The sequence below is a fragment of the Oncorhynchus mykiss genome, chromosome 26 (assembly GCF_057628025.1).
Source record: "Oncorhynchus mykiss isolate SJ-2025 chromosome 26, ASM5762802v1, whole genome shotgun sequence".
Classification (NCBI taxonomy): Eukaryota; Metazoa; Chordata; class Actinopteri; order Salmoniformes; family Salmonidae; genus Oncorhynchus; species Oncorhynchus mykiss.
In genome coordinates this window covers 26,868,456-26,940,544 of record NC_143047.1, presented here as the reverse complement: position 1 = coordinate 26,940,544, position 72,089 = coordinate 26,868,456, and the positions used below count along the sequence as shown (strand labels likewise).

At 43.1% G+C, this 72,089-nt stretch overlaps 1 long non-coding RNA gene across 2 annotated transcripts; it reads left to right on the top strand.

The window, feature by feature from the left end:
- Positions 1-11,663: 11,663 nt before the first annotated feature.
- LOC149971441 (uncharacterized) lies at positions 11,664-16,141 on the top strand. Of its 2 annotated transcripts, XR_016492393.1 has the most exons (3): positions 11,664-13,279; positions 13,362-13,426; positions 15,374-16,141. It is a non-coding gene; the product is annotated as an uncharacterized LOC149971441 (long non-coding RNA). The 2 variants fall into 2 exon arrangements; XR_016492392.1 differs by having other exon boundaries at positions 13,362-16,141.
- The last annotated feature ends 55,948 nt before the right edge of the window (positions 16,142-72,089 follow it).

The following is a 72,089-nucleotide window of genomic DNA, read 5'->3' as shown; positions in this document are numbered from 1 at the left end:
TAACTATTCACCCCCCCCCCCCCCCCCCCAAGTCAATACTTTGTAGATCCATCCTTTGCAGCAATTACAGCTGCAAGTCTCTTGGGCTATCTAGCCACTGGGATTTTTGCTTATTCTTCAAGGATAAACTGCTCCAGCTCCATCAAGTTTGATGGGTTCCGCTGGTGAACAGCAATCTTTAAGTCATACCAGAGATTCTCAATTGGATTGAGGTCTGGGCTTTTACATTTAAATGTTTCCCCTTAAACCACTCGAGTGTTGCTTTAGCAGTATGCTTAGGGTCGTTGTCCTGCAGGAAGGTCCCAGCCTCCGTCCCAGTCTCAAATCTCTGGAAGACTGAAACAGGTTTCCCTCAAGAATTTCCCTGTATTTAGCGCCATCCATCATTCCTTCCATTCTGACCAGTTTCCCAGTCCATGAAGATAGTGTTCTTGGGGTGATGAGAGGTGTTGTGTTTGCGCCAGACAAAGCGTTTTCCTTGATGGCCAAAAAGCTCAATTGTAGTCTCATCTGACCAGAGTACCTTCTTCCATATGTTTGTGGAGTCTCCCACATGCCTTTTGGTGAACACCGAACGTGTTTGCTTATTTTTTGTTCTTTAAGCAATGGCTTTTTTCTGGTCACTCTTCCGTAAAGCCCAGCTCTGTGGAGTGTATGGCTTAAAGTGGTCCTTTGGACAGATACTCCAATCTCCACTATGGAACTTTGCAGCTCCTTCAGGATTATCTTTGGTCTCTTTGTTGCCTCTCTGATTAATGCCCTCCTTGCCTGGTCCGTGAGGTTTGGTGGTCAGCCCTCTCTTGGCAGGTTTGTTCTGGTGCCATATTCTTTCCATGTTTTAATAATGGATTTAATGGTACTCCTTGGGATTTTCAAAGTTATGGATATTTTTTTGTAACCCAACCCTGATTTGTATTTCTCCACAACTTTGTCTCGGACCTGTTTGGAGAGCTCCTTGGTCTTCATGGTGCCGCTTGCTTGGTGGTGCCCCTTGCTTAGTGGTGTTGCAGACTCTTGGTGGGGTTTTCAGAACAGGTTTATTTATACTGAGATCATGTGACAGATCATGTGATACTTATATTGTGCACAGGTGGGCTTTATTTAACTAATTATGTGACTTCTGAAGGTAATTGGTTGCACCAGATCTTATTTACAGGCTTCATAGCAAAGGTGGTGAATACATATGCACCCACCACTTTAACGGTTTTTTTTTTTGGGGGGGGGGGGGGGATTATTTGAAACAAGTTATTTTTCATATCACTTCACCAATTTGGACTATTTTGTGTATGTCCATTACATGAAATCCAAATAAAACTACATTTAAATTACAGGTTGTAATGCAACAAAATAGGAAAAGCACCATGGGGGATGAATAATTTTGCAAGACACTGTACTCACTCCACCATCCTCCAGACTGGTTGGTTTATTTAGCTAAGCTCTGAGTCGCCTACACATAGAGGCCTGGATGGCCATGGAATTCATTATCCCAGGCCCGGAAACGAGCCGCCTGTGTTTTCTATAGTTTCACCAGGCTTTGAAAGTGCACTCTCTCTTTCTCTCTCTCTCTCTCTCTTTCTCTCCTCAGGTTCAATCGCTAGAGGACCACGTTCGAATTGCGGCCATAGTGTTATATCATCTTCAAGGTATTCACCGTGAGCTACTTTGCGGCCGTGGCTGTAGCCCACACAGAAAAACAAAGGGCTGTAACGTTTGTCGTCGGAAGGAGACCAAGGTGCATCGTGGTAATTGTTCATGATTCTTTAACCTCTTGAAACTAGGGGGCACTATTTGTATTTTTGGAAAAATAACGTTCCCAAAGTAAACCGCCTATTTCTCAGGACCAGATGCATATGCATATAATTTACATCTTAGGATAGAAAACACTCTAGAGTTTCCAAAACTGTCAAAATATTGTCTGGGAGTATAACAGAACTGATATTGCAGGCGAAACCCTGAGGAAAATCCAATCAGGAAGTGCCTCTTATTTTGAAACTGTTGTCTTCCTATGCATCCCTATTGGCCATTGAAAGGGATATCAACCAGATTCCTTTTTCTACGTATTCCCCAAGGTGTCTACAGCATTTTGACATAGTTTCACGCCTTTATGTTGAAGAATGAGCGTAAACGACTACATTGCGTAAGTGGCCAGCTGATGGCTCTCAGAGTGATTCTTGCGTAGAAGACAGAGGTAGTCATGATTCTTTAATTACTCAGAACATCAAACAAAAACAACAAAAGAATAACGAACGTCACGTTCTGCAGGCTTCACAGAGCTAACAAGAAACAAGATCCCACAAACACCAAAAGGAGAATGACAACTTATATGTGATCCCCAATCAGAGACAACGATAAACAGCTGCCTCTGATTGGGAACCACACTCGGCAAAAAACAAAGCAATAGAAAACATAGAAATAAAGAAACTAGAATGCCCACCCTAGTCACACCCTGGCCTAACCAAAATAGAGAATAAAAGCCTCTCTATGGCCAGGGCGTGACAGTATCCTCCTCCCCCCCCCCCCCCAAGGTGGCAAAACCTGACTCTAAAGGGGAGGATCCGGGTGGGCATCTCTTCATTGAGGCGGCTCCGGTGCGGGACGTAGACCCGCCTCCGCCCGCAGATCCCTTCGCTTTGGTGGCGGCCCTGGTGCATGGACCTTCACTGGAGGTATCAAATCAAATGTATTTATATAGCCCTTCGTACATCTGCTGATATCTCAAAGTGATGTACAGAAACCCAGCCTAAAACCCCAAACAGCATGCAATGCAGGTGTTGAAGCACGTTGGCTAGGAAAAACTCCCTAGAAAGGCCAAAACCTAGGAAGAAACCTAGAGAGGAACCAGGCTATGAGGGGTGGCCAGTCCTCTTCTGGCTGTGCCGAGTGGAGATTATAACAGAACATGGCCAAGATGTTCAAATGACCAGCATGGCCAAATAATAGGTCTGGGACAGGTAGCATGTCTGGTGAACAGGTCAGAATTCCATAGCCGCAGGCAGAACAGTTGAAACTGGAGCAGCAGCACGGCCAGGTGGACTGGGGACAGCAAGGAGTCATCATGCCAGGTAGTCCTGAGGAATGGTCCAAGGGCTCAGGTACTCCAAGAGAGAAAAAGAAAGAGAGAATTATAGAGAGCACACTTAAATTCACACAGGACACCGGATAAGACAGGAGAAGTTGTTACGGTGCGTGAATGAGGACCCAAAAGCGAATTAACTTAAACAGAGCTTCTTTAATTACCAAACATAGGTAGGCTCAGACGGACCGGCAGATTCCGACAGGACAAGACAAGGTTACAGCAAACATGACGACAGTCTGGTTCAGGCATGAAACACAACAAACAAGAATCCGACAAGGACAGGAACAAAAACAGAGAGAGATATAGGGACCTAATCAGAGGGAAAAAGGGAACAGGTGGGAAACGGGGTGACGAGGTGGTTAGGAGGAGACAAGGCACAGCTGGTGGAAATTGGGGGAGAAAAGGTAACCTAACAACGACCAGCAGAGGGAGACAGGGTGAAGGGAAAGGACAGAGACAAGACACAACATGACAATACATGACAGTACCCCCCCACTCACCGAGCGCCTCCTGGCGCACTCGAGGAGGAAACCTGGCGGCAACGGAGGAAATCCTCGATCAGCGCACGGTCCAGCACGTCCCGAGAGGGAACCCAACTCCTCTCCTCAGGACCGTACCCCTCCCAATCTACGAGGTACTGGTGACCACGGCCCCGAGGACGCATGTCCAAAATTCTACGGACCCTGTAGATGGGTGCGCCCTCGACAAGGATGGGGGGGGGGGGGGGAAGACGAGCGGGGGCGCGAAGGACGGGCTTGATGCAGGAGACATGGAAGACCGGGTGGACGCGACGAAGGTATCGCGGAAGAAGAAGTCGAACTGCGACAGGATTAATGACCCGAGAAATACGGAACGGACCAATGAACCGCGGGGTCAACTTGCGAGAAGCCGTCTTAAGGGGAAGGTTCTGAGTGGAGAGCCAAACTCTCTGACCGCGACAATATCTAGGACTCTTAGTTCTACGCTTATTAGCAGCCCTCACAGTCTGCGTCCTATAACGGCAAAGTGCAGACCTGACCCTCTTCCAGGTGCGCTCGCAACGTTGGACAAAAGCCTGAGCGGAGGGGACGCTGGACTCGGCGAACTGAGATGAGAACAGCGGAGGCTGGTACCTGAGGCTACTCTGAAAAGGAGATAGCCCGGTCGCAGACGAAGGAAGCGAGTTGTGGGCGTATTCTGCCCAGGGGAGCTGTTCTGACCAAGACGCAGGGTTGCGAAAAGAAAGACTGCGTAAGATGCGACCAATAGTCTGATTGGCCCGTTCTGCTTGACCGTTAGACTGGGGGTGAAAGCCGGAAGAGAGACTGACGGAAGCCCCAATCAAACGGCAAAACTCCCTCCAAAATTGAGACGTGAATTGCGGACCTCTGTCCGAAACGACGTCTGACGGAAGGCCATGAATTCTGAAAACATTCTCGATGATGATTTGTGCCGTCTCTTTAGCAGAAGGAAGCTTAGCAAGGGGAATGAAATGAGCCGCCTTAGAGAACCTATCGACAACCGTAAGAATAACAGTCTTCCCCGCTGACGAAGGCAGTCCGGTGACAAAATCTAAGGCGATGTGAGACCACGGTCGAGAGGGAATAGGAAGCGGCCTGAGACGGCCGGCAGGAGGAGAGTTACCGGACTTAGTCTGCGCGCAGACCGAACAAGCAGCCACGAAACGACGCGTGTCATGCTCCCGGGTGGGCCACCAAAAACGCTGGCGAATGGAAGCAAGCGTACCCCGAACGCCAGGGTGGCCGGCTAACTTGGCAGAGTGAGCCCACTGAAGAACGGCCAGACGAGTAGGAACGGGAACGAAAAGAAGGTTCCTAGGACAAGCGCGCGGCGACGGAGTGTGAGTGAGCGCTTGTTTTACCTGCCTCTCAATTCCCCAGACAGTCAACCCGACAACACGCCCCTCAGGGAGAATCCCCTCGGGGTCAGTGGAGGCTACTGAAGAACTGAAGAGACGAGACAAAGCATCAGGCTTGGTGTTCTTAGAGCCCGGACGATAAGAAATCACGAACTCGAAACGAGCGAAAAACAGCGCCCAACGCGCCTGACGCGCATTAAGTCGTTTGGCAGAACGGATGTACTCAAGGTTCCTATGGTCAGTCCAAACGACAAAAGGAACGGTCGCCCCCTCCAACCACTGTCGCCATTCGCCTAGGGCTAACCGGATGGCGAGCAGTTCGCGGTTACCCACATCATAGTTACGTTCCGACGGCGACAGGCGATGAGAAAAATACGCGCATGGGTGGACCTTGTCGTCAGAGAGGGAGCGCTGAGAAAGAATGGCTCCCACGCCCACCTCTGACGCGTCAACCTCGACAACGAACTGTCTAGAGACGTCAGGTGTAACAAGGATAGGAGCGGATGTAAAACGATTCTTGAGGAGATCAAAAGCTCCCTGGGCGGAAACGGACCACTCAAAGCACGTCTTGACAGAAGTAAGGGCTGTGAGAGGAGCTGCCACCTGACCGAAATTACGGATGAAACGACGATAGAAGTTCGCGAAGCCGAGAAAGCGCTGCAGCTCGACGCGTGACTTAGGGACGGGGCAATCAATGACAGCTTGGACTTTAGCGGGATCCATCTTAATGCCTTCAGCGGAAATAACAGAACCGAGAAATGTGACGGAGGAGGCATGAAAAGTGCACTTCTCAGCCTTCACAAAAAGACAATTCTCTAAAAGGCGCTGGAGGACACGTCGAACGTGCTGAACATGAATCTGGAGTGACGGTGAAAAAATCAGGATATCGTCAAGGTAAACGAAAACAAAGATGTTCAGCATGTCTCTCAGGACATCATTGACTAATGCCTGAAAGACAGCTGGAGCGTTAGCGAGGCCGAAAGGAAGAACCCGGTATTCAAAGTGCCCTAACGGAGTGTTAAACGCCGTCTTCCACTCGTCCCCCTCCCTGATGCGCACGAGATGGTAAGCGTTACGAAGGTCCAACTTAGTGAAAAACCTGGCTCCCTGCAGGATCTCGAAGGCTGAAGACATAAGAGGAAGCGGATAACGATTCTTCACTGTTATGTCATTCAGCCCTCGATAATCTATGCAGGGACGCAGAGACCCGTCCTTCTTCTTGACAAAAAAAAACCCCGCTCCGGCGGGAGAGGAGGAGGGGACTATGGTACCGGCGTCAAGAGCTACAGACAAATAATCTTCGAGAGCCTTACGTTCGGGAGCCGACAGAGAGTATAGTCTACCCCGGGGGGGGGTGGTTCCCGGAAGGAGATCAATACTACAATCATACGACCGGTGTGGAGGAAGAGAGGTGGCCCTGGACCGACTGAACACCGTGCGCAGATCGTGATATTCCTCCGGCACCCCTGTCAAATCACCAGGCTCCTCCTGTGAAGAAGAGACAGAGGAAACAGGAGGGATAGCAGACATTAAACATTTCACATGACAAGAGACGTTCCAGGAGAGGATAGAATTACTAGACCAATTAATGGAAGGATTATGACAAACTAGCCAGGGATGGCCCAAAACAACAGGTGTAAAAGGTGAACGAAAAATTAAAAAAGAAATGGTTTCACTATGATTACCAGAAACAGTGAGGGTTAAAGGTAGCGTCTCACGCTGAATCCTGGGGAGAGGACTACCATCCAGGGCGAACAAGGCCGTGGGCTCCTTTAACTGTCTGAGAGGAATGTCATGTTCCCGAGCCCAGGTCTCGTCCATAAAACAGCCCTCCGCCCCAGAGTCTATTAAGGCACTGCAGGAAGCTGACGAACCGGTCCAGCGTAGATGGACCGACAAGGTAGTGCAGGATCTTGAAGGAGAGACAGGAGTAGTAGCGCTCACCAGTAGCCCTCCGCTTACTGACGAGCTCTGGCCTTTTACTGGACATGAAGTGACAAAATGACCAGCGGAACCGCAATAGAGACAGAGGCGGTTGGTGATTCTCCGTTCCCTCTCCTTAGTCGAGATGCGGATACCTCCCAGCTGCATGGGCTCAGCACCCGAGCCGGCAGAGGAAGATGGTAGTGATGCGGAGAGGGGGGCGACGGAGAGCGCGAGCTCCTTTCCACGAGCTCGGTGACGAAGATCAACCCGTCGCTCAATGCGAATAGCGAGTTCAATCAAGGAATCCACGCTGGAAGGAACCTCCCGGGAGAGAATCTCATCCTTTACCTCTGCGCGGAGACCCTCCAGAAGACGAGCGAGCAAGGCCGGCTCGTTCCAGCCACTGGAGACAGCAAGAGTGCGAAACTCAATAGAGTAGTCTGTTATGGATCGATTGCCTTGACATAGGGAAGACAGGGCCCTGGAAGCCTCCTCCCCAAAAACAGATCGATCAAAAACCCGTATCATCTCCTCCTTAAAGTCCTGATACTGGTTAGTACACTCAGCCCTTGCCTCCCAAATTGCCGTGCCCCACTCACGAGCCCGTCCAATAAGGAGAGATATGACGTAGGCGACACGAGCAGTGCTCCTGGAGTAAGTGTTGGGCTGGAGAGAAAACACAATATCACACTGGGTGAGGAACGAGCGGCATTCAGTGGGCTCCCCAGAGTAACACGGCGGGTTATTGATTCTGGGCTCCGGAGATTCGAAAGCCCTGGAAGTGGCCGGTGGATCGAGGCGGAGATGGTGAACCTGTTCTGTGAGGTTGGAGACTTGGGTGGCCAGGGTCTCAACGGCATGTCGAGCAGCAGACACTTCCTGCTCGTGTCTGCCTAGCATCGCTCCCTGGATCCCGACGGCTGAGTGGAGAGGATCCGAAGTCGCTGGGTCCATTCTTGGTCGGATTCTTCTGTTACGGTGCGTGAATGAGGACCCAAAAGCGAATTAACTTAAACAGAGCTTCTTTAATTACCAAACATAGGTAGGCTCAGACGGACCGGCAGATTCCGACAGGACAAGACAAGGTTACAGCAAACATGACGACAGTCTGGTTCAGGCATGAAACACAACAAACAAGAATCCGACAAGGACAGGAACAAAAACAGAGAGAGATATAGGGACCTAATCAGAGGGAAAAAGGGAACAGGTGGGAAACGGGGTGACGAGGTGGTTAGGAGGAGACAAGGCACAGCTGGTGGAAATTGGGGGAGAAAAGGTAACCTAACAACGACCAGCAGAGGGAGACAGGGTGAAGGGAAAGGACAGAGACAAGACACAACATGACAGTACATGACAGTAGTACTCCAGATATAACAAACTGACCCTAGCCCCCCGACACATAAACTACTGCAGCATAAATACTGGAGACTGAGACAGGAGGGATCAGGAGACACTGTGGCCCCATCCGATGACACCCCCGGACAGGGCCAAACAGGAAGGATATAACCCCACCCACTTTGCCAAAGCACAGCCCCCACACCACTAGAGGGATATCTTCAACCACCAACTTACCATCCTGAGACAAGACCAAGTATAGCCCACAAAGATCTCCGCCACGGCACAACCCAAGGGGGGGGCCCAACCCAGACAGGAAGATCACATCAGTGACTCAACCCACTCAAGTGACGCACCCCTCCTAGGGACGGCATGAAAGAGCACCAGTAAGCCAGTGACTCAGCCCCTGTAATAGGGTTAGAGGCAGAGAATCCCAGTGGAAAGAGGGGAACCGGCCAGGCAGAGACAGCAAGGGCGGTTCGTTGCTCCAGAGCCTTGCCGTTCACCTTCACACTCCTGGGCCAGAATACACTCAATCATATGACCCACTGAAGAGATGAGTCTTCAGTAAAGACTTAAAGGTTGAGACCGAGTTTGCGTCTCTCACATGGGTAGGCAGACCATTCCATAAAAATGTAGCTCTATAGGAGAAAGCCCTGCCTCCAGCTGTTTGCTTAGAAATTCTAGGGACAATTAGGAGGCCTGCATCTTGTGACCGTAGCATACGTGTAGGTATGTACGACAGGACCAAATTGGAAAGATAGGTAGGAGCAAGCCCATGTAATGCTTTGTAGGTTATCAGTAAAACCTTGAAATCAGCCCTTGCCTTGACAGGAAGCCAGTGTAGGGAGGCTAGCACTGGAGTAATATGATTAAAAATGTTGGTTCTAGTCAGGATTCTAGCAGCCGTATTTAGCACTAACTGAAGTTTATTTAGTGCTTTATCCAGGTAGCCGGAAAGTAGAGCATTGCAGTAGTCTAACCTAGAAGTAACAAAAGCATGGATTCATTTTTCTGCATCATTTTAGCACTTTTCAGATTTTTGCAATGGGAACCACACTCGGCAAAAAACAAAGAAATAGAAAACATAGAAATAAAGAAACTAGAATGCCCACCCTAGTCACACCCTGGCCTAACCAAAATAGAGAATCAAAGCCTCTCTATGGCCAGGGCGTGACAAGGGTGGCTAATACGCAAATATTTACTGGGGCTTATCCACAGCAAAGATGGCTGTTTGGAATAACATGGCCCAGGGTTTGACAGGGTTTGGTGGGTGGGCCCACGGGCTCTGGTTGCAGAGAGAATCCTCTCCACGGGCCCTGAGTTTACAACCTTTCACACACAGACACACGGCAAGGAGAATGTTTATTTTTTTCCTTACACAACGGAGGGTGAATAAGGAAAGAGGGACCATTGGAGGGAGATGTAAGGCTGATAGAACTATGTAGAGGGGGGAGAAGGATAGAGAGCGAGAGATAGGCAAACCTGTCTCTCAAGAGAAAACAGGCTATGTGCACACTGCCCACAAAATGAGGTGGAAACTGAGCTGCACTTCCCAACCTCCTGCCAAATGTTTGACTATATTAGAGACATATTTCTCTCAGATTACGCAGACCCACAAAGAATTAGAAAACAAATCCAATTTTGATAAACTCCCACATCTACTGGGTGAAATACCACAGTGTTCAATCACAAGATTTGTAACCTGTTGCCACAAGAAAAGGGCAACCAGTGAAGATCAAACACCATTGTAAATACAACCCATATTTATGTTTATTCATTTTCCGTTTTGTTCTTTAACTATTTGCACACCGTTATAACACTGTATATATAAATAATATGACATTTGAAATGTCTTTATTCTTTTGAAACTTTCTGAGTGTAATGTTTACTATTCATTTTTATTGTTTATTTTGTTAATTATCTATTTCACTTGCTTTGGCAATGTAAACATGTTTCCCATTCCAATAAAGCCCTTAAATCGAATTGAACTGAGAGAGCGCGAGAGCGGCACGAGAGAGAGAAAGAGTTCAGGAGTAATTTATCTCTCAGGGAGATACAGCACTAAATCTCCCAGAAACCCCTAGGGCCTGAGCCTGCAGCAGAGGTGAAGGGAGGAGCCTGGGTTGGGGGGAGAAGAGCCAATGGAGATGGATGGTGGTGCTGGATTCAATGTTGACTCCAGAGTGGTGTACCACGAATCTAGATAGAGGAGTTAGCAAGCTAACTTTGGTCAACTCTGAGTTCAACTCGGGGTAATGGTAACACAAAAGTGGCTCACTTTTTAGCTAAGTACATTTCTATGGCAACAAATCCTTCAGAACCTGCTTTGGGGCAGGCTAATTCAGGGCTAACTCCACTTTTCCTGAATGAAGTGTTTGAGCTGTGAGTTGAGGAGAAATCAAATTAGATGCCCTCCCTCTCGCAAAGAGTGCGTCATCATCCCTTCGTTCTCCGGACCATATTTGAGAAAGATAACTGATTAAATATTTGAATAATCATATGTTCTTGTGTATTAAAAATAGTAATATTCAAAAACATATCACAAGACGGCACTTTTAATATCCTTTTTCACACCATAGCCTGCTGAATTGTCAGGTTGTAATTATAATAATAATTTGGTGGGTGTTTATATTTGTTCTATTTCACACAGTACAGGTGTGTATCCCGACGTATGTGTGAATTGGAAATGTTTCTTTGCACTCACAACTCCCCCTGAGATACACTCAGAGAGTGGGGTCATGGCCAAAGTCTGCCACCATCAACGGTGACCCTGGTTCCCAAACTTTTTATAGTCCCATACCCTTAGTCCCGTACCTCCAACTGCGTACCCCCTCTAGCACCAGTGTCAGTGCACTCTCAAATGTTGTTTTTTGCCATCATTGTAAGCCTGCCACACACACACTATACAATACATTTATTAAACATAAGAATGAGTGTGAGTTTTTGTCACAACCCAGCTCATGGGAAGTGACAGAGAGCTCTTATAGGACCAGGGCACAAATAATAATATAATAATAATCAATAATTTTGCTCTTTATTTAACCATCTTACAGGGCTCCTGAGTGGCAAAGCAGTCAAAGACACTGCTGTACAAGAGGCGTCACTGCAGTACCTGGTTCGAATCCAGATTGGGAGTCCCATAGGCTGTCATTTTGAATAAAATTGTGTTCTTCTTATGGCTGCAGTATTGAGTAGCTTGGATGAAAGGTACCCAGAGTAAACGGCCTGCTCCTCAGTCTCAGTTGCTAATATATGAATATTATTAGTATTGGATAGAAAACACTCTGAAGTTTCAAAAAAATGTTTGAATGATGTCTGTGAGTATAACAGAACTCATATGGCAGGCAAAAACCTGAGAAGAAATCCAAACAGGAAGTGAGAAATCTGAGGTTGGTATATTTTCAACCCAGGCCCTATTGAATTCACATTGGGATATGAATGACGTTGCACTTCCTAGGGCTTCCACTAGATGTCAACCATCTTTAGAAACTTGAATGAGGCTTCTGCTGTGTTGTGGGACTGAATAAGAGCTGAATGAGTCAGCTTACTGGCAGAGAGCCATTTCCTGGTCACGCGCATTCCACATGATATCGACTTGCGTTCCGTTGCTCCTGTAGACACAAAGGAATTCTCTGGTTGGAACTTTATTGAAGATTTATGATAAAAACATCCTAATGATTGATTCTATACTTAGTTTGAAATGTTTCTTCGACCTGTAATATAACTTTTTGAAGTTTTTGTCTGAAGCTCGTGCATTTGGATATGTGTACCTTACGCTAACAAAAGCAGCTGCTTGGACATAAATAACGGACATTATCTAACAAATCAACCATTTATTGTGGAACTGCGATTCCTGGGAGTGCTTTTTCCGTAAAGTTTAAAAAAAATCTCACACAGCGGTTGCATTAAGGAGAGATATATCTATAATTCCATGTGTATAACTTGTATTATCATCTACATTTAAGATGAGTATTTCTGTTGAATCGATGTGGCTATGCAAAATCACTGGATGTTTTTGGAACAAGTGAACGTAAAGCTCCAATGTAAACTCAGATTTATTGATATAAATATAAACTTTATCAAACAAAACATTTGTGTACCTTAGTAGCGCTTCCCTTCCTCCTCTTTCTACTAGTTAAGCATGGCACTTGGGTGGTGCTTAGAGGAATCAACTCCACAGTCATTTCTTTCTGTGTTTTTTGAGGACATTTTACAACTCAAACTATGGATTTTACCCAAGAGGCTACAAGATTTTCCTATTCCCATGAAGAGGGCCAAAGGATTATTACCACTACCTCATTGCTAGATTAGATGACAGCCACAGAGAACACTGGGATGGGCTTAAACAAGGCTTACAGAGACTTGCAACACCTTATGGAGAAAGATACCAAACTTGACCTCAATTCTATCACCTTGTCTGACTACTGGAGGAAAGGCCTAATCCCCAGAGGACTCCGTATTATGAAGTTTGCAGCTAATGGAGCACAAGGTAAAACTGAATTTAGAGATAAATGGGAGGCTATTCTCAACAAGTGTTCTTTTGACCTAATGCTACTTCCAATAGAAGAATATAAAAAGGACAGACAAGTAGTCCAAACAGAAATTGAAGAAGTAAAAAGGAAAATCACAGAACACAGGGACAATTCTAAAAAAGCACAATGTGATGAGATCTTGAAAGAGAAAGTAGACACATTCACTCTGATATTGAAACAAGACAAGCTAAGAAAATTTAGAAGAGATGAAGTAGACTATAGAGATGGCAAGGTCTTTGCCTGGAGAAAACCAACACGTAAGAATTCAGAATCACATCTGCAGAGAAGGAAGCCTAGATCTGTTTCTTTCAATTTTACAAGCAGTGACGATGAGGATCACCCCAGACGCTCAGAGGCCAGCTCCTCCCAATAATTTTTAGATCAGGAAGAGGAGTCACGCAGGTTGCTCAACAAGAGAAGGAGAGGACGCGGAAGAGGCCAACACGGAGGGGGAGGAAGAAATCAAGACTATTAAACCACACGGAGCAGGACCAGAACAAGGCTGTGATCAACATTTCTGGAGAACTCATTTCTGATGATTGCATAAGGGTATTGTCTAAAGGACTGAATATGCCTCCACATATTCAACTAATGAATTTAATACAAAGATTGACCTATTTCGTTTCTACAGGAATCTACATCTGAAGGCCTGGTACAAGCCAAACATCTCTCCAACTACAGACACCAGTGTCTCAGGTCAGGCAGTTTCTGTTCCCTCTAAAACACCTTTTAAGCCCAAGTCCACTTTTTGTCCCATCGTCCAGAATGCCACAACAGAAAGTGAATTTTGATGTGGAGAATCTGTTGAAGGGTAAAATTGACCCCAACCAAACACGACGTAATCTTTCTAAGACAGAGAAGGATGCAGTTGAATCATTGTCCATAAATGAACAGATTGTGGTTAAAAAAGCAGACAAAGGTGGTGCTACAGTAGTGTGGAGTAAAGACATATATGTGACAGAAGCCTACCGTCAATTAGACAATGATGAATTCTACCAATCTCTTACCTTCAACCCTACAGAGGACCTAAAAACCTAATTGAAAGGGATCCTCACAGACGCTAAGGAGAATGGCTACATTTCAGACAATGAGTTCAAATGTCTTTTCAATGGCAGTATGGCTTCTTTTATCCTTCTTCCAAAAGTCCACAAAAGTCTTGAACCCCCCCCCCCCCCCCCCCCTGGCAGACCAGTCATTAGTGGTAAGGAAAGTCTGACAGAACCTATCTCTAAGCACATTGATTACTTTATTAAGCCTTTTCTGCCCCATCTTCAAGATACCACAGATGTGTTGAACAACATTAAGGAATTGAACAATATAGGTACAGCTTATTTTTTAGTCACCATGGATGTGGAGTCTCTATACACCACCATTGAGCATGAACAAGGTTTGGCAGCTATGCACCATTTCTTGAGTACCCGACCTGAAACTGAGATGCCTCCTACAGAATTCATTGTCTCACTGACTGAATGGACTCTTAATCATAACATCTTTCAGGACCGTATCTTTAAACAGGTCAAAGGTTGTGCCATGGGAGCTACAGCCCTTCCTACGCTGGTTTGTACTTGGGTAAATGGGAAAAGGACTTCATTTTGGATCCTTCTAATAACCATTTCTTTGACCAGATTATATGATGGGGACGCTATATTGATGATGTTTGCCTGTTTTGGTCCGGTTCAGAAGATGAACTTATTTCCTTCCACCAATACCTTAACAACATTAACCTTAACATCAAACTAACTATGGAGTACAGCAAGGATAACATTAATTTTTTGGACCTCGACATTAGTAAAAACGACAACGGTTGTTTGCACACATCAATCTTTAGGAAGCCTACAGATGGGAATACCATTCTGAGGGCAGACAGCTTTCACCCCAGAAGGCTAACAGAGAATATTCCATATGGCCAATTCCAAAGATTCCGCAGAATTTGTGATCAGGAAACAGACTACATTGTCAAATCTGCTTAATTGGAGAATCACTTCTTGAATCAGGGCTACAGCGTTCAGGTCCTGAAAGATGCCACTATAAGGGCTGGATTACTTGACAGAGAGAACTTGTTGCGAAGGGGAGTGCCTCGGGATACATCAGAGAGAGTGTATTTTGTTACAAAATACAGCACTGAAGCAGAGAGCATTAAAATAATCATTAAAAATAACTGGGAATCATCCAAAGTGATACGCTACTATGCCAAGTCTTTCCTGAGCCACCAGTCATAAGCTTTAAGAGATGTCTACCCTAAATGACAAATTAGTCCACAGTTATCTTCTGGGTGACTCTCAAAAAACTTGGCTTGACCACAAACCCAAGGGCTCTTTTAAATGTAACCATTGCAACCATTGCAGTAATATTGCACAGAATAAGTATTTTGTTGACCCAGCTTCCAAAATGGAGTATTACGTCAAGCATTTCATTAACTGCAAAACCACTCATGTCATCTATAGATTGGAATGTCCACAGTTATCTTCTGGGTGACTCTCAAAAAACTTGGTTTGACCACAAACCCAAGGGTTCTTTTAAATGTAACCATTGCAACCATTGCAGTAATATTGTACAGAAGAAGTATTTTGTTGACCCAGCTTCCAAAATGGAGTATTACGTCAAGCATTTCATTAACTGCAAAACCACTCATGTCATCTATAGATTGGAATGTCCACAGTGCAAGGTGTTCTACATTGGATGGACAAAGAGATGCCTTCAAGACCGCTTAGCGGAACACAAGTACGCCATACAGGTAGGTAATGAAGACTACCCCATGGCAAGGCACTACAAGTCCCTACACCATGGCAACCCTGACTCCCTACAAGCTATGGGTATTGATCATATTCCGGCCTCTTATTAGAAAAGGGGACCGTCTTAAACAGTTAAACCAAAGGGAAAGTTTTGGGATTTACAAACTACAGGCCACTAAATACCCTGGTTTAAATTAAGATATGGATTTCTCACCCTTTCTGTAGGGTTGTGATGGGTCTATTTGCTGTCATCCAGTGGACATTTTGCTTAATTTGCCCTCAGCTATGGTTAGACTGTTGTTGTTCATGTTTTGCTGTGTTCTAGTATACTATGGAATATATTGCTTTCTTATTCTTGACACTTCTCCCAGTCATATTTAAGGTTAGAACTACCTTTTAGTCTTCTGATACTTCTAGCTTGGAGTTGTATTTTTATGATAACTTAGCTACAGTATTTAACCTTTTAATGTGTATAGTATTGCTTACTAGGAGTGTCCAGTCAATTTTGTAACCACTCCCTCTTCCAATTAGGGCTAATTGGAAAAGCTGTTCAAAAGAGGTCATTGTATTCCTTTTTTTGTACTCCCTGACAAAGGCCATGCTGCCGAAATGCGTCGGTTTAAAAAAAACTTTGTTTCTATTGAACATGCCATACTAATAAAGGCATTTAAATTAATTATATGAAGAGTGCCTTGGTCCTCCTTTCTTTTTGATGACAGAACATACATGTATTGTGTAACATGAAGTCCTATGAGTGTCATCTGATGAAGATCATCAAAGGTTAGTGATTAATTTTATCTCTATTTGTGCTTTTTGTGACTCCTCTCTTTGGCTGGAAAAATGGCTGTGTTTTTCTGTGGCTTGGTGGTGACCTAACATAATCGTTTGTGGGGCTTTCGCCATAAATCCTATTTGAAATCAGACACTGTGGTGGGATTAACAACAATATTACCTTTGAAAGGGTATAAGATACATGTATGTTTGAGGAATTTTAATTATGAGATTTCTGTTGTTTTGAATTTGGCGCCCTGCACTTTCACTGGCTGTTGTCATATCATCCCGTTAACGGGATTGCAGCCCTAAGAAGTTGAACTGACTTGCCTAGTTAAATAAACACATATAAAACCTTATTTGTTAATTGAAAGGTGTCACGTTCTGACCTTAGTTCCTTTATTATGTCTTTGTGTTAGTTTGGTCTGGGCGTGAGTTGGGGTGGGTAGTCTATGTTCTTTTTTCTATGTTGTATTTCTGTGTTTGGCCTGGTATGGTTCTCAATCAGAGGCAGCTGTCGATCGTTGTCTCTGATTGAGAATCATACTTAGGTAGCCTGTTTTCCCCATTTTGGTTGTGGGTGATTGTTTTCTGTTTAGTGTATGTCACCTTGCAGAACTGTTTAGTTTCTTCCATTCACTTCGTTATTTTGTTTTGTGTGTTCAGTTAATAAATCACCTTGGACACTTACAACACTGCGCATTGGTCATACTCAAAGAGGCAAAGAGATCCGTTACAAAAGGAGAGAAGGGAATCCAAAAATCTACCCCTAAACTTTGTTTCAACAAGTCAAAATATGTTTCTTTTCACCCTAAAATATAATCAAACTATGATATTTCTTACGGAAAGAAGTATGTTCAATAGGAAATCGATTTTAGCAGGTGCTTCCTGTCTTCATGGCTCGTGCAAACACACATTTTCAAGACTCTGCCCTGTTCTAAAACTGATATTTCTTATTTGTTTTTGAACATAGATTGCTGACACCCTGTGGAAGCCATAGGAATTGCATCCAGCGAGCTCATTTTCAATATGACCTTTTACTTGCCTTTCAAAGAGGATGGTCTCTCAAAAAAAAATCCTGCTTGGTTTTTCTTTGGATTTTCTCCTAGCATATCTATTGTGTTATATTCTCCTACATTATTTTAACATTTCTACAAAGTGTTTTCTTTCCAATGGTACCAATTAAATGCATATCCTGGCTTCAGGGCCTGAGCAACAGGCAGTTTACCTTGGGCACGTCATTCAGGCAAAGGCATCAGTGTCTTAACAGTGCGATTTGCCAAGGCAGGACAGTAATTGCTGCAAAATATGTCTCTACAATTGCTCAATTGGGGTATGTCTCTATAAGCTTGGTTAGCCACTGGGATCTTTGCCCATTCTTCAAGACAAAACTGCTCCAGCTCCGTCAAGTTGGATGGGTTCCGCTGGTGTACAGCAATCTTTAAGTCATACCACAGATTCTCAGTTGGATTGAGATCTGGTCTTTGACTTGACCATTCCAAGACATTTAAATATTTAGCACCATCCATCATTCCTTCCATTCTGACCAGTATCCCAGTCCCTGCCGATGAAAAATATCCCCACAGCATGATGCTGCCACCACCATGCTTCATGCTTCGTATTCTCGGGGTGATGGGAGGTGTTATGTTTATGCCAGTTACGCCAGTTTTCCTTGATCGCCAAAAAGCTAAATTTTAGTCTCATCTGACCAGAGTACCTTCTTCCATATGTTTGGGGAGTCTCCCATATGCCTGTTGGTGAACACCGGACGTGTTTGCTTATTTTTTCTTCCCGCATTGGCTTTTTTCTGGCCACTTCAGTAAAGCCCAGCTCTGTGGAGTGTACAGCTTAAAGTGGTCTTATGGACAGACAATCCAATCTCCGCTGTGGAGCTTTGCAGCTCCTTTAGGGTTATCTTTGGTCTCTTTGTTGCCTCTCTTATTAATGCCCTCCTTGACTGGGAGTTTTGGTGGGCTGACCTCTCTTGGCAGGTTTGTTGTGGTGCCATATTCTTTCCATTTTTTAATAATGGATTTAATGGTGCTCATTGGGATGTTCAAAGTTTCTGATATTTTTTTATAACCCAACCCTGATCTGTACTTCTCCACAACTTTGTCCCTGACCTGTTTGAAGAGCTCCTTGGTCTTCATGGTGCCACTTGCTTGGTGGTGCCCCTTGCTTAGTAGTGTTGCAGACTCTGGGGCCTTTCAGAACAGGTTTATACATACTGAGATCATGTGACAGATCATGTGACACTTAGATTGCACACAGGTGAGCTTTTTTTAACAAATGATGTGACTTCTGAAGGTAGTTGGTTGCAACAGATTTTATTTAGGGGCTTCATAGCAAAGGGGGTGAATACATATGCACACACCAATTATTTTTTAAATAATTTGAAACAAGTTTTTTTTTTTTCACTTTACCAATTTGGACTATTTTGTGTATGTCCATTACATGAAATCCAAATAAAAATACATTTAAATTACAGGTTGTAATGCAACAAAATAGGAAAAACGCCAAGGGGGATGAATACTTTTGCAAGCCACTGTATGTGGTTCTCACCCAGCTATCTTAACGCACTAATGAATCCACCAAATGTAAGTCGCTCTGGATATGAGTGTCTGCTAAATGCCTCAAATGTAAAATGTAAATGACTAGGTACTTTTTTGTTTGTATCTACAGTACCTTCGGTACAATACCCAATAATGACAAAGCAAAAACAGGTTTTCAGACATTTTTGCAAATGTATATAAAAAAACTGAAATATCACTTTTACATACTGTAAGTATTCAGACCCTTTACTCAATGCTTTGTTGAAGCACCTTTGGCAGAGATTAAAGCCTCGAGTCTTCTTGAGTATGACGCTACAAGCTTATTTGGAGAGTTTCTCTCATTCCTCTCTGCAGATCCTCTCAAGCTATGTCAGGTTGAATGGGGAGCATCACTGCACAGCTATTTTCAGGTCTCTCCAGAGATATTTGATTGGGTTCAAGTCCGGGATCTGGCTGGGCCACTCAAAAACATTCAAAGACTTGTCCCGAAGCCACTCCTACATTGTCTTGGCTGAGGATGTTGTACGCCTAAGTGCTCTCTGTACTTTGCTCCGTTCATCTTTGCCCTGATCCTGACTAGTCTCCCAGTCCCCACCACTGAAAAACATCCCCACAGCATGATGCTGCCACCACCATGCTTCACAATAGGGATTATGCCAGGTTTCCTCCAGACGTGACGCTTGGCATTCAGGCCAAAGAGTTTAATCTTGGTTTCATGGTCTGAGAGTCTTTAGGTGCCTTTTAGTAAACTCCAAGCGAGCTGTCATGTGCCTTTTACTGAGGAGTGGCTTCCCTCTTACCACTCTACCATAAAGGCCTGATAGGTGGAGTGCTTCAGAGCTGTTTGTCCTTCTGGAAGGTTATCCTATCTCCACAGAGGAACTCTAGAGCTCGGGTTTGTGGCCTTTCCCGATTGCTCAGCTTAGCCGGGTGGCCAGCTCTAGGAAGAATCTTGGTGTTTCCAAATTTCTTCCATTTAAGAATGATGGTGGGCACTGTGTTCTTGGGGACCTTCAATGCTGTAGACATTTTTCTAGTACTCTTCCCCAGATCTGTGCCTCGACACAATCCTGTCTCAGAGCTCTACAGACAATTCCTTCGACCTCATGGCTTGGTTTTTGTTCTGACATGCATTGTTAACTGTGGGACCTTACATAGACAGGTGTCTGCCCTTCCAAATCATGTCCAAACAATTGAATTTATCACAGGGGGCCTCCAATCAAGTTGTAATAACATCTCAAGGATGATCAATGGAAACAGGATGCACCTAAGCAAAATTTTGAGTCTCGTAGCAAAGGGTCTGAATACTTAGGTTTTCGCTATGTCATTATCGGGTTTTGTGCGTAGATTGATGAGGAAAAATATTAATTTAATCAATTTTAGAATAAGGCTGTAACGTAACAGAATGTGGAAAAAGTCAAGCGGTCTGAATACCTTCCGAAGGCACTGTAAATGAAACACAGACTATAACTTAATGCCAGTGGTTGGTCACCTATGGTGCAGCAATGTCCCACTGTCTGGCTGGTCTCCATGACACATAACCGGAGGGTAGATGTCCTTACTAACCTGGCAACATTATACAGTGCCTTGCGAAAGTATTCGGCCCCCTTGAACTTTGCGACCTTTTGCCACATTTCAGGCTTCAAACATAAAGATATAAAACTGTATTTTTTTGTGAAGAATCAACAACAAGTGGGACACAATCATGAAGTGGAACGACATTTATTGGATATTTCAAACTTTTTTAACAAATCAAAAACTGAAAAATTGGGCGTGCAAAATTATTCAGCCCCCTTAAGTTAATACTTTGTAGCGCCACCTTTTGCTGCGATTACAGCTGTAAGTCGCTTGGGGTATGTCTCTATCAGTTTTGCACATCGAGAGACTGACATTTTTTCCCATTCCTCCTTGCAAAACAGCTCGAGCTCAGTGAGGTTGGATGGAGAGCATTTGTGAACAGCAGAATTCAGTTCTTTCCACAGATTCTCGATTGGATTCAGGTCTGGACTTTGACTTGGCCATTCTAACACCTGGATATGTTTATTTTTGAACCATTCCATTATTAGATTTTGCTTTATGTTTTGGATCATTGTCTTGTTGGAAGACAAATCTCCGTCCCAGTCTCAGGTCTTTTGCAGACTCCATCAGGTTTTCTTCCAGAATGGTCCTGTATTTGGCTCCATCCATCTTCCCATCAATTTTAACCATCTTCCCTGTCCCTGCTGAAGAAAAGCAGGCCCAAACCATGATGCTGCCACCACCATGTTTGACAGTGGGGATGGTGTGTTCAGCTGTGTTGCTTTTACGCCAAACATAAGATTTTGCATTGTTGCCAAAAAGTTCAATTTTGGTTTCATCTGACCAGAGCACCTTCTTCCACATGTTTGCTGTGTCTCCCAGGTGGCTTGTGGCAAACTTTAAACAACACTTTTTATGGATATCTTTAAGAAATGGCTTTCTTCTTGCCACTCTTCCTTAAAGGCCAGATTTGTGCAATATACGACTGATTGTTGTCCTATGGACAGAGTCTCCCACCTCAGCTGTAGATCTCTGCAGTTCATCCAGAGTGATCATGGGCCTCTTGGCTGCATCTTTGATCAGTCTTCTCCTTGTATGAGCTGAAAGTTTAGAGGGACGGCCAGGTCTTGGTAGATTTGCAGTGGTCTGATACTCCTTCCATTTTAATATTATCGCTTGCACAGTGCTCCTTGGGATGTTTAAAGCTTGGGAAATCTTTTTGTATCCAAATCCGGCTTTAAACTTCTTCACAACAGTATCTCGGACCTGCCTGGTGTGTTCCTTGTTCTTCATGATGCTCTCTGCGCTTTTAACGGACCTCTGAGACTATCACAGTGCAGGTGCATTTATACGGAGACTTGATTACACACAGGTGGATTGTATTTATCATCATTAGTCATTTAGGTCAACATTGGATCATTCAGAGATCCTCACTGAACTTCTGGAGAGAGTTTGCTGCACTGAAAGTAAAGGGGCTGAATAATTTTGCACGCCCAATTTTTCAGTTTTTGATTTGTTAAAAAAGTTTGAAATATCCAATAAATGTCGTTCCACTTCATGATTGTGTCCCACTTGTTGTTGATTCTTCACAAAAAAATACAGTTTTATATCTTTATGTTTGAAGCCTGAAATGTGGCAAAAGGTCGCAAAGTTCAAGGGGGCCGAATACTTTCGCAAGGCACTGTAACTAACCCTGGCCATATCACTGGAAAAACACATCGCACTAACATAGCAGACCTATACTTTTTAAAATGGGTCTGGCTGAAGGCCTACTGCAGAAATATTCTATGCAACAGAGCGGTTTGACATGGTTCTGTTTTATTTGTTTACTTAAACAGTTCTTTAAAAACGTATCGTTTCGCCAGACAAAAGCTGCTGCTCACGCAATACTGTCAGCAGAAATAGGCATGCCCCAAGCAGCATTGTAAAACAAGCACTTAAAATAATTTTTCCACAACAATAAAACATTTCTGAGTTGGCTCGTAGCCATCCCACCAGAATTATGCCTGTGGTTACAGAGCTAGAGAAGCAGCAACAAGGACATTGTAGAAGAAAAACAATAAAAGACATATTTATAGGCTGATTTCAACGCCCATAAAATGTTTAAATGACAGCATGTTACAATGAGCAAATATTAAAACAGATTTTATACCACTCTTTATACCACTCTTTCTGACTCAAAGTGTACAGTATATGAGCCAGTTGAAATGCTTGAATGACTCTCTACAGTAATGAAGTAATGAAGACAAAGGCAGATGACTGTGGTCAAGATTCAATCCATCCATTATTAATCTTTATCTCCAAGCAGTCTCCTTTCACTACACAATGTAACCTACAAACTGTGTATACAGTGTGTTCAATAATATGAATGGAACATAAATTGCCTGAATTGATGTCCATCCTCGGAAGGGAAAAAGTCATTGGAACATCTATTTCACTAATGGCACTTATGTTAATTAAACACAAGAGACACAAACAGAACTTAACCCATGAGATGAGCCTACAAGCCTCAGATGCCCTTGGCGAGGAAATCTTTAACTGACATGTCAAGGTTTGATACTGCACACCTAAAATGTGTCAATCTTTAATTTCCCCCCATTTGAACATTTGGATAACTGGGGTAGCCTAACTTGATCTGTCTTGCCTTGGACCCTGCGTTTGTTATTGTGATATGTGTGAGCACTGACCAGGGGCAGGTGTAAGGGTCTATGCTGCGTCTAGAACAGGGCAGGACTGGGACTTTGTCCTGTGCAGCCAGGAGGAAATCTCTGCTTCCTCCAGGAGCCGATCAAACGCTCTCCCCCAGTTCCTCCCTGTCCATTTCCCTCTCAGTTCTCCTCTGTCTCTGTTCCTGTCCGTCCCAGCCCTGTGGCCCTGCACTCCTGAAACGTTCCACAGATGTCTGCCACTCCCCCTCCCTGAGTTGGTGTGTCCACTGCCTACTTTTCTTTCCACAATGCAGCGGTGCTGAGTTTACAACTACATACAAGGACATGTTGCTGGCTGGACCTGAACAACGAGCAGAAAACATCCCATAACACACATGCACACACACAATGGCATGAGCGCACACACACACACCCCAGCAGCATCTGTTTGACTGTCTCTAGTCTTTCAATACAGGCGCCAGCCTGAATAAAGCACACGCACACACACACACACACACACACACACACAGGTCAGTTAGCCTCTGGACCCCAAAATACCCTCGCTACCAATCATCAAAGACCTTAAGGTCTCACCTGTCGGCCATACCCCTTAGGAGACAGCCGGAACTTTATCTCCTGCAGGATATTGTTGACAAAGTCAAACTTTCAGACAGAAAGCAAACCGTTCAGAGCACGCTGCCGCTGAGTTTACAACTACATACAAGGACATGTTGCTGGCTGGACCTGAACAACGAGCAGAAAACATCCCATAACACACATGCACACACACAATGGCATGAGCGCACACACACACACCCCAGCAGCATCTGTTTGACTGTCTCTAGTCTTTCAATACAGGCGCCAGCCTGAATAAAGCACACGCACACACACACACACACACACACACAGGTCAGTTAGCCTCTGGACCCCAAAATACCCTCGCTACCAATCATCAAAGACCTTAAGGTCTCACCTGTCGGCCATACCCCTTAGGAGACAGCCGGAACTTTATCTCCTGCAGGATATTGTTGACAAAGTCAAACTTTCAGACAGAAAGCAAACCGTTCAGAGCACGCTGCCGCTGAATAGGGAAGCAAAAACACAGATCTAAGTCATTAAACAAACATTCAGACTATATACACTGCTCAAAAAAATAAAGGGAACACTTAAACAACACAATGTAACTCCAAGTCAATCACACTTCTGTGAAATCAAACTGTCCACTTAGGAAGCAACACTGATTGACAATACATTTCACATGCTGTTGTGCAAATGGAATAGACAACAGTTGGAAATTATAGGCAATTAGCAAGACACCCCCAATAAAAGAGTGGTTCTGCAGGTGGTGACCAAAGACCACTTCTCAGTTCCTATGCTTCCTGGCTGATGTTTTGGTCACTTTTGAATGCTGGCGGTGGTTTCACTCTAGTGGTAGCATGAGACAGAGTCTATAACCCACACAAGTGGCTCAGGTAGTGCAGCTCATCCATGATGGCACATCAATGCGAGCTGTGGCAAGAAGGTTTGCTGTGGTGTCCAGAGCATGGAGGCGCTACCAGGAGACAGGCCAGTACATCAGGAGATGTGGAGGAGGCCGTAGGATGGCAACAACCCAGCAACAGGACCGCTACCTCCGCCTTTGTGCAAGGAGGAGCAGGAGGAGCACTGCCAGAGCCCTGCAAAATGACCTCCAGCAGGCCACAAATGTGCATGTGTCTGCTCAAACGGTCAGAAACAGACTCCATGAGGGTGGTATGAGGGCCCGACGTCCACAGGTGGGGGTTGTGCTTACAGCCCAACACCGTGCAGGACGTTTGGCATTTGCCAGAGAACACCAAGATTGGCAAATTCGCCACTGGCGCCCTGTGCTCTTCACAGATGAAAGCAGGTTCACACTGAGCACATGTGACAGACGTGACAGAGTCTGGAGACGCTGTGGAGAACGTTCTGCTGCCTGCAACATCCTCCAGCATGACCGGTTTGGCGGTGGCTCAGTCATGGTGTGGGGTGGCATTTCTTTGGGGGGGCCGCACAGCCCTCCATGTGCTCACCAGAGGTAGCCTGACTGCCATTAGGTACCGAGATGAGATCCTCAGACCCATTGTAAGACCATATGCTGGTGTGTGGTTGGCCCTGGGTTCCTCCTAATGCAAGACAATGCTAGACCTCATGTGGCTGGAGTGTGTCAGCAGTTCCTGCAAGAAGAATGCATTGATGCTATGGACTGGCCCGCCCGTTCCCCAGACCTGAATCCAATTGAGCACATCTGGGACATCATGTCTCGCTCCATCCACCAACGCCACGTTGCACCACAGACTGTCCAGGAGTTGGCGGATGCTTTAGTCCAGGTCTGGGAGGAGATCCTTCAGGAGACCATCCGTCACCTCATCAGGAGCATGCCCAGGCATTGTAGGGAGGTCATACAGGCACGTGGAGGCCACACACACTACTGAGCCTCATTTTGACTTGTTTTAAGGACATTACATCAAAGTTGGATCAGCCTGTACTGTGGTTTTCCACTTTAATTTTGAGTGTGACTCCAAATCCAGACCTCCATGGGTTGATAAATTTGATTTACATTGATCATTTTTGTGTGATTTTGTTGTCAGCACATTCAACTATGTAAAGAAAAAAGTATTTAATAAGAATATTTCATTCATTCAGATCTAGGATGTGTTATTTTAGTGTTCCCTTTATTTTTTTGAGCAGTGTATGATTTTCACTCTTCACCTTTGTTCTTGTTCATATTGTTTAGTGTGTCCTCCAGGGAATCCAAATACCACCAGCTTAGCACTTCAGGCCCTCAACTGTTCCTGGCTCTGAAGTCAAGCATCGGAGCTAGTAATGTAGTTGTGAGCAGGGCTGGCTACAATACTTGAGGGTTCAAATGTTAACCTATTCCCTACAAATGTTAACCCCATCCCAGTTGATAAGCTGGTAAAATGGCACCACTAACTCTGAACTGTTAACACGGTTACTTTTGGTAAACAAGTTTCAAATCGTATTAGTTGTATGTACGGGTTACACACGATATACATCGTCCAATGAAATGCTTACTTGCAGGTTCCTTCGACAATGCAACAACAATAAGAAATAATAAAATACACAATTACGAACATTAAATAAATGGCTCAGTAGAATATAATAAATATTTTAGCATCAGTATAATACAGGAAGAAACAAATCTTAGTCCAATATCTACATGTGTATTGGGGAAGGGGGGGGGGGGGTGCAGTGTATAAACAGAGCAGTATAATAAGAGTCTGGTAGAAGCAGTTGTGATGTGTGTAGCATGACTGTATCGGTGTGTGTGTATGTCTGTGGGTGTGTGCATGAGAAGTGTGCATGTGTGCTAGGTGTGGAGAATCAGAGCAGGTGGTCAGTCCAGTTCAAGTGTTCAGCAGTCTGGTGGCTGGTAGATAGAAACTGTCTTTGAGCCTGTTGGTATCAGACCTCATGCTCCGATACCCTCTCCACGATGGTAAGGAAGAGAACAGCTCGTGGCTGGGGTGTGTGGGGTCATTGATGATACTGTGTGCCTTCCTCAGGCACCGTTTCGAGTAGATGTCCTGGACGGGTGGGAGCACGGTCCCAGTGATGTCCTGGACGGGTGGGAGCACGATCCCAGTGATGTACTGGACGGGTGAGAGCACGGTCCCAGTGATGTCCTGGACGGGTGGGAGCACGGTCCCAGTGATGTCCTGGACAGGTGGGAGCACGGTCCCAGTGATGTCCTGGACGGGTGGGAAAACGGTCCCAGTGATGTCCTGGACGGGTGAGAGCACGATCCCAGTGATGTACTGGACGGGTGAGAGCACGGTTCCAGTGATGTCCTGGACGGGTGAGAGCACGGTCCCAGTGATGTCCTGGACGGGTGAGAGCACGGTCCCAGTGATGTTCTGGACGGGTGGGAGCCCGGTCCCAGTGATGTCCTGGATGGGTGAGAGCACGGTCCCAGTGATGTCCTGGACGGGTGGGAGCACGGTCCCAGTGATGTACTGGACTGTCTTCACCGGCCGTTGGTGGGCCTTACGGTCGTGGATGGAGCAATTCCTGTACCAAGACAAGTTTCACTGCACTTTACATAATTTGGACGTGAATGTGATTTGACAATTATCATTATTGTAAAAAACAACTATTTAGCTACACTTACCAAATATCAACCATTATGATGGAACTCAGGCTCCTCAGGATATTGTAGAGTGAGGGTCCCTCTCAGTCCTAATGAAAGAAGCGGGTGATCCAGTGATCCGTTACATGAGATGTTTTTTAAACACTGTGTGAACTGACCCCTGAAGCAGGGTCACTGCATGATGCCCTGATGTCCAGCGAGCATGGCCCCACACTGTTCCACCCTCTCTTCTCCTGTGAGACGGGCAGTTGGATCCACACAATGAGACAATTCATCTCTCCAATGAAGTTATGGGTAAAGCTGCAGGAGGGAGGGTCTGGCAGATAGCCCTGGCCTCTGTCTCAGCTGTGCTGGGTTCCCTTTGTCCAGGCGTGGGGGTGAGGTTGGGGGTTGGGGTATGGACGGTGAATGGGGGTCCGGTCTGTGAGGCCAATGATGTCATCTTACTTAACGCCAGCTAGGCTTTTGGTTGTGCTCTGGGAAAATCTTGCGCGCTGTAGAGAACACTGGTGGATATCATTTTTATTTGATTTAACCAGGCAAGTCAGTTAAGAACAAATTCTTATTTACAATGACAGCCTAGGAACAGTGTTCAGGGGCAGAACGACAGATTTTTACCTTCTCAGCTCGGAATTTGATCTAGCAACCTTTCGGTTACTGGCCCAATGCACTAACCACTAGGCTCTAACCACTAGGCTACCTGCTGCCCCAGTTGAGTGGAATGAAACAATCCCATATGAAATGCTGCTGCCGAAGGGGAGGTGGCTTCTGTTCTCTGCTCCAAGACAGTGAAGGGAGAGAGATGGGAAGTGAGTCTAGATGTGGAGGAAAGAGAGAGGGAGAGAGAGACAAAAATATAATTACTTGACACATTGGAAAGAATTAACAAACAAAAAAATGAGAAAACTAGAATGCTATTTGGCCCTAAACAGAGAGTATACAGTGGCAGAATACCTGCCCATTGTGACTGACCCAAACTTAAGGAAAGCTTTGACTATGTACTGACTCAGTGAGCATAGCTTTGCAATTGAGAAAGGCCGCCATAGGCAGACCTGGCTCTCAAGAGAAGACAGGCTATGTGCACACTGCCCACAAAATGAGGTGGAAACTGAGCTGCACTTCCTAACCTCCTGACAAATGTATGACCTTATTAGAGACACATATTTCCCTGAGATTACACAAACCCACAAATAATTAGAAAACAAATCCAATTTTGATAAACTCCCATATCTATTGTGTGAAATACCACAGAGTGTAATCACAGCAGCAAGATTTGTGACCTGTTGCCACAAGAAAAGGTCAACCAGTGAAGAACAAACACCATTATAAATATAACCCATATTTATGCTTATTTATTTTCCCTTTTGTACTTTAACCATTTGTACATCGTTACAACACTGTATACATAATATGACATTTGTAATGTCTTTATTATTTTTGGAACCTCTGTGAGTGTAATGTTTACTGTTAATTTTTATGGTTTATTTCACTTTTGTATATTATCTATTTCACTTGCTTCGGCAATGTTAACATATGTTTCCCATGCCAATAAAGCCCCTTGAATTGAATTGAGAGGGCGGAGATTAAGAGGGAAGAGAAGGGGGCCGAGACAGGGGAAGGAATAGGGGTGGGGAAATGAAAGTGGCAGATATAGTTCTCTCTGGACTCTGCACAATCCTCAGTTAGCTTTTTACCTGACATGGTAATATGGCATGAATGGATTCACAATGTCAAGGACATTTCTAAAATATCATGCTTATTGGACTCATTCCAGACATGGAGATCGTCCATCTCAAAAGACTGGACATCGACAAGGGTATTCTAAAGTAGATCTTAATGGAGTCCGCCTGGTTCTCTCTGAAGCAGTGATGCTGTCCAGCTCCTCCCAGCTGAGGAGAGGCGCGCCGGGTCAAGGCCGTACCAGGGGCCTCTAACCCTGCCAGTCTCCCCTGCATGTTGAGAGACATCTGGACAGCATATGGGTCTCAACACCACCCTCCATGCTTTAACTCAACAGCCTTTACAATCACCTGTGAAAACACTGTGTGTGCCAGCTACTTACTTCACCCACTTAGTCTTATCAGAGTGAAGGCATCACCATGCCTGTGGACCAGGATTATACAGGCAAGCTGTTGGATGGCCTCTTTACTAAAGCCCTGTTTCTAAGTAACTTGCTGTTACATTGACGTATTGTCATGCTGCACACTGTTGTGGAAAACTCAATCCAAAGGTTAGTCAGAGACTCATTTATAATTATAATAGTGAATCTACACACAATCAGCTGCAAGGTAGATCCCTCTCTGATCGCAGTCAGGGAAGGAGCACAAAGAATAAATGGTTACATGTCCCTTATATAGTGGGAGGTAACAATACAATCATATTGTTAAACAACAGTTATTTTATACAAGCAACAGTTCCAGAACACAATGGCATTGTGTTAGAGTGCCAGGAGTCTATGACATGCATAAATAACATCACAGTTCAACACAGAGCAGAGCATACACATGAGCAGTTACAGTCGCTTGCGAAAGTATTCACCCCCCTTGGCATTTTTCCTATTTTGTTGTTTAAGAACCTGGAATTAAAATTGATTTTGGGGGTGTTTGTATCATTTGATTTACACAACATGCCTACCACTTTGAAGATGCAAAATCTTTTTTATTGTGAAACAAACAAGAAATAAGACAAAAAAAATGAAAACTTGAGCGTGCATAACTATTCATCCCCCATATTCTTTCAATTTTTTAACAATGGATTTAATGGGGCTCTGTGGGATGTTTAAAGTTTCTGATATTTTTTATAACCCAACCCTGATCTGTACTTCTCCACAACTTTGTCCCTGACCTGTTTGGAGAGCTCCTTGGTCTTCATGGTGCCACTTGCTTAGTGGTTTTGCAGACTCTGGGGCTTTTCAGAATAGGTGTATATATACTGAGATCATGTGACAGATCATGTGACACTTAGATTGCATACAGGTGGACTTTATTTAACTAACTATGTGACTTCGGAAGGTTATTTTTTTAAAAAATTTAAACTTCAAACTTTAAGTTTCACTTCACCAATTTGGACTATTTTGTGTATGTCCATTACATGATATCCAAATAAAAATACATTTAAATTACAGGTTGTAATGCAACAAAATAGGAAAAATGCCAAGGGGGATGAATACTTTGCAAGGCACTGTACAACAGCTCACTCCAATTCTGCCACAACAATACTAAAGAAATGTAGCTTTACACCACCTACAGTGATATAATAGAAGCTCTGGTCTAAATATATTTAACAATGGTTTTCAATCTCAACTCTGGTATTCCTTTCTCTTTGTACTGCCAACCAATATGTTCTGCCTGTATAAGAAGTGTTCATCTTAATGACAATGTCAAAATGTGTTTAAATCCACCACATCTTCTACTAGCTATAGGAAACTGTTGGTTTGATATCTGATATTCTTGACAGCCAGGTATTTACATTTCATCTGTAGTATGTTTTATCTACCGTATCAACATTTATGCTTGATGTCCTGTATAAACTGAAAGAACCATGACCTCCCAATGTTAGTGGAGCTTAATCCATGATTAAGAATGTTCTCTGCCCTCAGTACAAATTTCTCCCTATCTGAAATCTGAGGAATGCTTTTTAAAACATTGCAGAGCTCCAAAAAAGAAAATGAGACGAAATATGTCAGCCGAGACTAAGAATGTAACGTATACAGTATAACGGACTCGAAAAACAACATGGTGGGAGACAAAAATGCAAGAATGCCAGGGTCTTTTTTAATGGTTTTGTTTTGACCATTGTATTTTGATGGCTTCTCATGGTGTATTTCATTGCACAGGACAACCAGAACTGCACAGGGTTCAAGTACAGGACAAACAGACAAACAGGCCTACCCTATGATTCTCACGCATCCTATTCCCAGTATAGTGCACTACTTTTGATCCAAGCCCTATGGGCCCTGGTCTAAAGTAGTGCATGACATATGGAATAGTGTGTCATTTGGAACACAGTCACAGAGACTGAGATCAGAGATAACACATGTGAAGGGCATTAATCCCATTTTCATACTGTACTGCTGCTCAATCCTGACCTGTCCTATTTCAGCTCATCCTACTTTCCCTATATCTAACCATAACTCCCTAACACCACTGCACACTACAGACAATATTATGTAATGCCTGGCCCTTTATATTGTAGATGTCCAATATTTGAGTGGCGTTGACTGTTGTTAGAGGACCACATGAATTTCTCTCAGCCTGCCTGTCTGCCTGTCGGACTCAGACCTGAACCTGCTGGTGGGGCTCGTCGGCGGTTTGTTTTCTCTTGGTCTCAGGTTTTTCCTCCTGGTTTCATAACAGTTTGACATTTTCCCGTTGAGGAGTCGAGGAGTTAGTCCTAGTGCAGGGTCGTAATTGGAAGCAGACCCAAAGAGCCCCAGCCCCAGCCAACGTGCCTCCCCGGTGATGTCAGTGTTGGCTCTGCCGTGGAAAGAGGATGGAGGGATGAAGGGGAGGATAGAGGGGCGTGGCGGGGGAAACGTGCGGTGAGACGGAATGTCTGAAAGGCTGCAGCAGGTCTCTAGTTGGCCACAGCCACAGCAGACGTAGCAGCACAACCTCCCCTCAGAGAGCTGTGGAAACGACAGCAAAAGGGGGAAACACACACACACACACACTGACACACACACAAACACTATCACGTCAGATACCTACAGCGAGAAAATAAAAAAACGTCCCTCGTTCAGAACTCATAAAGGGGAACTGCAGATGTGTATCAAAGGTAATTACAGTGCAAGTCAATATTATGATTATACTGCTGCTCACAAGGTCATTGGGTCAGGCCTGCCTCATTCTCATGATGAAATATCCTCTCTTCCTGCTGATTCAGTTAAATAGAGGATGATTATACCAGGCTCTCTATTAATTTATGTTATATGTCAATGTGACAGCTAATTATCCATCGTTCTATTTATCTCATCAAAGCCAAGTCAGTTGTGTTTAGCCTTTGTGGAAGCCCTTTGAGCACTAAGTAATAACAAGGCTGCCTTTTGTGTTGTGTTTTGTTTTTGAGGTCTCTACGATTTAAAATGTAAATGCTCCTCATTAAGCACTTTGCTCCATCCTGGTAAAACACAAACTGCTCTGTACCACCCCGCGCTGTCATGACCCATTTCACTGCATGCAGGACATTTGCATGAAAGGACTGTGGAACTCGATGCCAAAATAAACATTAATTATAGCTGTCATCCACCATCAAAACAGCTGCAGCTTTGAACACCCCAGAGCAGCGGGCTTCAAACGCAGGCCGCCTTTAAAGGACTATTTCACATATACCAATAGCCTGGCTGAAATTAGACCAGCATAGGTTAGAGCGAAAATCCCCCCTGCAAATGAACTCAGACACCAAATTCAACAAACTCCAACTGCAAATCCTTCCTTATAGCAACAGATCACCTTGTTTGTGATACGACAACTTGTACATTTCTTAAGAAACATAATTAACGAAGAAGGACCTATGGCTAGCTAATGGTGTTTTAGTGTAAATAACTGATGTGCTAACTGGTCTAGATTTCACACGCCAAGGCAACTAGGAGCAGAAACTTCCCTCAGAGCAAATGAAAGGAAATATGTATTTTCTCTCTCAATAAGTTTTTTCCCTCTAAAATACAGAGTCTGAAGTTGAATCACTGGTCAATAGTGTTTTTGGGGGTCTGATAGTAATCCATTATGGCTTCTTTTCTTTCCTAATTTGCTAAAGCAGTGCCCAAACAGTGCTCCCATCTGCCCTGTCTCGTTACTGCTGCAGCCAGTTCAGAATTAGGCTGATACACTCTTCATATTTCACATTATGCATAAAGAAGGTGACAGAGGAGGGAATGGAATAAGTACAGGAAAGTTGTGTTTTTACAAGGACGTCATGTGAGAGAGCAGACAGAAAGAGGGAGGGAAGGAGAAAGTGTCAAGAAATGAGATTGCTGGTCACTGTATATAATTAGCAGGACCTAGTCAGATTTCATTTGATAACGTTACCCGGTATCTGCTATATCAACCATTTAAACCTATGGTTCAGTCCAATCAATTACAAAGGATCAATTATGAACATGAGCTGTAAATATGTTCGCACAAAATAACACTGTCTCTGGCCTATTGCATATGTCAACTGAGCTCAAAGTATCTTCTGTTCAAGGGTTCTCAGGACGTGATGCATCAACAGAAGAGTAAAACATCAGGGCCCTGAACTGACCACCATATCAGCTCTCTGAGAGCAGGCAGCATACCTCTCTCAGTCTGGTCCTTCCTTTCACACATTAACACATTAACACACACACACACACACACACACACACACACACACACACACACACACCATGAGTGGTTTTGAGTACATTCATATTCAAAATACCAAAATAAACATTGGTTTTGTTTCTGTATTTCATTCGGAAAAGTAAAGCAGACTGGGCCCTGGAGTCTGTCTCCAAACACTGGAAGGTGCCTCACTAGACACAAGGGAGATCACCAATTAAATTATCAAATGAACACTGTGAGTAGAAAGTGGAAGAAGAAGGGGGGATACTTCAGACTTTCTGCTTTGAAGCTGGTGTTCTTTGGGAGGGATCTTCTCTGCAAATGTTAATCTACCCTCCATATTGCAGATTAGCTTCCCCTCTCTTCAAAATGTGACTGTTCTCAGATGGTCAAGGTAATTCTGGCCCACTTAGGCAGCTTTGATCCAAAACTCCTTTTCACAGATCCTCCACGCAAAAGTTCAAACTGATTTTGTCACTGCCGACCACAGCCCTCCCTCTCACTAAGATTCAGACTAGAAGCTAAGCTCTTCCAAGCTGCCAAAGCTGCTGACAGCCAGCAGAGTTAAAAGCACTTTCTAATGCTGACGATCAGTGTGGATGACTAGCAGCTAATGGGTTGCACTCACACTTTTTTCTTCCCCTCTCTCTCTCTCTCTTTCTCGCTCTCTATCTCTCTGTATTTTACTTCAGGACAGGAAGAGTACTGTATTTCCTTTCAAGAAAATTATGAAGTTTGCAAATTATCTTGTTTGTTCTTGTATTCCTTTGGCTTTCTCTCAGACAGGATGACAGCCCACTTTTATGTGTTTTACCTTTAAAAGTCTCTCTTGTCTTTGCTGTGATTCTCAATGCTCTGCTCTGAGCTGCAGAAGGATCGGGCTGAGACTCACAACAACAGTGCTTTACCGTAGCTCTGTAGCCAATAACTAACGCAACTATTGGACAGCAACAAAGCAACGCAGAGTAGTCACTCTAATGGAGCGATGGCATAGGGAGGGATGGTGATTGAAGAACTGGATAACAAGAATAAACCACAATATAGAGAGTAAAGACTAGGCTGTCTATGCATCTCAAAAACAATCTCAACCCCACCACTTCTCTTTTCAGAAACCTGCTCCCTGTCATCGTGCTTCACTCAAAAATTTGCTACCAACACTGTCGACTTAATTCAAGAAATTGTTCCCACCCTGCCTCAGTTAACTTAAAGCCCTCTCAACTGATTGAAAACCTAACCGGAGAAACCTGTTCTGTTCTCACTCAGTCCATTTCACCTTAGTACCTGTGACAACTTAGTCTGGTAAGGTTGTCCAGTTTATTTTCTCTATATTCAACTCCTGACTAAATAAACAATAGCAAAGTAATTTATCCAAAAGGGATCTATCGTACTGGGAAAGTGTTGCTTTAATGAAGCCATTTGTCATCATCTAAATAACCCACACACCATAGCCTAAGTGCTGTTAGTTAATTGATTCATTCAACAGCTGTTGCACGGACAATTCTGTAGACTTCAAATTCTTTGGGCCCCCAGTTTGGCAGCTTCTTTGACAAGAAAGAGCCCAGTAAGGCAGCAGGGACAGTTCCCACAGTGTTGCCTTGCCTCTACCCTGGACCACGTCTGTCTATCCCTGAGAGAGGAATGTTCCCAGCTCCTCACTGAAGGAAGCGCTATGCTTTCAACTGCTTTCAACTTCCACACAAATATGCGAAAAATCTGCAAAGAATTTATGATTGTCCTCTGGGTCACATTTGCACATTTATGGCTAATGAAACCATTTTCAGCCGTGTGTTTCGCTTGGTCTTTGGAGTGCAGCCCTAATGGTAATTAATTGATTCCTAACACAACTGTATGGCAATTACAACATTTCTGGGGAGAATTGAATGAACGAAGCTGCCAACATGTTCTGCATTTATAGCATAACCTTCATTTGAACAGAAAGCTGAATTTGTGATGTCTCACCATAGAGACTTCTCATTAGCAGAAAATGTGTAGAGTTGGTATTAATTGTGGAAAATTTTCAACCCTAATTTCCCTCATTCGCCTGAATAACAACAATGAAGACAAAAGACAGGCCACTTTATTTCACTTAAGTTGTTAATGGTAAAACTCCTTAGACATTTGTTTGGAGTGTAAATAAGTGTCCATTCAACATCGTTCTCCTTCTCTAGTTTCTGAAAAATATGTATTTTTAAATTAAGTTAAAAGCTGTTTTTATGCTAATGTATAGCTTAATTGGCATTAGAAAAATTGCTCTGGCATGCTGAGGGGCTGTAAGATTAGCCAGAAGAGAAAGAACAAGATAAAGCCTTCAAAAGGCCCATTTCAGAGGAATTATGGTTTCCTTTGAACATCTTCCAAGTTTTAAATACATTAAAAGCCTGTTGGCATACATGTAAATTAAGCAGTACCAAAGCGTTCCAAAGAATTCATGGTGAATCAGGACCAAGGGTGCTGAGGACAAATGCAGGAGGAGAGAGGGCAGGAATCCTGCCATCTCCCAGAAGCCTCTCTTTCTCTCCCTTTCTTCCCCCTGTCTGCTCTATCCGTCTCTATACCTCTCTCTCCCTCTCCCACTCCATCCCTTCATCCATGGGCCAAGTGGCTTAGCAGATGAAAAGAAGAACGGTTTTGTCTGGAGCTCCCTGAGCAGCAGAGAGAGCCGGCCCATCGTCCTGTTCGGTCTGTCCAAGCCCAGTGATGGAGCGTAGCACCACACAAGCCCAGTTTAGCACCACTGAGGGACCTGTGAGGGATACCCCTGATTGCTGAGGTCAGTGGTCCAAGCACGGAGGGACAGACCTGGTTATGCCAGTGGCATGTAGTCGATGTAGTAGACAACATGTTATGCTTATTAGGCCTATCATGAAAACTGCACATACTAGAGAGGAATGCGTGAATACCCCTGAATTCTATCACCTGCACGGCTTTGGTCCAGTTGAGTGAGATCAAACACAGTACACACACACACACAGTACACACACACACACACACACACACACACACACACACACACACACACACACACACACACACACACACACACACACACACACACACACACACACACACACAGTACACACACACACAGTACACACACACACACACACACACACACACACACACACACACACACACACACACACACACACACACACACACACACACACACACACACACCAGCTGTTGGGTTGAATCCACTGAGCCCCATATCTCCACATTCACACACAGGGAAATTCAAAACCTTATCTGAGGCTTTGTGGTGCTCCTGGATCCCGGTGTGAACATGTGGGGGAACGACATCCATCAGTGTCGAACAGACCTGGGTTCAAATACTATTCAAAATCATTTCAAATGTGTTGTTATCTGGGCTTCAATGAGCTTCCCTGGCTCAATGGAACCAATGGAACAGTCACAAGAAGGAACACCCTGAACATCTTTCACTCCAGGCAGAATAGATTGATAGATTTCAAATAGTATTTGATCCCAGGTCTGGTGTCCTAGCATGCATTCCAATGAACTTCAGATTCTTCAGACTGAGCTGTGAGTGGTGATGTCATGTGGTGTGATATTGTGTTATCCTATCAGGGTGTGTACTCAAGAGCCAAAAGTTCCTGTGGTAGTCAGGGTACTCAGAACCTTGGTGCTTTAACACTTAGGCCACCACAATAACACCTCCATGCTAATTTCAGCAAGATAATAACAAACAGGCAAGTAAATGACAGGAGAGAAAGAAAATGTTCCCTAAGTGATCGGGTTGTTAGCTAAATTGTGTTGACTAATGTTTTCCTCAGTAGGTGATTGGTTAACTTAATAGTCCTTTAGTTACACAAGTGTTGTGTATAATTAAGAAGAGTAAGTTAGTCAAACATTATCTTCCCCTATCACTTCCAATGTCAAAGTTGTTACAGGGAGATACACTTCTAAGTGATTTCTTCCTTCATTTAAAAAGAGGAGGTCATGTCTGATAGTTGAATATGCTGATGACAGAGAGATTGAACGTCCACATTTATGTTCTCCACTGTGCTTGATCAAATGATCTATTTTCTGTCCGTCTCGAGACGAATAGTGACTTGAAAGCTCCAGAATCTTCAAGAGGCTGAAGGACTTCATTTAAAGTTAAGAAGATTTAGATCAAAAGGTTGGAGAAAAAACATTGAAACCCTCTGAAAAAACGTGGCCCTCACCAGTTTTAAGCTGTGCAAGTTCACGGCCATAGCAGGACACAGTCCATTCCTTCACAGCTTCAGGGAGATGAAAGGGGAGATTGTCCGCTGGCTGAGGACGCCAGGGCTCCTTTTGATTCCAGGCTAAGGCGCTGCGACGTCTAAAGAATGCCTGGCAAAGTTTGTTTTCTGAAAAACCTCAGAGATGCTTTTTGAAGTCCCCCACCATTAGAAGCGAAGCGAGCCGAGAGAATTTGTACAATGTTAATTACTTTGGCTTGCTGTGATTCAGAGCTCAGAGCTGGGACCTCCATTGTGTTAGCTGAGCTGTTTGAGACCAGGCGAAAGGGGGATGATGACAGAGAAGCCTCGCTTTGTTGGAACACTTGATCAACAAGCGCCCTAAAAACTGTAAACACCATGATCCTCTCCTCCATGTGTATCCAAATGTGATAATATATTTTTTGGGAGGGAGAATAGAAGAGCCCACACTAAACAATTGTTATGTTGTGTATCCCACTCTACCACCTGGTGAGAGACAATAGAGGACCGACTGAGCCTCTCCTGGCATCCCTTGTGCGTCCCTCATCAAATTCTCATTTTGGTTATCGTCATAGCAACTCAGGAGCCGCATAGAAGAGAAAGCGTTCCTCTATTTTTGTGTGAAAGTGAGGTCACCTGTAAAGTAGTCTACAGACAGTATTATAGAATATGTAGCAGTTGGATTATAGAACTCAGTCTGCAGATGATGGATATTGCTAAAGGTTCCCCAGAGACCTTTAATGATTAGGTTAGCCAGCTGTACAAACTGATGTTATGTGAAATGTGAGAGCCATATTCATGATCTTCAAGAAAAGGTGGTGCATGTGTATAGAGGGACATTTAGTAAAGAGGGACATTTAGTAAAGAGGGACATTTTGCAAAGAGGGACTGTAGCCTGTGTTTGAGAGAACATTTTGCAAAGTCTGAGTTCAATCTCTTTTGATGCTGCCTGGCTCTGGGAGAAATCTCACATTTCTAAAATTCCGAAGCTTTAGATCAGTCTGACAGAGTATCTGTTTGAAATTAATCTGTCAAATAACTTTTCCACACAAAAACTGAAACCATGAGCTTCCATTGTACAGTCTTTCTGATGTAGATCTCAAAATGTTTCCATGGTGATGAGGGGCACTTTTATACATTTGTGAAATAACTTTAGACATTCCCAAATAAACAAATAGGAAACAATATTTAATCATATGCATGTATTCATGTCTACACATCAGAAAAGCCTGTAATTGTGATTGTTGTGGTTTATTTCAGCCGTACTTCCAATGCAGATCAATTTAATTGACACAGCGTTTCATCTTCAAACTACCTTTGACAATCAGCCGATTCAAGAGTATAATAATGACATAAAAACACATTTGAAAGGCCTGAGCTGTGATTCTGTAGAATGTCTCAAACTCCATTATCAGAGAGTACACAGCTTCCCTGTGATCAGAGCACCCCCAGACTCAGGCCGTCTGCTGAGAAGGCAGGGGGTAAGATTACAGCAACGTGGCCTTTTTATTTCACATTTATTTAGCCTTTGTGCTTCCGGGCCGGCACTCTCCAACACAACATTTTTCGCAGAGCTAATTAACCAGGCAATCACTTAGAGACGTCTTTCGGCAGGTTGGCTTTGTAGTCGTGTGGAATTACAAACTCCCGTCCCTGAGGAGACCGAGACTGCTATCACAATAGATCTGTTTGGAGTTCAGAGTCCCGGTGTTGTTATCTCTAAACTGGATCAATCCCCAGATGCCTTCTGTTCCCAAAACAAAATAGCCACCAAATCTGAGAGGACCCAGGAATTATAGGAGACAGTGTTGAAGGAATGAGGAAGTTAGGCTACAGTGTGTTGTTCTGCATAGTCATCTGTCACCCCTTTTCCTCCCCAGAAAGGTTGTGTTGAAATGTTGGCGTGACTCTTGAGAGTCACGGAAGGGGTTGGAAGTGTCCTGTGGTGTTTTAACATGAGGAAGTTACTCCTCGACAGCACTGCTGTCCATCCTTACTCAAACACTGCATGGGAACAGCAGTTAATGGCACTGGTGAACTACCTCCTCTCCTGGGCTCACTCTCTGCACTGGGTGTCACCCAATCCAAGGACATACAGTACCTCTTCAAGCAGACACTGTGCCATCCTTTTACTATAATATAAAATGATGCTGCAGATTGCTGATATCTCTCTTCCCTCTTTAATCTGTGAAATATGGGGTTCCACAATCCCATTTGAAGTTGGCTCTATCACTGTGCGAGTTTGGAGTTCCTTCCTGGAACATGTTGACAAAAGAGGTACAGTGTTAATGGCCTTTCTATCCACCTCCACCCACTCTACCACCACTGGGCTCAACTCAGTCAGTAGAGACTGCAGCGTTGCATGTTCTATTACAGCGCACCCAGCACCCGGCAGCACCGGCAATTTAGAGCCACACGCTTGTGTTAAGAGAGCTGAAACAGAGCTGGGACTTAATCAAGATGATGGCTGAGAAAAGGGACATCTGGAAGCATTCTGACAGACAGGCTACCAATGTGGCAGAATGCATGCGGGGAGCTGATTACTGAAGCACTTTACTCAGGAACAGTGGCTGAACTCTATGGGGAGGAAGTTGTCACAATCCTGCATGCACCACCAGGGTTGGGGAGTAACAGATTACATGTAATCCATTACATGTAAGGGATTATAAAAAACTGTAATCCGTTATGTTACCTCCAAAAATATTGTAATCAGATTACAGATACTTTTGAAAAACTAGATGATTACTTCGAAGATTACTTTTAAATTCAGAAAGAATGTTTGCGCCAAAAAATATTTGACATGACATTCAAATCAGCATTGAAAAAAGCAATTTTAAGTTTGTTCCACCTTAGCGAGTCAGAGACCACTATGATGGACAGATCACGGGAAAAGAGCAGGAATAGGTTTTTGTAGGCTACAGTCCAAGCTATGTCTTCCAATGGTGCGAATGCATCCATTGGCATCCAAAGATGCCAGCATCCAAAGATGATCCAACTTGAATAAACACTTGGAGGTGGATGACAGCAGTGGTGTAGTCTACGGAGATACGGACATCAGTTATTATTGATATCTATGTACATAGTGCATTGATGTGAATCACACTGCTGCTCTCTCATTTAGCCATTTGTGCCGTACGTATTGGGGTTATAGTGGATGGCTGTTCACAAATCTAAATGTGCATTTGAACCAAATAAAGGTTGAATTCAAGAAGTTTATGCTGCCTATCAATCATTGTTTTTGAAACCAGTAGACAGCCAGCGAAAAATGTGCTCTTGCAACAGCTGCATAGTGCAGATCCCAGCCTATGGAATAAAAGTGGTGCTTTTATTGCTCAATCTAATTAATGCTGATTAAAAAATCCATAGGCCAGGCCTAATGGACACATGCTCAAACTCGCACACTTTTGATAGACTTAAAGGGGCAAACTGTAGTTAATACATCTATTTTGGATTTATAAATTATATATATATATTAATGTAAATATATAATTGACTTGTATTATTATATGTAGTAGAAAGCGATGGGTTAGAAGAAGCCTACATAACCACATCATAAAGTAAAATTTTACATCCATGTATGGCCAGCTATATAAACTTTAACATTGATCTATCCTGCAATAGATGTTGTTCAATTGGTAACATACATTTTTGTCTTTTTCTAAGTAATCTAATAGTAACTGAATTTAATCAGATTACGTTACTAAATTTGGGTAATCCAAAAGTTACGTTACTGATTACAATTTTAGATAAGTAACTGTAATGGATTACATTTAGAAAGTAACCTACACAACCTGGTGCACCACATGGTTTTGTTTTCCACGGCAGGGAGAAGGATGGGCCAAAGTTAGGAAGTTAGGAAGAATTTATTTATTGTATCTAATGATGGTGGTGGTAGTGTGTAGTATTTGTGTTTTTATCTTCCTATGTGCAAAACCAATTGAATGTTTGCAATGGCCATCTCAGTCTCTGGACTTGAACCCCATTGAAAATCTGTTGTTTGAATTGAAGAGGGCAGTCCATAAGTGCAGCCAAAGGATATCAAGGATCTGGAAAGATTCTGTATGGAAGAATGGTCTAAGATCCCTCCTATACAGAAAGTATTCAGACCCCTTAACTTCAGACCACCACATTTTGTTACGTTACAGCCTTAATCTAAAATTGATTAAATTGTTTTTTTCTTCTCTTCAATCTACACACAATAGCCCACAAGTACTCAGTACTTTGTTGAAGGACCTTTGGCAGCAATAACAGCCTTGAGTCTTCTTGAGTATGACACTACAAGCTTGGCACACCAGTATTCTTCTCTGCAGATCCTCTCAAACTCTGTCAGGTTGGATTGGGAGTGTTGCTGCACAGCTATTTACAGGTCTCTCCAGAGATGTTTGATCGGATTCAAGTCCGTACTCTGGCTGGGCAACTCAAGGACATTCAGAGACTTGTCCCGAAGCCCTCCTGTCTTGGCTGTGTGCTCAGTGTCGTTGCCCTGTAGGAAGGTGAACCTTCACCCCAGCCTGAGGTCCTGAGCACTCTGGAACAGGTTTTCATCAAGGATCTCGTTGTACTTTGCGCCGTTCATCTTTGCCTCGATCCTGACTAGTCTCCCAGTCCCTGCCACTGAAAAACATCCCCACAGCATGATGCTCCCAGCACCATGCTTCACCATAGGGATGGTGCCAGGATTCCTCCAGACGTGATGCTTGGCATTCAGGCCAAAGAGTTCAGTCTTGACCAAACTCCAACCAGTCTGTCATGTGCCTTTTACTGAGGAGTGGCTTCTGTCTGGCCACTCTACCATAATGGCCTGATTGGTGGAGTGCTGCAGAGATGGTTGTCCTTCTGGAAGGTTCGCCATCTCCACAGAGAAACTCTAGAGCTCTGTCAGAGTGACCATCGGGTTCTTGGTCACCTCCCTGACCAAGGCCCTTCTCCCCCGATTGCTCAGTTTGGCCAGGCGGCCAGCTCTAGGAAGAGTCTTGGTGGTTCTAAATTTCTTACATAAAAAATGATGGAGGCCACTGTGTTCTTGGGGAACTTCAATGCTGCAGACATTTTTTGGTACCCTTCCTCAGATCTGTGCCTCTACACAATCCTGTCTCGGAGCACTACGGACAATTCCTTCAACCTCATGGCTTGGTTTTTGCTCTGACATGCACTGTCAATTGTGGGACCTTATACAGGCCTTTCCAAATCATGTCCAATCAATTGAATTTACCACAGGTAGACTCCAATCAAGTTGTAGAAACATCTCAAGGATGATCAATGGAAACAGGATGCACCTGAGCTCAATTTCGAGTCTCACAGCAAAGGGTCTGAATATTTATGTAAATAAGGTTTGTTGCTTTGTCATTATAGGATACTGTGTGTAAACTGATGAGGAAAAAAAAAATCTATTTTAGAATAAAGCTGTAACAAATTGTGGAAAAAGTCAAGGGGTCTCAATACTTTCTGAAAGCATTGTATGTACATATTAGAGGTCGACCGATTATGATTTTTCAACACCGATACCGATATCGATTATTGGAGGACCAAAAAAAAGCTGATGCCGATTAATCGTCCATTTAAAAAAAAATTGTAATAATGACAGTTACAACAATACTGAATGAACATTTATTTTAACTTAATATAATACATCAATAAAAATCAATTTATCCTCAAATAAATAATGAAACATGTTCAATTTGGTTTAAATAATGTGAAAACAACGTGTTGGAGAAGAAAGTAAAAGTGCAAAATGTGCCATGTAAAAAAGCTAACGTTTAAGTTCCTTGCTCAGAACATGAGAACATATGAAAGCTGGTGGTTCCTTTTAACATGAGTCTTCAATATTCCCAGGTAAGAAGTTTTAGGTTGTAGTTAATATAGTATTTATAGGACTATTTCTCTACATACCATTTGTATTTCATATACTTTTGACTATTGGATGGTCTTATAGGCACTTTAGTATCGCCAGTGTAACAGCCCCTACCTGGGCTCGAACCAGGAACACATCGACAACAGCCACCCTCGAAGCAGTGTTACCCATGCAGAACAAGGGGAACAACTACTCCAAGTCTCAGAAAGAGTGACGTTTGAAACGCTATCAGCGCGCACCCCGCTAACTAGCTAGCCATTTCACATCGGTTACACCAGCCTAATCTTGGGAGTTGATAGGCTTGAAGTCATAAACAGCGCAATGCTTGAAGCACAACGAAGAGCTGCTGGCAAAATGCACGAAAGTGCTGTTTGATTGAATGCTTACGAGCCTGCTGCTTCCTACCATCACTCAGTCAGACTGCTCTATCAAATATCAAATCATAGACTTAATTATAACATAATAACACACAGAAATACGAGCCTTTGGTCATTAATATGGTCGAATCCGGAAACTATAATTTTGAAAACAAAACGTTTATTATTTCAGTGAAATACGGAACCGTTCCGTATTTTATCTAACAGGTGGCATCCCTAAGTCTAAATATTCCCGTTACATTGTACAACCTTCAATGTCATGTCATATTTACGTAAAATTCTGGCAAATTAGTTCACAATGAGCCAGGCTGCCCAAACTGTTGCATATACCCTGACTCTGCGTGCAATGAACGCAAGAGAAGTGACACAATTTCACCTGGTTAATATTGCCTGCTAACCTGGATTTCTTTTAGCTAAATATGCAGGTTTAAAAATATATACTTCTGTGTATTGATTTTAAGAAAGGCATTGGTGTTTATGGTTAGGTAAAGTCGTGCAACGATTGTGCTTTTTTTGCAAATGCACTTTTGTTAAATCATCCCCCTGCGTTGCATCGATTTTATGCAACGCAGGACACGCTAGATAAACTAGTAATATCATTAACTATGTGAAGTTAACTAGTGATTATGATTGATTGATTGTTTTTTATAAGATAAGTTTAATGCTAGCTAGCAACTTACCTTGGCTTCTACTGCATTCGCGTAACAGGCAGACTCCTCGTGGAGTGCAATGAGAGGCAGGTGGTTTGCGCATTGGACTAGTTAACTGTAAGGTTGCAAGATTGAATCCCGGAACTGACGAGGTAAAAATCTGTCGTTGAACAAGGCAGTTAACCCTTGAACAAGGCAGTTAACCCACCATTCCTAGGCCGTCATTAAAAATAAGAAAGTGTTCTTAACTAACTTGCCTAGTTAAATAAAGGTGTAAAAAATATATAAATATATATATATATACGTTACTACTATCCACCTGGCAGTTCTAAACTTTGCAAGACATGTCACTTCACCCATCTCTTCGCATAGCCCACCATATGAATTGTTTTCTGAACCACAACTGGATGGAGCCATACAGAATTACTGTGTGAATAAACATCCCTGAATGATGAGAATATTGGAATAAAGAAGGCTAATGCGTCATTGTAAATAAGAATTTGTTCATAACTGACTTGCCTAGTTAAATAAAGGTTCAATAAAAAATGATGCAATTGAAGGCATCGAATTGTTGCTTACTGAAACTCCCAAAATCATCCAATTGTTATAATCGGCTTACATGTGTGGCAGGTAACCTAATGATTAAGAGTGTTGGGCTAGTAACTGAAAGGTCGAGGGTTTGAATCCCAGAGCCTGCAAGGTGGAAAAATAGGCTTTTTTAAATTTTGCCTTTATTTAACTAGGCAAGTCTTCTGCCCTTGAGCAAGGCAGTTAACCCCCACAACAACTGCTCCCCCACGCTTATGACATGGATGTCGATTAAGGCAGCCAACCGCACCTCTCTGATTAATTCAATGCAACTGACTAATACGTATTTCCCTTCCCCATTTAAAGCAATAACCTACACGTGTGTGGTCAGCTGTTTCCTGCAGCCTTGTGACAACCGTGGGCTTTGGATAAATCAATCAATAGATAAACTAGTAATATCATTAACCATGTGAAGTTAACTAGTGATTATGATTGATTGATTGTTTTTTATAAGATAAGTTTAATGCTAGCTAGCAACTTACCTTGGCTTCTACTGCATTCGCGTAACAGGCAGGCTCCTCGTGGAGTGCAATGAGAGGCAGGTGGTTTGCGCATTGGACTAGTTAACTGTAAGGTTGCAAGATTGAATCCCGGAGCTGACGAGGTAAAAATCTGTCGTTGAACAAGGCAGTTAACCCTTGAACAAGGCAGTTAACCCACCATTCCTAGGCTGTCATTAAAAATAAGAAAGTGTTCTTAACTAACTTGCCTAGTTAAATAAAGGTGTAAAAAATATATAAATATATATATATATACATTTTTGTTAATCGGCCAAATCGGTGTCCAAAAAAACAGATTTCCGATTGTTATGAAAACTTGAAATCGGCCTTAATTAATCGCCCATTCCGATTAATCGGTCGACCTCTAGTACATATCAACCTCAATTACCTCGTAACACTGCACATCCTGACTCCATACTGGTACCCCATGTACAGTGGGGCAAAAAAGTATTTAGTCAGCCACCAATTGTCCAAGTTCTCCCACTTACAAAGATGAGAGAGGCCTGTAATTGTCATCATAGGTACACTCCAACAGACAAAATGGAGAGAAAAAAATCCAGAAAATCACATTGTAGGATTTTTTATGAATTTATTTGCAAATTATGGTGGAAAATAAGTATTTGGTCACCTACAAACAAGCAAGATTTCAGGCTCTCACAGACCTGTAACTTCTTCTTTAAGAGGTTCCTCTGTCCTCCACTCGTTACCTGTATTAATGGCACCTGTTTGAACTTGTTATCAGTATAAAAGACACCTGTCCACAACCTCAAACAGTCACACTCCAAACTCCACTATGGCCAAGACCAAAGAGCTGGTATCAAAGGACACCAGAAACAAAATAGTAGACCTGCACCAGGCTGGGAAGACTGAATCTGCAATAGGTAAGCAGCTTGGTTTGAAGAAATCAACTGTGGGAGCAATTATTAGGAAATGGAAGACATACAAAACCACTGATAATCTCCCTCGATCTGGGGCTCCACGCAAGATCTCACCCCGTGGGGTCAAAATGATCACAAGAACGGTGAGCAAAAATCCCAGAACCACACGGGGGGACCTAGTGAGTGACCTGCAGAGAGCTGGGACCAAAGTAAAAAAGCCTACCATCAGTAACACACTACGCCGCCAGGGACTCAAATCCTGCAGTGCCAGACGTTTCCCCCTGCTTAAGCCAGTACATGTCCAGGCCCGTCTGAAGTTTGCTAGAGAGCATTTGGATGATCCAGAAGAAGATTGGGAGAATGTCATATGGTCAGATGAAACCAAAATAGAACTTTTTGGTAAAAACTCAACTCGTCGTGTTTGGAGGACAAAGAATGCTGAGTTGTATCCAAAGAACACCATACCTACTGTGAAGCATGGGGGTGGAAACATCATGCTTTGGGGCAAGGGGACCAGGACGACTGATCCATGTAAAGGAAAGAATGAATGGGGCCATGTATCGTGAGATTTTGAGTGAAAACCTCCTTCCATCAGCACGTGCATTGAAGATGAAACGTGGCTGAGTCTTTCAGCATGACAATGATCCCAAACACACCGCCCGGGCAACGAAGGAGTGGCTTCGTAAGAAGCATTTCAAGATCCCGGAGTGGCCTAGCCAGTCTCCAGATCTCAACCCCATAGAAAATCTTTGGAGGGAGTTGAAAGTCCATGTTGCCCAGCAACAGCCCCAAAACATCACTGCTCTAGAGGAGATCTGCATGGAGGAATGGGCCAAAATACCAGCAACAGTGTGTGAAAATCTTGTGAAGACTTACAGAAAACGTTTGACCTCTGTCATTGCCAACAAAGGGTATATAACAAAGTATTGAGATAAACTTTTGTTATTGACCAAATACTTATTTTCCACCATCATTTGCAAATAAATTAATTAAAAATCCTACAATGTGATTTTCTCAATATTTTTTTCTCATTTTGTCTGTCATAGTTGATGTCTACCTCTTTTTAAGTGGGAGAACTTGCACAATTGGTGGCTGACTAAATACTTTTTTGCCCCACTGTATATAGCCAAGTTATTGTTACTCATTGTGTATTTATTCCTTGTGTTATTATATTTCTATTATTTATCTTTTTTTCTCTCTGCATTGTTGGAAATGGCCCATAAGTAAACATTTCACTATTAGTCTACACCTGTTTACCAAGCATGTGTCAAATAAAATTGTATTAATTTGTTCTCCAATCTCATGAAACTTTTTAGAAAAATGGTTATCCTGGCAAAGGGAGGGTTCTGGAGTATTGAAAACAGGGGATCCAATACTGTTATTTCGACCCCTATCTTTTAAAGATTTGTTTTATTACTTGTTAAACAAAATCTCTGAGCAGTTGTATTAGTATAAACTATATTTTTTGCTCATCTTTCTTAAGGGTCCTAATAATTCCAGACCCCACTTTATATTTGATCCCAGAGGATAGATGTGGTCTTTTGTCTGGAACTCTGGGTGCAGTATGTATCAGAGCTGGGACTTAATCAAGGTGATTGCTGGGAAAAGGGACATCTGGAAGCATTCTGACAGGTAGGCTACCAGTGGGACAGAATGCATGGGGGAGCTGATTACTGAATCACTTTGCTCAGGAACTGCATCGGGAGGAAGTTTTTCCAGTCCTTTACACAAGCACCACAGGGTTCTTCAGCTTGCTCCATAGGAGAACCCTTTTTAGTCCCAGGTAGAACCTTTTGGGGTTCCATGTAGGGGTTTTACATGGAACCCGAAAGGGTTCTACCTGGAACCAAAAGGGTTCTTCAAAGGGTTCTCCTTTGGGGACAGCCAAAGAAACCTTTAAGGTTCTAGATAGCAACTTCTTTGCTAAGAATGTATGGTTGAGAGAAGGATGGGCCGAGGTCATGAAACGAAGAAGAATGGATTAATTGTATCTAATGAAAGTGGTGGTAGTGTGTTAAGATCTACAGTATTTGTGAGTACTTGTGTTATCTGCCTATGTGCATAGGACATTGGCCAGCTCCGTCACATGGTGCATACATGGAGTGCTAAGGCGCACTGCCACAACATGCTAATTATTTAACCATTTGCTTGTTTCATGTCCCTCCCTCCCAAATAAAGCCAATCAAATCAATCAAACCAGAGACCTCCAGAGACCATCTTACAGGGAGTTGACTGAGGGCAGATGAGATGAGCTCTCCTCAACCTACCCACCCACCCAGCCAGACATGCTCCAGCAGCCCTGCTCTTGTCTGTTGTTTTGACATAAGTGACAGGGCTACTATGACTCATTGTTGTCTGTTCAGGGTGACTGACTACCCTGCCGTTTTAAAGTGCTTGCTTGGCTGGTTGATGGGTGGTTCATCCCCTCTCTCTACCTCTGTGCTTTGCCTAGCTGTTGTTCTGCCCACTACATGCCTTTAGGAGATGTGTAATGGGTTACAAGCATTACTCACCCCCTCCATGGCCTCCTGCTGCCTGTCCTGTGCCACTATGTCAGAGCTGGAACTGTCTAATAACGGAAAACATCAAACTATTACACCTTTCAAACCACAAAATTTTTCCGTCCAAGTTTAGCATCCCGCCAAACTTTTGACGACTTTTCTTTATATGTGAAAGGTATTTCCGTCGACAAAGCTCCTACTTTTATTTCCGCCAAACGATCTAGTCATGTTCTGCCTACAGCTTAGTATGAAATGTTGCCGTAATGCTGATGTGGCATTGGCACGTACTACACTCTTAAACTCTGAAGGGTGGCTGGCAGCGCACGTTACTACTATCCACCTGGCAGTTCTAAACTTTGCAAGACATGTCACTTCACCCATCTCTTCGCATAGCCCACCATATGAATTGTTTTCTGAACCACAACTGGATGGAGCCATACAGAATTACTGTGTGAATAAACATCCCTGAATGATGAGAATATTGGAATAAAGAAGGCTAATGCGTCATTGTAAATAAGAATTTGTTCATAACTGACTTGCCTAGTTAAATAAAGGTTCAATAAAAAATGATGCAATTGAAGGCATCGAATTGTTGCTTACTGAAACTCCCAAAATCATCCAATTGTTATAATCGGCTTACATGTGTGGCAGGTAACCTAATGATTAAGAGTGTTGGGCTAGTAACTGAAAGGTCGAGGGTTTGAATCCCAGAGCCTGCAAGGTGGAAAAATAGGCTTTTTTAAATTTTGCCTTTATTTAACTAGGCAAGTCTTCTGCCCTTGAGCAAGGCAGTTAACCCCCACAACAACTGCTCCCCCACGCTTATGACATGGATGTCGATTAAGGCAGCCACCCGCACCTCTCTGATTAATTCAATGCAACTGACTAATACGTATTTCCCTTCCCCATTTAAAGCAATAACCTACACGTGTGTGGTCAGCTGTTTCCTGCAGCCTTGTGACAACCGTGGGCTTTGGATAAATCAATCAATGTCAGATTTATTTTCCCAGTGAATCTCCGTTTGGATATTGGTTGGGATCAGTAGCGAAGCATAGTTAAAATCACTGGGGAATCAAGGCAGAAAAAAAGGCATATTACAACCTATGTGATGGTTGCGTTGTTTGCTCTATAACCTGATAGTTCATATGCCTTGACACCATGATATATAGGCCTAAGGTTGAGACAATAAGAAGACACAGTGGCAGAATAAATTCAACAACAACTTTGTTTCATCACAAAACCGGAGAGCAACATCTGCCCAGTGGAGTCCAACATCTGCCCAGTGGAGTCCAACATCTGCCCAGTGGAGTCCATGCAACAAACAGTGACATAACATAAAGCATGATCAAGTTAATGTTTCCAACATTTTTTCGGACTACTAAACTACTATTGGTTTAGAATACAGAAGAGTTACCGCAAATCACAAAGAAAACAGGAGCTGGATCCACTATTCCAGCACCATTTCAACTTCATCAAATCACTTCTGCATAGTCTAATACAGTAACAACTAAAATATTCCAAAAACAATTTTGTCCAATCAATGTAAGCTAAAAATCATGTGGCTGTCTATGTTACTGATTTCTGTTTGTGTATGTCTGTCTCTCTGTGTGTGCATAAGAAGAAAAAACATGTTGACTCATCCTACTTGAAGAGAAACGCCAATGCCATCCCCCTCTCCTTTTTGTTGCCGAAACGGTCTATGACTCTGTCATATACACTACCGGTCAAAAGTTTTAAAACAGCTACTCATTCAAAGGTTTTTGTTTATTTGTACTATTTTCTACATTGTCGAATAATGGTGAAGACATCAAAACTATGAAATAACACATATGGAATCATGTAGTAACCCAAAAAAGTGTTAAACAAATCTAAATATATTTTATATTTGAGATTCTTCAAATAGCCAGCTAATAGCCTTGAATTAGCCTTGAATTCTAAATAAATCACAGACAGTGTCACCAGCAAAGCACCCCCACACCATAACACCTCCAAGCTTCACGGTGTGAAATAGACATGCGGAGAGCCCACACTGCGTCTCTCAAAGACACAGCAGCACCAAAAATCACTCATTTAGACTACAGACCAAAGGACACATTTCCACCAGTCTAATGTCCATTGCGCGTTTTTCTTGGCCCAATCAAGACTCTTCTTCATATTGGTGTCCTTAAGTAGTGGTTTCTTTGCAGCAATTTGACAATGAAGGCCTGATTCACACAGTCTCCTCTGAACAGTCGATGTTGAGATGTGTCTGTTTCTTGAACTCTGTGAAACATTTATTAGGGCTGCAATCTGACTCTGGTAACTCTAATGAATGTATCCTCTGCAATGAGTTAACTCTGGATCTTCCATTCCTGTGGTGGTCCTCATGAGAGCCAGTTTCATCATAGCGCTTGATGGTTTTTGCGACTGCACTTGAAGAAACTTTCAAAGTTTTTGAAATGTTCCATATTGACTGACCTTCATGTCTTAAAGTAATGATGGACTGCCATTTCTCTTTGCTTATTTGAGCTGTTCTTTCCATAATATGGACTTGGTCTTTTACCAAATAGGGCTGTCTTCTGTATACCCCCCCCCCCCCCCCCACCCACCTTCCTAGAGCTGTCATCAATCTGTCATCAAGTGTGCAAAGCTGTCATCAAGGTAAAGGGTGGCTATTGGAAGAATCTCAAATATAAAATATATTTTGATTTGTTGAACTCATTTTTGGTTACTACATGATTCGTAGGAAAGATTCCTAAATCTTGGAAAACTGCTTTTGTTTTACCACTCCTCAAGGGAGGTGATGGTAGTGAGTTGGATAATTATCAGCCCATCCCCAAGCTCTCCTGTTTGGCTAAAATGCCAAAGTCATTGGTGAATAGGCAACTACAATCTTTTTTTAACTGTTAACAATACTCTTTCTAGTAATCAATCTGGCTTCGGACCTAAACACAGTACTATTACGGCCACTGTACGTGTTGTAAATGATATTACTAATGCCCTAGATAATAGAAAGCACTGTGCCACCTTGTTCATAGATTTGTCTAAAGCTTTTGATACTGTAGACCATGCGATACTTTTGTGTAAGCTATGTCAATAGGACTGGTATTGGATGCCTGTTGTGGGTTTCATGACTATCTAAAGGATAGAAATCAGGCTGTTAGAGTCGACAGCATCCAGTCGGAGCCATTGGAGTTGGTTAAAGGGGTCCCACAAGGTTCTATACTTCGTCCATTACTGTTCACTCTCTACATAAACAATATCGGTGATGAGATAAGAAAGTGTCAAATTCATTTATATGCTGATGACACTGTCGTGTACTCTATCGCTTCAACAGCTGACCAAGCATCATCACTATTGGAGAAAGATTTTAAGATATTACAAGGGTCTTTTAAACAGCTGAAACTTGTTTTGAATGCAAAGAAAACACATTTCATGATTTTCAATAGGTTCAAAAAGTTGGTTGAAAATACACTTGCACTTATGAGCTTAGATGATTATCGAATTAATCAGGTCTCTGCATATAAATACTTAGAGATATGGTTGGATGATAAACTGTCTTTTAAAATGCATATCGCCAAACTTTGTAAACGGCAAAAAAATCATGCTAGGCTTCCTCTATAGAAACAGGACATGTTTGTCCTTTACAAATAGAAGACAAATTGTGCAAGCTATCTCTGTTATTGCTTATGGGGATATTATCTACATGCATGCTACGGCATCAATACTTAAATCACTGGATGCTACTTATCATTGCGCACTTAGGTTTATTACGGGTGCTAGCTACAGAACTCACCACTGTGTTTTATATCAAAATGTGGGTTGGACTTCGCTGTCCATGAGACAAGAACAACATGCTCTCGTGTTTGTCTATAAAGCACTTTTGAATAAACAACCTTCTTATTTATCATCAGTCATCAATATTAGAATTAGAATTCCTAAAACCAGGTTTCAAGCATGGATTACACTTGAGGCCATGCGATTTCCACAGAGTTGAGTATGGCTGCCTTTTCCTGTTACGCTCCTTGCCTATGGAATAGCCTGCAGACTAAACTTAAACTTGAGACACTTGTCCCCCTTGCCCATTTTAAATATTTATTGGAGGATTTGTATTTTTGTATTGCTTGAAACTGTTTCGGGTAATTTAGGTTCTTGTGCTGTTAAGGGAATAACCTGTGTGTAAATGTAACAATCTGCTGCTGTATTTGTGTGTTATCTGTGATCGTTTTGTTTGTCTTGTGTAGTTTCTTAATCATTGTACCAAAACTGTATGTGTAAACATGTACACGCAGGGCCCAGCTGAAAAAGAGACCTTGGTCTCAGTCTGTGTTCCTTATATAATAAAAGCATTTCATGTGTTATTTCCTAGTTTTGATGTCTTCACTATTATTCTACATTGCAGAAAATAGTAAATATAAAGAAAAACCCTTGAATGAGTAGGTGTTCTAAAACATTTGACCGGTAGTGTACAGTATACGCTTTTCCTGCCTAAAATGCTCGCTCACTAGCCTACCTTCCTTTCATGGAAAACAATTAGCCAGCTAGTTAACATTAGCCTACTGCATCTAGCTACATATCGAACTTCCATCCTCTCAGGCCAGAGGCACAATGTATGAATTTATGGTTGGATCAGAATCACCGTTATAATCATTGGCCAGTACAGAGAATTAAGTTAAACCACATACTGTATCTGAATCCATATCTCTGTCCTTGGCTAATTTAGGAAAGGAATTTTTTTCTGTCCATGGCTAATTTAGGAAAGGAACAATTTTAGTTAGCTAGCTAGTCACCAGAGGAAAACAACACAATGAGATGCAACAATACACATTCTCTTGTCAATTATATTTGGATTGATGTGATGTGATTGGTCTGAAGCCAAATCCAAAACTGGGTCCCATTTACACTTTTTTTGGTGCACCAGGACCATTCACAGTTGATCTCACTTAGTTTAGCTCTACGCTGATTGGCTATTATTATATCATTTTTTATCAAGGGAGGCCAAATGCTCACTGGCTTCCCTTGCATTCAATGCTACGTGCAGCAACAATATCATACTCTTTTTGACCAGACAGCATCAAATAGATGGATTACACATACAGACACAGAGGGGCACTGTTTCTCTCGCTCAGATGCTTTCTCTGGTAAGATACATTCAGCCTCTTGCGAAATGATGGGAAATGATGAAACACAGAGAGACAAAAGATCAATTAACTTATGTTTCTTTCTTTTTTTATTGGTAAATGTCACTGCTATTAAGCTGTGGAAATTTTAGCTAAATTGAGGCGAGTGCTGCTCATGATCGTATTTAATAGCACTGACCAGAACATTCTGCCAGTATAAAAATATCACTTTTTTTATATGACATCGGTTCCACACATTCCAGTGACGCAAGTTAAATATTGATGCAAGGAAAAATGCTATTTGTATTTTATTCTGTGATATTTCATTATATTCTTAACCTACTATAAAATAGCCTATCCTGGGCCTCCCGGGTGGTGCAGTGGTCTAGGGCACTACATCGCAGTGCTAGCTGTGCCACCAGAGACTCTGGGTTTGCGCTCAGGCTCTGTCGCAGGGAGGGTTTGGCCGGTAGGGATATCCTTGTCTCATCGTGCACTAGCGACTCCTGTGGCAGGCCGGGCGCAGTGCACGCTAACCAGGTTGCCGCGTGCACGGTGTTTCCTCTGACACATTGGTGATGCTGGCTTCCGGGTTGGATGCGCGCTGTGTTTACAAGCTTGGGTTTGTGTTTTGGAGGACGCATGGCTTTTGACCTTCGTCTCTCCTGAGCCCATACGGGAGTTGTAGCGATGAGACAAGATAGTAACTACTTTTTAAAAATAAAATAGCCTATCCTGTCTGTGTGTTGACTGTGATCAGGGTAGCCTAAGTGTGTCTTGTACTGTTGGAAGGTGAACCTTTGCCCCGGTCTGAGGTCCGGAGCGTTTCTGAGCAGGTTTTCATCAAGGATTTGCTCCGTTCATCTTTGCCTCGATCCTGACTAGTCTTCCAGTTCCTGCAGCTGAAAAACATCCTCACAGCATGATGCTGCCATCACCACGTGACACTTGGCATTCAAGCCAAAGAGTTTAATCTTGGTTTCATCAGACCAGAGAATCTTGTTTCTCATTGTCTGAGAGTCTTTTAGGTGCCTTTTGGCAAACTCCAAGCAAGCTGTCATGTGCCTTTTACTGAGGAGTGGCTTCTGGCCACTCTACTGTTGTGTCTTTGGCATCATTAAAACTGAAGGCTTATTTTTATCAAATAACTCTCTGTAATTATTATTACGCGATTAAACTGATTAATCATGCAACTGTAATTAACTAGGAAGTCGGGGCATCAAGGAAAATATTCAGATTGCAAAGTTATAATTGTCCTAATATAACTTTCAGAAATTATTCTGTACCTCACGTTAGTCTCATTCCAAACGTCGTAAATTGTTGGTTATTTGCACGAACCCAGTCTTCACTATGAGTCATCAATACATCAATTGTCTTAAATAATTTATTTACTAACTAAGTAATTCACAGAAATGCATAAACAAACAGTAGATCGTTACAAGGAAATGATAACAGAGTTTCCCTAGTGGGATAAACCGGTATCGCGGCTTGGTGGACAAAAAGGGAAGTGGGGGTCGACTGATATGAGACACTACAAAGTTGATAATTATAACAATTGAAATGCTAATCTTTTGCACATGAACGCTCACTCATTTGGGAATAATTGCAATCAATATATATATTTGTGCTCAGTGTGTCGTTGGGATCTCTGTTGAAAAGTTTGTTTCTGTTGGAGAGTTTGTCCATCCTCTCTCTGTCGTGGGTAGAATGGATAGTTCAGAGTGACATTCATTCATGTCGTTATAGAATAGAAGGCTATGCAGAGTGAGAATAGAATGTTTCGGCGGTTGTCGGTCTTCGCGTTCAATGATACCGAATTCCAAGCTGCAGACTAGTAATTAACATCAAAGACTTGTTTTTATTCTGTCGGTATTGATAGTCTAAGAGTTTAACCACTTGGGATGGTTAAAAGATTCAGCATCTACTAAACCTTATTTCCCTCTATGATAGAGGTACTGGTCTCAACCCTTAGTCCCCCTCGTAATTGATGTAAGCTCGGTCGGATGATAGAAAACCATAGGTGGGGGTTTTATTCGGAACATCGAAAAGGGCTGTCTCATGACGCCAGGTCCTGTCTGTGCCCCTGGGTGCGTGCCACTGACTTATTGAAACATAGCATCCGTCATTTCACAAATAGTATCATCTTTACTCATTTATTTTGTACAACAATTAGATGTAAGCCTCATAACTGAGACTATTGTATTAACAGCGTTATGGTAATGTATTGTATCTCATGAGTTTCACAAAATTGTACCAAACGGACCAGTTCGTAGCTGGATTCTTCACCGATCTTTTATACATTCTCCAGAACATAAATATTGTTCGGACCTCCAATTCTGTGAGGGGGAAGAAATTCCTTTGTTCTCTCTATGAAAACTGTCTCTCTATATACTGTGGCCATGAGGAGATAGTCTCCTCCAGGAATTTACGACCTCTCTGACCACAGAAGCCTGGGTGTAGGAGACAGAGCTATATGGTGCAGAGGTAGGGGAGGGTGCTCGCTGTGTCCAAAGAGGGCAACGTCATGACACTACCATAATGGCCTGATTGGTGGAGTGCTGCAGAGATGGTTGTCCTTCTGGAAGGTTCTCCCATCTCCCCAGAGGAGCTCTGGACCTCTGTCAGAGTGACCATTGAGTTCTTCGTCACCTCCCTGACCAAGGCCCTTCTCCCCCGATTGCTCAGTTTGGCCGAGCGGCCAGCTCTAGGAAGAGTCTTGGTGGTTTCCAAACTTCTTACATTTAAGAATGATGGAGGCCACAGTGTTCTTGGGGACCTTCAATGCTGCAGACATTTTTTGGTACCATTCCCTAAGATCTGTGCCTCGACACAATCCTGTCTCGGAGCTCTAAGGACAATTCCTTTGACTTCATGGCTTGGTTTTTGCTCTGACATGCACTGTCAACTGTGAGAGCTCAACTTCGAGTCTTAATTTCGTGTCTGAATACTATTGTAAATAAGGTATTTCTGTTTTTATTTTTTTTTATACATTTGCAAACATGTGCATGGGAGATATAAAATACTTATCCCGGCAAGAATGTGGTAAAAATTGGATTGTATGAATTGGGCCCTAAAAAACAGGCAGATTCTTTTTTTACAGGCAACATACCGTAAAGCTGTGGTATTCAATCTTTTTCAGCGAAATCCCAATTTATTCGGCCAGAATATCTGGGGACCCCATTGTTTTCCCATGGATTTCTTGTGACTGGACCCCACCCTAAATCTAATTACACAACCTTAAAATAGGTCCATTTCAATATTTACATCAGCAAATAATTTTTGCATTTTCATCTCATCAAAATGAAAAGAAACCAATGTATAAATTTACTCAATAAAATTGTATTTTTCTTATTATCTTTCTCAAAAACGTTTGTATAATGTCCCATACAATAATCCTTCCCTCCCACTGCAGTTCCCTCACGCTAAGGTCATGACCCTGACTTTGACTACCACTGCCCTAAAGTCTGTCTGTAAATGTATTTAACCTTTATTTAACTGGTCAAGTTATTTAAGAACAAATTCTTATTTACAATGGCCTACCCGGCCAAACCCTAACGACGCTGGGCCAATTGTGCACCGCCCTATGGGACTCCCAATCACAGCTGTTTGTAAAATAGCCTGGACTCGAACCAGGGTCTGTAGGGGTACCTTAGACCGCTGCGCCACTCGGGAGCCCAAGTGTATATGTAATTACAAAGCAGTAAATGACTGTTACTATAATGCTTCTAGGATAATGACAATGCAATTACACAGGTATTGTAACTTTGTATAATGAATCAAATATCTACAAGCACTCATTCCCTATGGCAACTGTTAATGACACATAGCCCCTCATTCCTCGTATGCACATTGCTGCTCTCTCTGTCTTCTCACACATTGAACACATCTGAAGAGCAGAGTGCTGCCAAGGCCAAACGGAATGATCAAGAATTAGTCTTCTACACATTGATGTCATTGTTTGAAGCCAGAGGCAAAAAACAACCAAAAATGTGAACAAAGGACAAAAGAGAAAATAAAGAGGATTTAGGTCAATTTGCTATCAATAAGATCAATAAGTTCAATAAGATACAGTTGAAGTCGGAAGTTTACATACACCTTCGCCAAATACATTTAAACTCAGTTTTTCACAATTCCTGGCATTGAAACCAAGTCAAAAATTCCCTGTCTTAGGTCAGTTAGGATCATCACTTCATTTTAAGAAAGTGAAACATCAGAATAATTGTATAGAGAATGATTTATTTAATTTATTTCCACATTCCCAGTGGGTCAGAAGTTTACATACACTCAATTGGTATTTGAAAGCGTTGCCTTTAAATTGTTTAACTTGGGTCAAATGTTTTGGGTAGCCTTCCACAAGGTTCCCACAATAAATTGGGTACATTTTGGACCATTCCTCCTGACAGAGCTGGTGTAACTGAGTCAGGTTTGTAGATCTCCTTGCTCACACACGCGTTTTCAGTTCTGCCCACTAATTTTCTATAGGATTGAGGTCAGGGCTTTGTGATGGCCACTCCAATACCTTGACTTTGTTGTCCTTAAGCCATTTTGCCACAACTTTGGAAGTATGCTTGGAGTCATCGTCCATTTGGAAGACCCATTTGCGACCAAGCTTGAACTTCCTGACTGATGTCTTGAGATGTTGCCTCAATATATCCACATAATTTTCCTACCTCATGATGCCATCTATTTTGTGAAGTGCACCAGTCCCAGAACGCGTCTCCTTCCTGAGCGGTATGACGGCTGCGTAGTCCCGTGGGGTTTATACTTGCATATTATTGTTTGTACAGATGAACGTGGTACCTTCAGGTGTTTGGAAATTGCTCCCAAGGATGAACCAGACTTGTGGAGGTCTACAATTTTTATTCTGAGGTCTTGGCTGAATTATTTTGATTTTCCCATGATGTCAAGCAAAGAGGCACTGAGTTTGAAGGTAGGCCTTGAAATACATCCACAGGTACACCTTGAATCAAATTATGTCAATTAGCCTATCAGAAGCTTCTAAAGCCATGATTTTCAGAAATCATTTTCTGGAATTTTCCAAGCTGTTTAAAGGCACAGTCAACTTAGGGTATGTAAACTTCTGACCAACTGGAATTGTGACACAGTGAATTATAAGTGAAATAATCTGTCTGTAAACAATTGTTGGAAAAATTACTTGTGTCATGCAAAAATAGATGTCCTAACCGACTAGCCAAAACTATAGTTTGTTAACAAGAAATGTGTGGAGTGGTTGAAAAATGAGTTTTAATGACTCCAACCTATGTGTATGTAAACTTCTGACTTCAACTGTAGGTGCTCAGGAATGCTTCTTTCAAGCAATTTTGTTGTGTCCAATGTTCTTACCATCATTCTCTCGATAGCAAAGGGTTGACATTGATGAATGTGCAAATATGCACTGTAGACTCGTCCATGGACAGACAGCTCTGCATGGCAAAACATTCCCCATTTGTACTGTCGCCTGTATGCATGTATTCCCAGAGTTTCCCAAGGACTAAACCTGTGGCTATAAATGATATTCCCAACAAATGCTTTACGATGTGTGATGCTTAACATTGGGGGACACTATTAATGGTCTAGCCCACTATTGCATCAGTAAACTGATTTAAGCCATAGCAGGTGCCCCAGAGCACAGAGAGCACAGCCGAGTCACTGCACAAAGAGCGCTGCTGTCTCTGTCTGGGCTTTGTAGACAGGATATCCACAGATGTGGAGCCAGACCAGATGGCATGTACATCTGAGACAGAGCAGACCGCGGAGACACTGGAGACAGAGGGATAAAGAGACACAGAGATGGATGAGGGGACAAGGAGACATAGAGAGTAGTGGGGGAAAGAGAGGGCCAGAGCTCAGGCCCAGACACATGTGTGAGCGGAGCGTTCCGAGTAGGCAGCCATGTGAGGGTGACATTTAACCAGCCCCCGACTCTCTCGCTCCCCATTGACTCACTCTGCATAGCCTACAACATGCCTGCAGGCTATTGGGGACAATGGCTGCCTTCTCCTTTAGCCGGCATCAAAAGAACAGATGAATGCAGCCACACGATCAAGGGGCCCTCAGAAGTATAAAATACAAATGTAATATCTGAATTATGTCCCTGTGGTGTGCTCCAGCCCTGGACGTTATTCTCTAGTTTATACAGCACAAGCTGGCCTTGTCTTACCCCGCCAAACAGACCCCTAATCATTTCGGTGACATAATTTGTCTACAGAGAATACAAGATATGAGAAAAAGAACATATTAATAAAATCAAATATGCTTTTTTTCTTTGTACTGCGAGTGATGTCTTTTAGATCTGAACCGAGAACCCCTTGCAGTTGCACAACAATAGCACAAAGGGAATATCAGATGAAAGCATTAGCAATGTAAATAACTATTCTGCTGGTGAAAGTGAGAGAGCGAGAGAGAGAGACAGAGAGAGACAGAGAGAGAGAGAGAGACAGAGAGAGAGAGAGAGACAGAGAGAGAGAGAGAGAGAGAGAGAGAGAGAGAGAGAGAGACAGAGAGAGAGAGAGAGCGAGAGAGAGAGAGACAGAGAGAGAGAGAGAGCGAGAGAGAGAGAGAGAGACAGAGAGAGAGAGAGAGACAGAGAGAGAGAGAGAGAGAGAGAGAGAGAGACAGAGAGAGAGAGAGAGAGAGAGAGAGAGAGAGAGAGAGAGAGAGAGAGAGAGTTGTCCAATTAAAGGTCCAACGCAGTCTGTGAGAGACAGCCAGACCGAGCTCATTGCCAAAATATAATAATCAGGTGAGGGACAGATAGTTCTAATCTGTCTGTAAGTAAATGGATATACTTGACAGGACGGGATGGCAGGACAGGCACACACAAGCACACAGAAGGACAGGCAGGCATTCGGACAGTACATCCCAAATAGAGCTGTATGACTCAGAAGGGAGAGGTGTACACAACTGGCATTGGCAGTGCCGACAGACACAGAGAGACAATGAGCCCTGGGCTGGTCCGGGACTCTATATGATTGGTAAGACTACTTCTTATATTTACCTAAGCTCTGCAAGTCATTCTGGGTGACAGTGTAGGGCTAAATAAAGATATAATATCAAGATGATACCATGAAGACATGAGAAAGAAGGGCAGACAGCCAGGATGAGATAAAGATCTGGAGCTGGGAGGAAAGACTCCAGTACTCTCCACTCTGTTTGGGGTTTGTGGAACTCCTAATGGCACTTCCTATCTCAGTGTCCACTTTAAACAGAGTTCTGTTGAAAGGAAGATCCATTAAACATGGCCTTTCATTCCAATTTGTCTTCAAAAGAGGGTAAAGGAGCTCATTATGTAGGCTCTGTTCTTTCTTGACTATTAGATTGGCTAAGAAAGAGAAGTTAGTAATGCCTGCTTATCTCACAACCTTATGAGTACAGGATTAAAAGATCAAAGGCCGGACTTGGTTTAATATTATAGAAAATGTAAGCCCTTTATATACGCTTTTTAGACCAATGCCTTTTTTTTATCTACTTTCAAAACTTGGATCAAAATAACCAAAAATTAATTTTCATTTCCATTGAACGTCCAATATAAAATGTAGGTCCACACCTCTCTCATATATCCAGAGCGAGGAGCGAGGCAAGGCAGCAAGAAGGAACCTTAAAGACCTTTAAGTCGGCTCACTGTTAATTTCACGCACTTCAAGACACATTTGAGTAAACATAGAACATAGAAACATGAGTTTAAAAGGGAAACTGGGTTGAAAGTGAAGCTGAACCATGCTATGCCATAGTTGGACTAGTCACTTGCGGTAGTCTATCCAAATTGTGAGTTAATGAAAAGATCCAGTAAGCACTCAATTACACACTTGAAGGGGGACTGATACAAACACAATGACTTTCAAAGTGCTGGGAGATTTTTTGTTCTCAGGGGCTGCGGGCCACTCTAACGAGGATGGATGTGCGTTTCTGGCACTCACTTCACAGAGCAAATCCAGCTTTGCAGTCTGTCTGACGGCCTCATGCTCATTATTCCACCAGGGAAATATGCTACAGCTCCACAACAACAAAAAGGGGACACTGACTTTTGTGGCAGACAGTGAGTCTCTGTCTCTCACTGAGGCCAACTAGGGTTGACTACAGAGAGTTTTCAAACCAACGACATTACAGTGTAGTCTGCCCCTCAGCCTCAAACTTAATTTACAGGAAGAAGACCTAGCTGGAACCGACGGCAAACAGCATTGCCATCTAAACAATGTGCTGCTACAACTTTTGATGTAGTCATCTTTTAATCTGTTACATCGGCCGCTTGCCAAGGCTTGAACCTCCTCTGAAAATGGCCTGTTTGATGACTTCTGTAGAGCCTCGTTGGTGACATCAACAAGCCCTCATCCTTCAAAAGCCAGCAGCACAGACACTATGAGACACAGGGCCCAGTGAAATAAATAAGCCAACCCTGCGAGGTTGTTGGATGCTGGTCAATCCTAGGTTTATGTAACTAACTTTGAAAGTTAAAAGGATATCCCGCTTGTTAACACAACAGGCACTTCCTGCCATACTCGCAATAGCAATTGTGAAAAGCTCCCTGGAGATGGCCAGTATTCGAGTAGGCAGGCTATTGAAATCAATGCCCAGAGGAGCTGTTCAGTTTGAACAACCAAGACAACTACTGTAACGGGCTACATCTATAATGAAACCTACTTCAGAGATAATACTTGAGTTTTGTTCGTATTATTTATCTATGAAACCTAGTGTTAGTCTGAGTCTCTTGAATTGAGGTAAACTGTTCGTAGACTAGCATCAGCACCATCAGCTATTACCATCAGCAGAAGCCCTGTTGTCAGCTGTAGGGGATGCTGGTGCCACTCACTAGTATGTGACCCTCAGAATCATTTAGTACTGATGTGACAGCTGTGCTGTTCTTAAAGTGAGTCATGCTGAGGTATGCAGGGCTGGATGTCACTCTGATTCCCTCTGCCATTTCCACACAGAATGGCACAGTTGAGCTGTAGGCTACAGTATGTACAATACTATAAGCAACTGATTTGAAGGGCCTGGGAAAGGCTGTGTGTTGACAGATGTAGGATCTTAATTTGATTACTCTTTTGTTGCTGAGAAAAGTGCAAACTTGTAGTGTATTTGAGTTTTAAAAAGGGTTCTAAAGTTTGTCATTTCCACTTTGACATTTCAGACTTAATAATGTGCCCTAATTAAAAATGTATCACCCCTACAAAAATTTCAAATGAATTATAGTCTACATAATAATTCATATTTCCTGTTGCTGCAGGGTTGTTTTCCTGCTGTAGCAAACTGGCTCAAATTAAGATCCTACATCTGTATGTTGAAGACGGGCAATGAATGAAAAGCTCTCTGGGGCGTCCTCAGCTATGACGTTGTCAAAGGCAACAGCACACAGTGCAATACCCTGAAGAATGGATGACCTGACTGGTTATGCAGGATTTTCCTTTTGACGGTTTTGACGCTGGACCACTGCACATCATTAATGGTTGAAAGGCTAGTGATTTGCACTTCACAGAGAGAGGGGGCTGTGTGCAGACAGTACAGTCTGAGGCTCTTCACACACAGACATCCCAGGCCTCCAGGTCCTTGTGGTATGCTGTGGTATGTAGGGGGTCAGGGTCGTCTCTCTTTCTCCTTTCTCCTTAGGTAACGTCAACTCTGGCCCATCGAGATAAGAGGCACATGCTCTTAATTACCCGGGCTTTCAATCTCTCTCTCCAGCCTCCCTCCCTCACACATCTGGCTTCAGCTCTCTGAGGATGGACAGGCCAATAAAAGCATGGAGGTCAGAGAGAAGTAGAGGGAGGCAGGGGGGATGGGGGGAGTGAAAGAGAGAGAGGGGGGAGAAAGAACAGGGGGCAGGAGAAGAGGAGATAGAACACAATGTAATGGGATAGGGGGTGAGGGCAGAGAGAGAGGGGGAGAGAAGCATGGCGGCAGTACACCTTGATCATTTCAAAGCAGACATTATCCAATGTTATTCCAGTAGCAGTATAAAAAGATCAATCAATACATTCTTACCATCTTCCTCAATACCCAATTTACAGTAACTCCTTTTCCATTAATCCCTTTCTCCTTCATGTGTGAGATAAGACTCATGTTCAGATCTGGCAGCGATCCTTAGACCAAAAAACCCTGTGAGATGGACAGACCTACCGATACAAACTGTGAATTCTGTGGGCTCCCTGTGTTGAGGCCTGCTCTGTTTGCCTTGGTGTAAGTACTGAGTAGGTCTCGGTGTAAGCGAGTATTGGTGTGAGTGAGTTGGAAGAGCACAGAACAGGAGATAGTCGGGGCTGTGGATCATTACAGCTCGTTAGTGTCCCTGCTGCCTGCCCAGAGGCCCTGCGTGGGGCCTCTGTTTTGCTCAGAGAACCTCTGCTAAGATAGAGGGAGTGCGGAGAGAAAGGATGAGGGGAGGGATGGGGGGATGACGGGAGGAAGGGGTCCACGCCACTTACAGCAGCAGCCCCAGAGACATATCCAAAAGATCTGCAGCTCAGCTCTCATTTCATCTGTGTCATCCCCACAGCCACTAGGCAGTTTAGCAGGGAAATGGCTTCTAAAATATACATCTGTCTTCATGTCAGCACATACCAAGCTCTCCTCAAATCCAATGCGTGCATACGCCCGCAGGTTTTGAACGATCAATTCCAAATTTAAAACATCAGTTGGTGGTGATGGGGCGTTTGATGTGAGCTCTATAACGAGCTATATAGTTCATGCTGCCTGGTGGAGAGGTGGATGGACAGAGGGATTGTTTACTCTCAGAGAATGAAAACAGTTGAAAATCGTCTGATGAGACGATTATGTTTGAACAACTACCACAAAAGGACTTGTGCCGTCCAGCAAATTCACACAAAATGTGCCGTCCAGCAAATTCAGCGCACTACTTCAGCATTCCTACAGTACTTTTTTCCTCATACTATAAAGTATTTCCACTGGAGTTAAAAACTTGCAAAAATTCTACAAGTAACTGCAGGTATTGTTATGTAAAGTTGATTTATTTACTTTTTACCCCTTTTTCTCCTCAATTGGTAGTTACAGTCTTGTCCCATCGCTGAAACTCTTGTGTGGACACGGGAGAGGTGAAGGTCGAGAGCCTTGCGTCCTCCGAAACATGACCCAACACTGCTTCTTGACACACTGCTCACTTAACCCGGAAGCCAGCCGCACCAATGTGTCGGAGGGAACACCGTACAGCTGGGAACTGAAGTCAGCGTGCATGCGCCCGGCCGCCACAAGGAGTCTCTAGAGTGCGATGGGACAAGGGCATCCCGGCCGCCAAACCCTCCCCTAACCCGGACAGCGCTGAGCCAATTGCCTCATGGCTCTCCCTGTCGCAGCTGGCTGCAACACAGCCCGTGATCGAACATGGATCTGTAGTGACGCCTCTAGCACCGCGATTCTGTTCATTCATCCTCTGCGCCTTACTGGCGAGGCAACTGCAGGTATTGTTAAGTTAAGCAGATTATCTATAAATGCACATAGTTTATAGCCCTTTGTCCCATGTTCTTATCCTTAAATCTTAAACAGTGTGCACTCTTCTGCTTCATGTTTTGGAGTTGCTATGCTGTCTTATACAACCTGGCAACTCAGCTCCTGAAACTGCCCTTTTACTCAGAGAGACGGTCGGTAGGGTGCACATCTACATCTGTTGTCGTGGTAATACAATGAAAGTTTAGATGCCAATCACCGTATAAGTTCAAAGATGAAAAAGCCTGGAAGGAGGAGAGATGACTAGAAACTAATCGGTTGGCCGTTTTATGTGTGGATTAATTGCGGAGTAGAGGTCCTTGTGCATTTCAGGTAAAATAACAACTCAATGTTTATATCCCAGGACAAATTAGCTAGCAACAGCAAGCTAGCTAAATAGGACAAATTAACGTTAGCTAGCAAGTGCAAGCTAACTAGCTAAATTGCCATACATGTTTAATGCTTTTCGACCCGTCCCCAAATTAATGTCATTGGTTCAGAGTTTGTTTTGATATTTTAACCTGCCTGTGATCACGTTTGGTGTGGGGGTGGCAAAATAAATGTATGCACGATGGCGCACACGCACAGCCAGTTTGGGTTCCGTGTTGGCGTCTGTCCTCCTCTGGGTACATTGACTTCAATACAAAACCTAGGAGGCTCTTGGTTCTCACCACCTTCCAGACTTACACAGTAATTATGACAATTTCCAGAGGATGTCCTCCAACCTATCAGAGCTCTTAAAGCATGAACTGACATGTTGTCCACCCAATCAAAGGATCAGATAATTAATCTAGTACTGAAAGCATAAGCTACAGATAGCTAGCTATCACTGCAGTGCATAAAATGTGGTGTGTCGTTGACTCAAAGAGAAAAACAATAGTTGAACAGTTTTGAAGAAATTCATTTTTTCCAAAATTAAGAAGAAGCAAGAGAGAGAGAGGGAGATACATTCATGTGAAAAACATATTACATATTTGGACAGATGGATATGTAATCTTCACTTCAACACGATTTACAGATAAAGGTAAACTATGTTAACAAATGACACTGAAAGATTATACTTTGCAATCATTTATTCATCAAAAATCAACAAAAATGTAATTCCATAGTGTGGAAAAAATAAGTACACCCCTAGCTTCAATAGCTTGTGTTGCCCCCTTTGGCTGAAATAACTACAAGTAGCCATTTCTTGTAACTGTCTATCAGTCTCTTACATTGACTGGGAGGATTTTTTGCCCACTCTTCTTTACAGTACTGCCTCAACTGTGTCATGTTTGAGGGTTTCTTGCATGCACGACCCGCTTCAAGTCCACCCACAGCATTTCGATAGGATTGAGATCTGGGCTTTGACTTGGCCATTCCATAAACTTCCATTTCTTATTTCTGAGCCATTCTGTGTTAGCTTTGCTTTCATGTTTTGGATCATTGTCCTTTTGCAAGATTCATGTTCGGTTCAGCTTCAGCTTTTTGACAGATGGCCTCACTTCCCTGGTACAATACAGAATTCATGGTTGACTCAATGATGGCAGGTTGGCCAGGCCCTGAGGCAGCAAAGCAGCCCCAAACCATATTGCCACTGCCTCCATACTTTACGGTTGGTATGAGGTTCTTCTGTTCAAAGGAAGTAGTTGTTTTCGCCAAACATGGCATCTGGCATTGCGGGCAAACAACTCCATCTTTATCTGTCCAGGGCACATTGTTCCAGTAGTTCTGGTCTTTACCCAGGTGTTGTCTGGCAAACATCAATCATGAATTGATATCATTTTTTGAGAGCAGAGGCTTCTTCCATTCTGACCTTCCATGTAGGGCAAGTTTGTGCATTCTCTTTCTGACAGTTGACTCATGCACTTCAACATTTATTGTGGCAAGAGAGGCCTGTAGATCCCTTGATGTCACCCTGGGGTTCTTAGAGACTTATATGAGCATCTTCTGGTCAGCTCTTGGGCTGAATTTGGTGGGACAATCTGTCCTAAATAGTTTGCCAGTGGTCTGGAATCTTCTCCATTTGTAGATGAACCATCGGACAGTGGAATGAGGTACTTCGAATTGCTTGGAAATGGATTTGTAACCACTCCAAGACTCATGGGCATCAATAATCTTTCTTCTGAGGTCTTTTGGTCTTTTGATCTTGGCATGATGTGTTACCACACACCCATTTGGTTAAGACCAAACCATACCAAGTTTCTAATCTCTATGGCAGGCTGGACCCTCCTAAGTTTCTCTCTGATGATTTAATAATCATTTGCAGCTGTTTTGGTGCACCTGATTCTAATTTTAGACATTTTTGTGATGGTATAGGTAGGGGTGTACAACATTTTTCTGCGTAAGGAAAATAGATTTTTGTTTATTTTAATTGCATAACATTTTCAAAAAACTTTTTTTGTGTGTGTGATTTGTTAAATTGGGTTACCTTTATCAATGAATGTGATGGGAATTTAGCTCAAATATCCATGTGTCCAAATATGTAAAAAATAATAATAATAATCCAGAGGGTGTACTTACTTTTTCACATGACTGTATATATTTGGTTGTATTTTTTTTAAACTTTCACTTTCACTTAGCTAGTTTAAGAACAAATTCTTATTCACAATGACGGCCTAGCAGTCATGATATGAAGGTTTGGATTGGAAAGGTTTTTCGCCTGGTCACAGACAGCTGATGTGTTGTGCACTGAAGTCTACAAGCGAAGGGAAAATATGAGAGGAGGAGAGCTCATAGATACAGTAGTTGTGAGAAGGAATTATATATACAAGGAGCAAAGTGATCATGCTGTGTATATATGGCTGCTGTGAAAGTATTCATTCTGCCGATTCTGTTGAAAAACGTTTCTTAAACGGAAGCAAACAGAACGAAACGGGGATAAACATACCTGAATTTGTCCAATAGAAAGTCTCATTTGCAACTGTTGGACAAATGATTACACCATAGATCAGTTAGGTGCAGGTAAGAGTGTGCAAGACAGTATTGAATGTGTCACTGTCTGTCACCTTGATTACTCATAATTCTCTCGACCTACATTGTAAACTTGAATTCATAGGCTAGGTTGTAGCAACCACATGCTGGGTATAGGGGAAATTTGAGTATCATGTAGTAACCTAAACCCATTGATGTTACATTGAGCTGGGTGAATGGAATTGGAAATATAGTCATCCAATATGCTATAAAAGAAATAAGGCAATGCTCATAAAACATTTTTTTAAAACATTCTCCCTCATCTTAAACGGCACCGACCGCCACTGGCGTGCACAGTTAGCTACCATGTGGGTGGCTGCAAAAGGGAGGATGGGAGTAGAAACAGAGAGGGCAGTCAAAACAGTGTTGTGTAAAAGAAAATTGTATTTGTCACATACACCGTTTACATCAGGTATAAAAGGTGCAGCGAGATGCTTGTGCACTAACTCCCTCAACATTGCAGTACAATAATCAATATCAGTGGCGGCCCGCCCATTAGGGCGTTAGGGGCGGCGCCCCACTTGTGATTGGTAAAGGTGTGTTAAATGTCTACATTTTCCTGTTTCAAAATAAGCTGTTCAGTTACTTACTACTCTGCCCCTCAGTGACTGCCAGCAGCAGAAGCTCCACCTCCACGGGCACATAGGCATGCAAACATTACTTGGATTGTTTTGCCAGCTATTTGATATGAGGGAGCCCTGCTAGCACACTAGCTCTCATGGCGGATCTGGTAGGACAAAAAAGCATGACGGTGGCGTATTGTTTTCCCCCATGTTGTTTATCAGATTCTACTGTAGCTAGGTGACAGGGCGACATGTTGTGAGGACTAAAACAGCATAAAACTGGGTGTATCACAGAGCATGATCAAATGAATTAGCCAGATACAGTCATTTTGAGAAACAGTGAGAAATGATTTGGTCGATTTTTTGTTAAAGTTATCTACCTTTGATAAGCAGCTAGCTACTGTAGCCATAGCTAGCTGGTAGCTTGCTAGCTATTTATCTCCCATGCCAATGTCAAGTCTTTCAAGACTAATATCTGACGGACTCAGAAATATAAAGTTATTTCAAAATGAAAAGTTAACTGGCTTTTTGACATGATGTTAGCTAACTATCCCCAGTTAGATAATGTGTTTCCACATATTGCATCTGCATGCTTGTCGCGTTCTCCCTGGTGCACTCATTCGTTCTTGACCTGGCTGCTCGTTCTAAATAGTATCATCTAATCTGTTCAAAACAGTGGCAGCATGTGCAGCCGTGGTCATTAGTGAAATAGGTGTATTTATGCTTATATTCAAGTGCACAGATCACATATTCACATATTCTCAAAGAAACTTCCGGTAGTTCGAAAACTTGGCATCATATTTCTGTCATGCTGCTTTGTTGACAACTCCAACCACCTTGCGCCCTGTGTATTCAGCCAATCAGCGGCCGCCACTGATCAATATCAATAATAAGAGTCAAAGCAAATAAAGTAAAAATTACTCTAAAATAAACAAGACTGCAAAGTTGGCTAGGAACTAGCAACAGGGCGACTGTGTCTGCCATTGCCATCTTGTCATCGATGTTTAGCAAAACGCTTATAGGCCTACTGTACAATGCTATTTGGAGACCTCAAGGCCTAGGCCATTTTTAAAGAGGAATGTATCTTGCTGTGCATATGGAAGTGGGGAAACATATTGTACAAACATGATAGACCAGAGGCCTGGAGAACATCAGTCAATAGACAACCAGACAGATGTTTGGGCAACATCATTGAGGACCCAACATCTGACAATCAAGCAATGAAATTACAGTTGAAAACAAGCTCATAAGCTTTCACTGTTGCAATCTCATTCTAACCCCGAATCCACTCAACTGTTGCAATCTCTCTCTAACCCCAAACCCACTCAACCCCCCCATTGTGAACACCCAATTCCTAGTCATCTACCAACCCCCTTTTCCCTCTTTACACTGTGATGCAGCACATGTCGCCTAGCTCTCTCCCTCTTCCAGGACGTTGTTGGAGGAGAGGGCGTGGGCCTCCGGAGCCCAGCGTTGCGCTGCGTCTCCCCACAGCAGGCTCTCTGCCTCTCTGTGGGCCTCCCCTGGGGCAGAGGGAAGATTAAAACAAACAGGAGTTTAATCAGTAGGGCCCCCGCTCTCTCCTCCACTCAGCCGGCAACAGAAGGAACCCCTCTCCAGGAAGGCTGCCTCAAATCAAAGCTTCCTGCTCGCCACTCGCTGCTTTGCCGATCCGTATCACAACAACAAAACCAGCAGAAACAATTATTTATTCCTTTTGATGTGGGTTTTTGAAGTTACCCCATCTCCCCTCCTCCCTACCCCTACCCAGCCTGCTCCCCTCCTCCCTCTCTTTACCCTCCTCCTCTCTGCTCTCTCTCCCCGTTTTTTTAACTCCAAGGAAACAAGGTCACACAGAAAGCTTCTCAAGAGAAAGGAGGAGGCTTCTGCTTCTTTTTAAAGAGGTAGAAACTCAGGAAATATAAACAACCCACACATCTCTTCGTGGAAAGAGCAACTTTCTTGTTCGATCCAGTTCAATTAGAGGAAACATGTTTCTGTGCAATGCTCTTCGTTATAATGGGGTATGAAGCAGGCTGATGGTCTGCACACATCCTGCAGAGAAAGACTAGAGACAGTTGGACAGAATTTGCTGGGGTGCGTGTGTGTTTTTGGGGAGAGTCTATGGGGGGGGCGGGGGGGGGGGGTTGATATGCTTCTCTTCTATGGATGTGCATGCCTGGGTGTGTAATTGTGTAAACGTGTGCAGGAAAAGAGGGACCCAGTTATGGCTCAAAGCTTCAACCCAACCAACAGTAACACCACCTGATAGTGATGACGTTACTAAACAAACAAAAGATAGAAGAAAAAGGAATTGAAAACAATTGACCTTTTTATTACATAGTTATTACATAGTATGACAAATAGTGATGGGGGGAAAAATGTTTACAGTTACATATCGCAATATTATTTTCGGATAATATTATATCGATATTTGACTCCAAGAAGATATAGACTGAGTCTACAAAACATTAAGAACACCTTCCTAATGGACTCTGCAAGGTGTCGAAAGCATTCCACAGGAATACTGGCCCATGTTGACTCCAGTTGTGTCAAGTTGGCTGGACGTCCTTCGGGTGGTGGACAATTCTTGATACACACGAGAAACTGTTGAGTGTGAAAAATCCAGCAGCATTGCAATTCTTGACACCAGTGCGCCTGGCCTGGCACCTACTACCATAACCCGCTCAAAGGCACTTAAATATTTTATCTTGCCCATTCACCCTCTGAATAGCACACATACACAATACATATCTCAATTATCTAAAGGCTTAAAAAATATTTTTTACCTGTCTCCTCCACTTCATCTACTCTGATTGAAGTTGATTTAACAAGTGACACCAATAAGGGATCATAGCTTCACCTGGATTCACCTGTTCAGTCTATGTCATAATGTTTTGTACACTCAGTGTATATATTGTATGTTTGTATATATTGTATGTTTGTATATTATATATATATATATATATATATATATATATATATATATATATATATATATATATATATATATATATATATATATATATAGAGAGAGAGAGAGAGATAGATAGATAGATAGATAGATAGATAGATAGATAGATAGATAGATACTGTAGATAGATAGA